Raw genomic sequence first — 60948 nt, forward strand, 5'->3', positions numbered from 1 at the left:
GCTGAGAAAAGTGGGGCTTAAAGTCCAAAACCTGTCTTAAATGAGCCTAACAAATCAGTTGGGGCTATTTTAGTTCCACATAGGTCAAGCTCATGCAATCAGATTAATGTGAGACCGGTTCAAGTAGTAAAGATCAATGCAAGTGCACACTGTTCTCAACACATGGCTTAAATCCATACACCATGACCAACAGCTGCGGTAAAGAGAGGGTGGTGATGTTCACACCGGCAGAGCAGCACTTACAAAACCTTCAAAATTATAAACACATTAAAGATACATCTTCCATGTATCTATGTATCATTTATTTTAAGTAGAGATGGCTGTCTACGGCAATTGGGAAACGGGTCTCTGTAGCAAAGGAAATCGAATTTAACGGCAACTTCTCTTTTCATTTTCATCAGTCCTCAGAGGGATGGTGCGTGCGCAATGGCCGGTGACTTGGGGTGCTGTTCAGCTGCATGTTTTGTCAACCACTGACTTTTTCAGAAGACAGAGGCACCGGCCTAGATAGTACATTTTTGCAATCTGGGTAAATTAGACGTTTAATATTACATAGCTTACCATATAATTTAACATGCATGTTAGACTAGCCTATATCTTATCATTTATCATTGTATAATTTATGTATTTATTTATGGTGCTTTTCTATAATTTGTGGTAAATAAAGTCAAATAATATGGCAGCACAGCAGAAAGTCAAGTAAATTCATTTTCCTTAAGGGTCAGTGTTACAGAAATTCTGGATCAGGCTTGTTTAAAGGCATCAGTTGCCATAGTAACTTGCTTTATGGAACCAAAATTAACTGAAAAAGATTCAGTCTAAGCTGGCTTTATCAGGCCCCTAGATTCTTACAGGTTTGGTCGTAGTTTTGTTGTTTCGGGAGCCATTTCAGTTGGTTATTATAACAGTGTACCCAGCAAAGTGAACTTCTTAGTTCTAGGTCTGCAACATAGACACCAACTTTTAACTTTTACAGTGTGCAAAATGCAACTGTAGGGTGCATCTAACCTGCATGAAACCAAAAGAAGATCATGAAATGATGACATTTAAGTTAACCAACTTCCATCCATGACGTAGTTCTGTCCGTGACTCATTTTAAGCATTTAAGCCTAAGGTCTTTTTCTAACCCTGAACAAGCATTATTGTTGCCTAAACTTCAGTAGTTTTGTAACGTTAAATACAACGGTCTTTTATGTCACTTTTGGAGCCACTGGCTTTGGCCTTTTGCTGTCATTTATGTATCCATTGTTCCAAGATCTCAGCAGTTTCCTCTGTAATGCTATTACTGATAGGAATGATATGGGATATGGTTGTAATAAACTGGAATTATACATTAAGCAAATCCTTGTATTGTCATTTATTTGGAGATCACACATTTATCTTAAGATGATGTTTTCTCATGAGCATGACTTGAGCATGACTTTTTCAGGGCTGTAATGTTCTTGCAATACCAACTTCATTATCTGATAATCTGATAATAAATGAATTTCATAACTGTATAGGTCTACTTGCTATTTATCTTGCACTCTTATCTCCAGATAACATTCCATTTGAGTTGTTAATGATATTGGATGGGATTTAATTTTATTTAGTGTATATTAAAAAACGAAATAGTCCGCTTTCATTGACTTTCTCTCTTTTTTTTTGTTTCTGAAAGAAATCAGATCCAGTGTCATGACAGTGTTTTCATTTGTTGGCAGTAATTATATTAGTGTATCAAATTTAACATGATTGTTATTATTTGATTAAAATGCTAACTAAGCATAGCAGCTATCAAATTAGCATGTCATTTGATTTGACAAACATACAGAACCCCGCTTGAATTAATATTCAAATCTTTTATTTTGTGCCATTTGCCCTTATCACTGCCATCCCCTCGGACTTACTCCAACAAACTCCCTACAGCAGAGGCCTGTGTTGTTTTACATTTTATTAATAGCAACATCAGAGTACTAAATGTACAGAGGACGAATCCAATGAGAATCGCATTTACAGTGCTTGCAAATACAGAGCTTAGTAGTACAAGAGTAACCAAATCAAAGTCACCTGGAAATCGAAACGTTTACCAATAACTACAAAAGGAAGAGATGTGGTTCATAAGACACAAAATAAAAGTTATACAACATTGAGCCGTCACAGAGACAGACTGGAGTCCCTTTTGTGGAGGTGTGTTGTGTGTGTATGTGTGTCTGTATATACTATTGGTCTTATACAAAAGTTAACAGAGGTACTCATTGATATATTAAACACAAATATAAAAAGTTCAAGAGTCACAAAGTACAAACTCTTCATTTTTATGGCGACAACACAACTGGAGTCAGGTTCCTTCATAGTAAGTATGGACTGTGATTGTAAGTCAGCTTCGATGAACAGACCACTATGTGCCAAATAAAAAAAAGAAAACACATCCTATACAACTTCCTCCCCTAGAAATTGAATATGTTTGTATGATATTTATGATTTTTTTTTTTTGGACACCTCTGTCCACACTGACCTTGATAAACTCAACAGAGAACAACCAATGGATTAACATTACCACTCATTCCAGGCCTACAGTTTGCTCTGAAGGCATTGTACAGTGTTGGAGGCCCTCTATGCAAATCAAACTCAGCAACGGCAGATTTGGGTCACGCAGCTCGTCTCCATCCAGCAGAGGGATTATGGGGGAATTGAGATGTTGCAAATAAAGTGTTGTTTTCCATTTTGTTGAGTTTTTGACTCTATTGATATGTACTGACAGACAGAACCTTAGCTCTTGTGAATAGGAAAGTAAAAACATGACCCAAGAGGAGAGTCAGAGCCCTCCGCTTTTGATATAGCAAGCGCACAGTACATGATGAGGGGATGCGGTGTGAGAAGCTACAGATTTCTGACAGCTAAAAGGTGGATTCAATACGATACATACCAGTCTTTAAAGATACATTTTGTCCTCTCCTCTGAGTTTACCTATTCGTCGTCAAATAGTTTCTCACCTTGCTGTTTGAGGAACCTGCTATTGACTTTTATTTCTCCGCGTCACCGTCAAAACCGTCTGTGAAATATGTTTCACACTAATCAGCCACCCAAAAGCCATGATTAAACGGTCAATATGTTGATTCTCCGTGCTCATGAATGCTTCTGACAATATGGAAAGAGAAAACCTCTGCCTTGGAGATGTTCAACCAACATCCAATTCAAACACAGGTGTCAATAGGTTCCACTCTGTATGTCTGACATGCAAACAGGAATCACAGTCCCTGCAAATGAGTGTGCAGAACATCCTTCATCTTGACAGGGAACCCTTGTTGATTGATAGCTTGTTTGTGCTGAAAGGAGCATAGGTTTTGTTGACTGCTGAAGAGACAGAAAAAGGCTGTGAAAAAGGCATGTCAAGTCTTTGGTGTCTGACTTTTCTTCCCCTGCCTTTGCCTGTGCTGCTTTCAGATAATGTTTCCTGAATCAAATCTGACCAGCAGAGTGGATTCATTTCCCTCCCTCTCAGCTATTAACAGCACTCATCAGTTATCCTGAAATATAAACTGAAAAGGCAAGAAAGCAGTAAGGCATTTCCTTACATATCAATTTGATTTCAGACAGAGGGGAAATTAGGAAGGGCAATGTCTCCAGATATCCTGTTTCAAATATAAATCATAGCTGCAAGTTATATTTTTCTTCATCAAGAAATCCTTCAGGAATGCAAAGTGAAGAGCTGGCTGTGGTTTCAACGAGGGAAGCTTCCAATGCAAAAATGATGTTCAAGTACGACTGAAGTATAACCCTAGAAACCCTTTTCCACACAGTATAACAGAAATAAAGGTCAAGGTGTCCCTTTGTTCAATATTCTGATTTTGTGAGATCACACATCATTATTAGCTTGGTATAAAGTTTGAACTTTTTTGTAAAGTCACATTAACATTTCAAAATTATCAGGAACATTGTTCGTAATTGGGCAATCAGATGTACCTTCTTTGATGAAACAGTTTTTCAAAGAAGTAGCATGTTTCAGGTTTAGTACAACTTGGATCTGATTTTCTTACCTTTTTTTGTCCATCATTGCTGTCAGTAATAACAACATTGTTAAAACATCCACCACAGTTTACAGACTTCAAGGGTAAGCTTTGACTAGCCGTACTTGCCAACAGGTTTGCCAACACGGTTGTGCTTGTGTTTTACCCTGTTGGACTTAATTTTAGCGATGTAGCCATGTTCTCAGATTACCGAAATTGACTTGGTGTCATCAGAATTGATCATCTGGTCGTCGCTTCAGCCAACAATCCAGCTGTGCTGTCATGAGATGCAGATAGAGGTGCTTTGAGCTAAATGCTAAATGTTTACAAGCACACGAATATTCTTCTATTATTCCAAATATGACAATATTCAGAACTGGATACAGGACACAAACAGCAGATTTTGTTTGGATAGTCTGAATTAGGCCTTATTCTGAATGTAGCCTTTTTAAGATTAAGTCTTGTCAGATATGTCAAAATGATTCAGGTTTTAGGAGCATTCACTCAGGGTTTTTACTGCAGGTTACTGCAGGGTACTCTGTGTTTGCAACAGTTTGCAAGGCACAGGTAACATAGATGTGCATGCCCTCCCCAAAAAAACCTAATTTGCACGGCTGAATGTAAACGAGAATATAAATTGTATATTCATTTACATTAGCCATGTAAACAGCTTAGTAGAAATATTGTTTTTTTCAGAATAAGGTCCAAACCCAGAAAACAGTATTTTGGGGATGTAGATGTAGTCAACAACGCTGATGTATAGCAGGTATAATGTTCACCTTGTTAATCATCCTGTTAGCATGCTAGTCAAGAGATCACCAAAGTCATTAGGATTCATCCTTCGTTCACCTTGGAGATCATCAAAAACATATCGGTCTGCACTTAGTGGAAGATTGACTGACCAACAGCTATCGTGGCTAGAAATAAGGCCCACATTGAAATAAACTAGATTTATCCTTTAAAAACTTTGATAAATGAAACAAGTGAATGTCTTCTCACACTGTTGTGCGCAACTCTGATCGTGGCATTCTTTATGCAGGAATTTACCGTGACAATACACTATTCTTCCTTTAACAATTTTTCTCTGGACATCTTTCCCTGATTATTTCAGATGTTCATAAATGCTAATATTACTTTTTTGCAGTCATTACAAAAAGTAAGTGGCAAATCATAAATGTTCTGGGGCAGTTGTAGCAATATGTATATACAAATACAAAATATGACAAATGAATGCAACCCAGTCAAGTTTAGTTGGTTTCTTGGCAGCTACTGTTGGATGTACACTGTTTTTTTGTATTTGTGATGAAACACTCAATATTAGGATGGATATAGAAATGAACAGAAGTCATTGGTTTCCCAGCAGAACCCAAGATATGATCACAACACCTCTTTGAACAACTCCGCACTTTCAGACATTCCAGCTGGACATCCCCACCCCCACCCACAGTCTCTGAACTATTGCAGCGTCTACTGAAGTATTATACTGGTTAGCTAAAGATATAATACAAGTACTGCTTCAAAGTGCAGGTTGGAAGCTTGGCACAAGGTTAGTTTTGTGTTTTAAAAGAAATACCGTAGTTACACATGTAAACAAAGACACTATCCCCGACCTAGCTGAAACCTTCCCAGAAACAGGAGAGGTCCTGAAAAATAGAACACACCTGTACACAAATAGAAGCAAATATATAGAAAATACATTTACACGTGTATAATATACAGTAAGTTGTCATAAGCCTCTGACTATTAAGATAACGCTCTTCATTCAAAAAAATATATGTGATATCAAAGAAGCAACTCCGTAGCCTGATACACACACGAGGCTGAACTGGTATGGGTCATTCATGACAGTGGTTTTCATGTGGTGAATGGGAAACCACAGTGTTTATCCTCCTGAATGGCTCACATATACAGATTCTGATCTCACAGGGACAACCTGTTTTCAAGCCTGAAAACAATCTAAGCGAGATACTGGAGATTCACTTTCGACACGCAATAAAACCCACCTTTTATGTCTGTACATATTGCTGTCTGCAGCCAGAAAACGTTTACAATTACAGAATTGTATTTGTGCTTTGTACAAACCCACAGCACGATAAAAGGTAGATTCGGAGGCGACTTAGCACAAAGGTCATCTGTCTTTCAGAGCTTGAAGTTGATAATAAAATTATTGGGTCTAGAAAGCTCTCAGGGGCACTTTTCTTCCTGACCATGGAGTTCCCTCACGTTTAAATTAGAGATAGTTTAGAGCAATTTGGCAGCGGCTGATTGGCTTGTCATAATCCCCTTCCTTCAACAATTACTGATAGAGTGTGGTGGGTCTTTGAAAGAACAAAATTAAACTTTTCATATTTTCGCTCCGCTTCATTTAGCACGAATTAAAACAATATATTTGTGCACAACCGTCAGTGTCCTGGCTGTGATAGCTGAAATTGTGATATGCAAGAAATACTGTCCTCAAGTGTTGAGTGGCTCTGGTGCTGCAAACTAACCCCTACCACACATTATTCCATCTTCAACAAATCTGCGTTCTTTCTGATTTTCTCACTATAATTCAGAATTTTTAGGTTCATCAAGTGAATCTGGGAGTTGCGTGGGGATAATCATTTACTATCTGTGGAGGAATTCATTTTCAATCTCTTTTTTTACTATGTATGCAAATTATCCCGAGAGATTTGAATATGAATCTCAAAGTGAATCATTGCACCATTTAAATCATATCCAAACATCAGAATTGATCCCACACAGCTGCTGGAACTGAGACCAACATAAAGTGTGCAAGAGAGCTCGACAGACCTGAGGCATTATGAGTGTCCTGTCCAGCTCCGTGCAGGCTGTTGTGGCCGTCCTTACTGCAGCAGTGATCCTGCATCACACCACACCTTTTGTTTGTTTTTCAATAAATCCACACCAGGTTTAAATCTTACATAATAAGCATGGAGCGGGTATTGGCTCGCAACAGGTGTATTCAGATGTTTTCTGTGTTATAATCTCAGCTTGGTGGTAATATTTCATTAACAGTGCTTCTGACCTGCGCTGTTAGGGCTGTGGCAGACTCTACTGTGTAAAAAAATAGACTGTTTTTAAAATGGGACCTATAGAAACCATGTTTTGAAATCACTAAAGCATATACCGTTTCTTTTTTTCCATCTTCCCATACTAATAGAATAGTGCTTTATATAAATATTTTTTTAACAACTCTTTTCAACACATTTCTTATAACTATTTCAAAACATATTCAAATACATTTGTAGCATATGTTATCTTTCACATTTCTTTAAAAACGAAACAAAAAAACAATGTAGTTGGAGTCGATACAGGGTTAATATAGCGCTCTTTGTTTAGTCCATCCGTTGTTGAAATTTCTTTCGATCCAGGTTGTGGCACATAGTGGCATTATTGGCACATTGTTCAGAAATACAGTTCATTTTCCATCTACAGCAGCTCCTTGGGTTCCTCTTTCAAATGTCAAATGTTTTACTTGAGACATCTGTGATGTCCACAGTCTTGTCCCCCACATCCCGTAAATATGCCGATATATAATCTAAATCTAAATGACTGTACGTTCCTGGAAATATGGAGTGGCAGCGTTGTGGCTGCTCTGCTTGTCATCTTTAGAAAAATAAATATCTTCACCAGTGTCCAAAGAGTGATCACACTATTTTACAAAAAGAAGTTGTTTTGTGTTTTTCTTGTTTCCAACTGGATCCTGTGGAGAACAAAATCACAGTTATTTCTCATTAGGAGCCCAGCACAGAATAAAACAATCACTGTAAAACAGACAGGATTTTCAAAAAGGCCCCCTTCCAAATTATATGTTAGCTCCGGCCTGAAAAACATGCAACCCAGTGCCTCTCTCAAATCAGAATAAAGGGCAAAGCTGTAATAAAAATCGGTACAGTAAGAAATACATTATGTTTGCACTATAATACGGGATCATGCTGTTTAGAGGCAAGCTGACTGAGACTAATGTGTGTCCAGACAACAGGGAGGCGCTGTCCTCTCACTGCGCTACCTGCAGGCAATCTATTCCTTTTAAAATCTGGGTCAATAGCAGACGTTACACCTCCCCCTGGGCTTCTAGCAACACTGTGGGGCCAGAGCATGTGTTTAACTTTCACGCTTTGAATTTCAAATGCAGGGCATTCTGGCATATATTAGCATGCGTAAAAATAAGTCACACGTCAAGTTGAAAGTGCTCCTTCACTCCTGTTCAAAATGTTTCAAACAATATACTGCTGCTGTATGAATGAGAGGGGCCACATATACATATGAATGCGAGTGACATATTTAGGCATGTAGCTTATTAACACTGATAAATATATAATTAGATTTTTCTTATCTAAAGACCTCACTGCACTGGAGTTCTCTTCCTCACATGCATGTGCAGAATATGGAAAGGAGCAGAATCATGTCACAAATAAGAAACATATGCCAAGTTCCCTTCTATTCCCAAAGTGGGGCAGCATCACCACAGGGATCGAGGTGAACAAGACTCAGGCCATGATTCATAAGAGGACCACGTGGCACAGTACCCACCAGAGTGTGAATTCAGGAAGTCTCTTCCACCCACAGGAAGTGAACAAGGCCTTCAGCTCGTCAACAGGAGATCTCGAACCATTTCTCTGACACAAAGGCCACAGGAATCAGTTGTCTTTCAGTGGGGGAGGGCCTGCAAGATACACATGTTATAATGTTAATTTATATTACATTACACCTACTGTATATTACATTTGATCAGTACTAAAATCACAATGTTTGATTACAATTACTTCCAAAGACATAGGACAGCCGTATTCAGAATTCACATATCCAGAGGCGCCTGGCTTCAGCTGCCACTCTGAGGCAGCGCCAATCTCAGGCAGGAAATGCACACAAAGAATACTAAATAAAATCGTACTGACACTTCAGGCAAAGGGAATTTTTTTTGCCAATGTCACAAATTATGTGGCACATTGACCCAGCCCAAAGTTAAATATTAATAAACCTAGGCCAGCCAATTTGTCTGTAGTCAAGCGACTGAATGGGCGTTATCAGTTTTTATCACTCCCATATACTGTATATATGAGTCGGTATGGCCCTTTTCTACCTGCTAGTGGCCTCAGAAGGCTGTTACCATATATTGTAATTGTAAACTGGATCAGCGATCAACGTAGCTGTAAACGGATTAACCACTGTGCTGTGTGATGATATATCACCGTAGGAAAGTGTCGAGTCAGTATGATTTTAATTTCTTTTATGATTTAAATTTTTTTTGTGTGCATTTCCTGCCTCAGAGTGGCGGCTGCAACCCGGACTGCCTGAGAGTGGCGGCTGCAACCGGACAGTGGCGAGTTTCTACCTCGAAGTAGTCTGGCCCGCACAGGATGTACAGTGTTCGATAAAGTGTTAGGCCTTCTGCTATCTGTTTTGCAAGGGCACTGTCCACTTAGCTCTGCCTAAGACAATTGTGATTGGCTTAAAGAAATACAAACAAGCCAGAGGAGCCGGTGTCACCAGACCCTACTGCAGCTTTGGATTGTGGTCTGGCAATGCAACACTAACCAGGAAGTGATGTCTGCTGTTAGCGCAACAGCGCAGTGATCCAGTCTATATTGGTCGTCAATAGCTTTTAACCTGAATTAATATTACTCCTGAGCAGGTTTGTTGATTGTTTTCTTCACAACACAAACATTGTTTTCCAAAGACCTAATACATTCTCTCAGGCCGACGGTAATAATCAAACCTTTAGTGTCAACACCGGATCACACGGACAAACACTAGGGACATAATCACATACTGAGACGCCTGCTTGTGCTTGTTGAAGGTAAAAATCCAAGATTAATCTGCAATGTTGTTGCAAAAGATGTAGCCAATAAATAAAACCAGACACTTTGGACTGTTTACAGCATCATGAATCTGTTATAGGGTTTGGATACACAGAGTAAGTGTGACCATCTTTGCTGGCCCTGCAGCTCAGAGAGCAAACAGTCAGAACTCGGCCGAGCGTACTGTCAAACTTCAAAATGAAGAAAGTTTGAAGAGTAATATGTATGATTGCTTTCATAAGAGAAGATATTTTAACCCAAACACACCAGTGAGTCACCACTGTTACATCTGTTCCTCCCTTTTGGTATAAAGCAACACATGGATGTGCTGTGTGCAGTTTACTGGTATCACATTACATGCCCTCAAATATATATATATGTATATATATATGTATATATATATATATATATATATATATATATATATATATATATATATATATATATATATATATACTGTATATATATATATATATATATATATATATATATATATATATATATATATATATATATATATGTATATATCTATATATATATATATATATATATATATATATATATATATATATATATATATAGAGAGAGAGAGAGAGAGAGAGAGAGAGAGAGAGAGATTATGTATATACTGTAGATATATATATATATATAGATGTACAGTATAGATCATTTAGCACTGTGAAGACTTCACATCATGTTGCACTGCATCTACAGTATAAATCAACTCATTCCACAACAAAAATCACTGTCAGTTTTGTATTTAGTGTGCAGATTGCGCACAGTGCTCAGCCAGGTGTCGGGCAGATGGACGATAGCATTAAAGGCAACACATGTTTATGTATATTGTGCAGTAAGTGAGGCTTGCGGTGATTTAGATTTATTAAGCTATTTAATTTATTTGTATTTATTCCCTATTTAAATGGTCAACAATTTACTGATGATTGAACATGATGTTGATTATTTATTTCACTATTAAAATGTATTGTTTATTTAGATTGTCAGCAACTGCCTGATACTAAACATTACTTTGCTATAAAGTACTATAAAAATATTTGTTTTAATCTTTATTTTCTAAATGTTCATTTTTGAAATTGGTTGTATAATGTTTAATAGTGTTAAATATAATATATAACCCAAAGAATTATAACCACTATCTTGCCCGCCATATTGGTAATCTAGTGATTTTTTCTCCTCTAAAATTGGCATAGGTCTCCATAATCCCTTATCCCTCAGGAAATTATTTAATTACGAAAAAGTAGAATGATTACGATTGTTATTTCAATATACTCTCTCTCTCATCTGTTTGTTATTTTCCTTAAATGCTTTATCATTTAATTTAATCAATCCCCTCATTAAACCATAAATATGTTAGACATTGATTTCTGAACCCAATTTAAATTCAGCATGTGGTCGGACTCTAATAACATTTATGATAATAACTGTAGTGAACAGAGACATTTCCAGTGGTGGCAGACTGAACTAATGGTTTCCGTGTGCATCATCCAACTCATGCTATAAACAGCCCTGGGCTGGCGTACCTGTTTCCGTTATAAGCAGTCTTGTAGACAGGCGTCTGCTGGATCATCTCATCAGTGTAGATGGGCACGGCGGTCCGGACACACTCATGGGAGCACTGCAGGCTGTCGTTGTAGGCAGTGAATATGTCCACCTTACTGGGCACCCGGGCTGGGGTGAAGTCTGTCAGGTTTTGGCAGCTTTCTTCCTGCTGGTGGATCTTGCGCTGATGGCTATTGTGGCGGCCATTTCCCGACTGCGCACAGCTACAAAAACACGCACCAAAGACAAGAAACCAACATAAAATCATACCTTGTACCCTTCTCATCGTCTGCAAAAATGTCAGACAGCGTGAGCAGCTGCAGTTGAAGCCTTTGTGAGTAAAAAGTAAAGGAATCTTTCCTACCAGTTTTTAAGGACGAGTGTTGTGATCAAGGCTGCGATAACCATGATGAGAGACACAGTGATTGTGATTATCTGGTGAACGGCCAAACCTGCGGAAAGAAAGAAACACAAGAGAAATGATTACTTCAGTGGATGAAATGTTCTGCTCCTGTAGCCCACAGCAATGAGACATGGTTCAGGTTTTTATCAAGTTCACTTTAAAAGAGGAGGATGGCAAGCCAGAACATTTTTGCTCATCAGTGACACTGCTATTCATAATTTAGTGTAATATGAATTATTCCATTACAGTACAGCCGACTGTAATGGATAAGTTCAAGTTTTCTCTAGGCACTTATAAAACTTATCATTATTCTCATGTCTTTATTCACAGTTTTATTTTTCACTAAAAAAAAAGAATCCTGCAACAGCACATTCACACTCTGAGAGCTTTTTATAACCTTTCCTCGCCTCTGTGTAGATTTTGCCTGGAGGGTTTTTATTTAACCATAATGTGGGAGCAAGCTGTTTGATGATGGATCTCAAATAAAATATTTGATCAATAGGTAATTTAAGAGCTTTGAAAAGGGAGGCATGTTAATGCAGGTAGAGGCAGTGGTGAAAGTAGTTTTTATCATGTTGACCAGTAGTGTGCATAGCGCGTGCCAGGTGCGTTGCTAGCTAATGAAAACATTTGGAGCTGTAGCCCAGAAGTTAGAGCCCTTTTCAGATGGGGGTTCAGGGGTTTCTCACCCGAGAAATTTTTTAAATTACGCAGATGAACATGCAATTGTGACGTAGTTTGAGAAGGAAAGGTAAGACCTAGGGTCATGTGTGACTCCCATCGGGGCAGGCCTACTGAGTAGGTTAATGTTTCTGTTAAGTAAGGAAAGGACAGCACAGACCCCAGCTGCCAGAGACATTAGAACAGCCTACAGCCTCAGAAACACTGTCATGTACCGAGCCTATGTCAAGTGGACCGGGTTGAATCCAGTGCAGGTCTCCTAAAACTGTGCAAACTAGAAGACATCACTGCTCCGACAGACGTTTTCTCTCCAACCAGTGTTTGGGTTTTGGGTGTGCGTAGAATTTTAATAACCACTTAAAAAAAACTTTTTTAGGAGTTTTGTAGTCATGCCATTGTGGGAAAATAAATGAAAGTCAGGAGATTATCCCAGTGTGCCACCAGTCACGTATCTGTCACATATCTCAGAGTATCTCCTTTTTATACAGTCTATAAGTATCTCCCAGCAGGTGTGTTGTCATGCTGGAAGTGCAATTCTTTTCAGAGACAGTATATCATTCTTTCCGGTACAGCGGACCCCCTCGTAATCTGTAAGTGGTACGCAGTACCGGCCAGTACCAGCTTACTTTAACCCTCGGTAGAGGAATGAGGATAAACACATACACACCCATCAAAGCTGGTTATAATTGAGCTGTTCATGTTTTTCTTCAGTTTCTTTAGGACGCTGTTAGTGTTCATTATACTCTGAATTCAAAACTGTTTTAATTACAAAATAAAGACACATTTGCACAAAACTAGACAGTATTATTCTTTTTTTTCAACATTAATCAAACTTAACGTGAGCAACTTGGAGTGCAAAATTGAATGTCTCACATGCTGTCAAACTATAGCTGGTTAGTAACTATATAAATTTATATATATATATATATATATATATATATATATATATATATATATATCATCTCATCTCATCTTCAACCGCTTATCCGGGTTTGGGTCTTTTTTTTTCTCTTAGTGTCAACTGGATTTTAAATTGAATAAAACTAGTTTGAAAGTTCTGACTACTACTACTTAAAGCTGCAGTCAATGAGTTTTTAACACAATTAAAACGATCTTTCTACCACAACACCTAATTCAATCTTTAAAAATTCTTCAGTTACTTTTGGAAATCACTTGTCTAAAAAGAAAACATGTCACTTTAAAACCTGGTTCTCAAACTTTTTTCAATGATGTACCCCCTTTGGAATATTTTTTTTCAGCCAGGTACACTCTGACAACGAAACAAACTGTTTTTGTAGGGAAAAATAAAACTTTTCTAAAGCCTTTAAAATGCAAAAGAACTTGCTATGCTTCAGCCACAAATCGTGACTGTGTTCGTTGCGACAGTTTATGGCAGTTAAAACAGGAATGCTGAATATGAAATGGGGGATTAGGAATCATTTTTAAATGAATAGTACAACGATCTTTTTAAAATCTCATATACCCCACGCACTACTCCAAAGTACCCCCAGGGGTATGTGTACCCTCATTTGAGAAACACTGTTTTAAAAGATTGTTCGACTGTTACTCCCATTGTTTCCTTCTTCTAGAACGGTAGTGAAGAACAGGAGTCGAGTTTTCATTCAACCTAAATTATGACTTCAAACTGAATTATGCCAAATTATGCAGAGAGGCAAAGACAAATGTCCTCCTAAGTTACAATAGGACTGGCTGCTGACAAACAATCTAGCATTCAATGTCTAGTTTTGTGTGTGCTCACTCCACATCAAACACACCGCGGTTACATTACATTACATCATCATTACCAGCAAACTTCACAGAGAACAATGAGGGCAAAACAGCATCATCAATCTGCTTCACCATAATATTCTCTGGTCTAGCTCAGCTAAAACAAACACAAACCACTAACCCAACAGCACATAAGAGTGTTGTTCACAACCGGGTTGGTAACCGGTAGGCTACAGACAAGATTATTTTCACCATCCCTGTTCAACTGACTTTAGATAAGAGACACTTGACTGTCCTACTGTTATTACAGACGTGTGAACTAACCACAGACACTTAACTGTCCTATTGTTATTAAAGACACCTGAACTAACCAAAAACACTCAATGGTCCTTCCGTTATTGAAGACACCTTGAACTGACCATAGACACTTGCCATGGACTCACAGGAGCGCATCGCTGCAGAATGAATGGAATGCAGTTCGGGATTGTTCTAGTCCACTTTAACCCTCAATTGTTTGGTGCTGAGTAGGTAACGACCAGGAGTTTGTGGGCCAGAAAACCAAACAACATCACTCTGTAGCGCTGAGGAGAACTTATAGGGGTGATTTTTCTCTGTGAGTTTGTCCCTTCAAGTAACCCTTTATCCACTGTAATCATGCGAAAATATTGAATAGTGCTACTTAAGGGAACTATATACACCCTGCTACATCCTAGGGGAGCTAATTGATTTCAGTATTACTGTGGTTATTTGATGCTCTGTACTAGACAGAAAGAGTATCTCCAGCCAGGACTTCTCTGCAGGTCTCGAGCCAAACCAACCAACTGTTAATATTCATAACACACAGGCTGTTTAAGATCCACTTGCACTTGTCTGGCCCATCATAGAAAATCATTATTGGACAAATTAAAAGCCAATTACAGTGCTATCAAAAAACGACAACAGAGACACCGCTGGAGAAAATGATATATAGTTCATAAACACTGAGTGTCCAGTAGAGAATAAGCTCTTGTTAATCACGAGTCAAACCAGAGCAATGGAAACCACATTATCGTGCTCAGCTGTTTGGACAGTGAAAACACTATTCTTTATACGTAAGTGTGCAACCTTTCGCATGTTAACCAGCATGCAGATATGACTGAAGACCAAAGCTTCTCTGATTGCTCCCTTTGTGATTAAAGTACAAAAGCAGTGTTCTTATTTAAACTCTTAAGACTCCAGTGTGTGCTCATCTCTCACACTTGCCAGAGGACAGTAATCCACAAACAAGACTGTGCGCTACATGTCTAAAGTGAGGATTAGTGTGAGCCTATTCAGCTGTACTGTATGTTAGTGTTTGTGTGTGTGTGTGTGTGTGTGTGTGTGTGTGTGAGTGAGTGATAAAGCATGAGAGTGACGAGGACACAATGACACACTGCAGCAGGTGACATGCTGCAGGAGGGGAAAAAAACAAAAAAATGCCCACATAGGCCTTATACACCTCACCTCTCCATCAGCCAGCTGCCTAGCTGCTGATCCAAGACAATTTGTCTTCAGGAAGGCTCAAAAGGAAGTGCTTGGTCATTTTGGAAAACACACTGCCTCTCCTCTCCTCTCCTCTCCTCTCCTCTCCTCTCCTCTCCTCTCCTCTCCCCTCCTCTCCTCTCCTCTCCTCTCCTCTCCTCTCCTCTTCTCTCCTCTCCTCTCTGTTGATGCCCAGACAGCCAACTCTTAGATAATAAACTTCCGTGGGCATGGCCTTGCAGAAGGAAGGCCAGGTCAACCTTGGATTAATGATATCTCTGGCTGGCTCAGGGAAAACCTTACCTTCCCAGCGCAATCACAGTCCCCTGACTCGGCAAAGGCACATTAACTTATCTGGCAAGTCATTTGCATTTCCCTCATATCCCCTCTTTATTCTCCGTCGTCTTCCTTTCAGCTTGTCTTTGGATGACGTCAAGGCTGTTAAGTTGAAAGTGTTGGGTTGTAAATTAACATCTGTCCAAGTTCAGGCATAATAGAGCTTGCCCCTGACCTTGATCAATAGCTGAGGTCTGTGCAGAGAATTGTTTAATTCCCATTGATGTCAGAGTAAAGGGGAGCACCTACCAGTCAGGAAATTTCAAATGAAAAGCTGGAATCATTAAATCACATCATGGCACTGCATTAGGTTGCGCTCTGTCCCTCACCCTAATGGACACTCTTCTGCACATGCAAGGGAAACATCTGAGTGTAATACAAACTGCCATAGTAGTGCATGAAAAAGTCAACTGGTGAGTGTGACGCCAGTGAACACAGAACACACATGTGATTTCAGAGTAATCGGACTGGCTCAGCTGGTAAACAGGAGCATGCTGTGTGTTACATGATTTTAGGGTATTTAAGTCATTAAAGTTCCTTCAGGTTGCCAACTGAAGACAAAAATATGCAAACTCTCCTTGTACATCTTATTAATGAAAAGTAGAAATGCTGCCTTGTACTGTTGTATGCCTCCACCAGTCAGTCAAGTTGAGGTTTACATCCATGTCTGTCCAGACTTAAACATATGTAGTGAAGACTTTGAAGGAATTAAAAAAAGGTATTAAGTGTATCTTTCTTCCACTAGGCAGCACCAAAATTTAAAAAATTCCCTTTTCTGTTCCTGCGTAATGCTGTTGAAAAATGGGCAGAAACATTATGATGTCACAGTGAAGTTGACGTTTGAGCTTTTGGATATAAAATGGTATCACCTGATCATTCTTATCCTGTTAGACATTTTTTGTAATGTTGTTATAATAATAATACAAGATTTGTGAGGTCACAGTGCTCTTGACCTTTGGCCTCCAAAATCTGTTCATCCTTGAGTCAGAGTGGACATTTGTGTCAAATTTGAAGACATTACTTCCAGGGGTTTCTTAGATAACACGGTGATAAGACTGGGTATGGATGCACAGCCCAACAATGTGACATCCAGCAACACAAACACCAATGTTTAGGCTATTATAAGCTCATTTTTAGGGTAGTGCGTTTAAGGGTGCCGGGAGAAAAGAGTAGCTAATGACATAGGTGACAGATACGAATGCAGAGCGCAGTTAGAGTAGAGGGGAGGACATTTGGCCTGGCTCAATGAAACTCATTGTGTCCTGGCAGTCGATTGAAATATCACCTTTGGCAGTCACCTTGCTTTAGAGGTACTGGGTTAAGTTTTGTTTGGTCAAATCACTGCCAAACAAAGAGAGGCCGAGAGGAAGAGAGAAAGGACAGTTAGCGTTTGACCTCTGTGGCAGCAGAGTTTGAGCTCCCGCCCATGCTCCCCGCGTGAAATAAATGAGATTTTTTACCTTCACAGCCATGACAGTTGATAAACATGAACACGTCAAAGAAAAGCATGGTGGTTAAATGAAATATACTTTTAATGAAAAATAAGTGTGTGCATGTGCGTGTGCGTGTGCGTGTGCGTGTGCGTGTGTGTGTCTGTGTGCGTGTGCGTGTGCTTGTACGTGCGTGTGCGCATGCGTGTGCGTGTACGTGTGTGTGTGTGTGTGTGTGTGTGTGTGGTGGTGGTGATGATGGATATGTGGTTGTGGACTATCTGATGGATGAACACAATCTAGGGTCACTCATTCATTTCCTATGGTGGTCACAATGTTTGTAATTCAATGTATGTCCCTAAAAGGTTGGTGGAGACCAAAACAACTCTCAAATGAGAGTTAATATTGGATTTTGAGTTAAATCACACCATTATGCTAACACTTTTGCAATAACAACTACGGTTGCAGCCTGCAGATTCCTACAGGTGTCCATGAAGTGTTTTATGCTGCCTGAAGTTTAATCTTGAAGCTACAGAGTCACCGAAAATGTTTATTATTCTTTGAACGAAACACATTTCTTGAGTTGTGTAGTGGCTGTTTATTATAAAATACATTATGCTGTATTATACTTTATACTGCTGTATCTATCTTTAAACCCTACGCGAAGGTGCCATTTGATATATGGTTTTGTTAGTTATATGGAAACATCAGTATCAAAATGAAAAACAAGCAAAAATAGTATTAGTGGCTGTTTAACGGAAATAGGATGGTCTCCAAGTGTTTTGCAATAAATCTTTATTTATTGATTTGATTTTAGTTTTTTGTAAACTTAATTTCCACAGATTACAAATATGTGAGTAAGGCATGGTTGTTCCCTTCTTTCAAACAATTTAACCCGGCCTTCTGCCAGTTTGTGGCTGTTTAACATCGTAATGATGGAACATGTGGGCAAGTTGCAGTCTCTGTGTGTGTGTGTGTGTGTGTGTGTGTGTGTGTGTGTGTGTGTGTGTGTGTGTGTGTGTGTGTGTGTGTGTGTGTGTGTGTGTGTGTGTGTGTGTGTGTGTGTGTGTGTGTGTGTGTGTGTGTGTGTGTGTGCGTGCGTGCATGCATGCGTGCGTGTGTGTTAAAGAGTACGGTATCTCTGATTCCCAGCCCTAATTTAAACACATACATAAAAAAAATAAAACAATCCACATAGTAGCATCAACAAGGGAATAGACATCGCAAAGCAAACCATTGCCATGTTTCATGTTAAATTAACTAATGTGTATATTGTTACAGCCAGACAAATCATGTGGTAACCAAACACAGGACAGGCACGACACGGTTGACACGACAGTTCAACCTCAGTGTCAAGCCCTTTACATAGATGTTTTTGACCTCTAATCTCCTGACTGTCTATCTATAATTTACATGTTAAATGATATGGCATCTGAACTGCAGTCAGTTTGTCTTTTGAGTAACAACGCCACAGTAATATGGACAAATGATGCGGAAAAGAGAATTTCTATTTAATCACTATGCATGTACAGTATGTTAGAGTTATTGTCAGTCTTTAGTTGTGTGTGTGTGTGTGTGTGTGTGTGTGTGTGTGTGTGTGTGTGTGTGTTTGTGTGTGTGTCTGTGTGTGTTTGTGTGTCATGGTGAACCCTATCAGGCATCCATTGCAAAGAGCCATTTAGGGCTAATGGAGCCTACACCCACACAGTGATGGCTTAAAAGCTCCTGAAAAATGTGGGAAAGGCCCTCATTTGCAAAACAGAGTTTGTCTTATAGAGGTTGAGCCACCTCACTCCCACACAGCACAGAGCACATTTGCAGGCATATTCAATACACGCTAATACACTGTATGACCCGCCCAAGATAGCCTCTCCTACAGCAGGCACCTGAGCGGGGCAGGTTGGTGGAAGACTTCCGTCAAAGGCAGCGCACTGATAGTTGGGAATTACCAATTAACGTTGGTGTCCAAGTGTCAATCTAGGCCGATTCGAGTCACCAATAAATCTAAAACACTTACTGAAGAAGAGATAGGGGAGAGAGGCACACAGAGAGGGGGTGAGTTGGGAGGGAGGGATCCGAAACAATTACTCTTACATGCCTTTTCACTCAGTGTCAAAGGCAGCGCTCCATAATTCAGCCTGGATGGAAAAAGCTAAAATGGCCTGAAAAAAAGGGTCACAGAAGTATACTGCTTCAGTAATGGCATCCCTCTACAGAGAGACACACTGAACACACAGAAGCTCCCTGTTCCCTGTTAACAACAGACAAATGGAAATGACTGTAATTTCAGGTGGCTGTAAAATGACATTGCTACGGCTGCAGTTTCAATCACCCGTCAAATATATATATATATTTATATATTTATTTAGTTTAAAAAAAACAGGTCATATTAACATTCTGCTCATTCCCTTCTGATTGACAGAAACAGTCTCAGTCAACATCTGCACGTCTCTTCCTTCAGGCAGATGTGTGATGAAGAAAGAGTTGAGCAGCGGAGGAGCAGAGGGTGAAGCAGCATCTGCTCAGTCCGCCCCTTCGTCTCCTCTTGGCTCAGTTTCTGTAAATCAGGGAAAGGGGGTTTGACTCTGCACGGCTGTCACCAGAAATAAGCATTTAAGTCCAGATTTAACGCTCGAGAAGAGGAGATTCATTTTTACCCACTTTATTGAGAGTCAATACAGAGAGTAATGGCACATATATTGGATTTCCATGGTAACCGTTGGGAAAAGTGGTTGAGGAGGCTGTATTGTACGCCTCTACAGGTCCACTGCAGGTCAAAACACTGCATCACAATGTTCACTGAGCTAGCTTCTTTAAAAATAGATTCCTTCCTGAGACACTTAACATACATTTTACATGTGCTCACTTTGCTCTACAGCGGCTGTACACTTACTTATTTACATGCATTTGACCCCCGGTACCGTTCAGGAACTTCAGAATGTGTGGATGTGAATTGTTGCCGGATGGACCTGTTCATTTGAACACTTCCCGATACATCACATCTTTAAACATCCTGAACGTGTCTGTTTCAGCCACAGGACAGAAGTGCTCAACAGTATCTACCTTGCTTACTTACACAAGCCTGTGACATCTAACCTAGCGACTCTCAGGCGTCTAACAAGGCCTGAGTTATCAGTTGTGTCTTTAATGACTAGACTTTTAATCATTTCATATCCATAATGGAGCTGACAGCTCCATCTGCGTAGTGTAGAGGCGGGTCGCAGTTACTAGCAGCACAATCACCGGGAACAATCAGTGAGCATCTGGAGGCACCACAGCTATAAGCCCCCACCCCCCTTCCCCTCCACCTCCTGTAGGATAATGATGGCCAGAGTGCTGTGAGAGCAGCATCAACAGGAGGCCTACAGACAAACAACAATCCAAAAAGGCTGAGATGTGCACACGATACAGTCTGACACTGAAGATGCACACTGTTATCACGTTGTCTGAACACAGGACATTACGCATTATATTGAAATTGATAACCACTGAAGTTGGACTGACTATGGTTACGTACGACTATGACCTGCTGAGTTATTTTAGCATGTGCTGCCTCACATTATCTTTTGTAAAATTAGGTATTTATCTTTTTTTATTTCCCTGTTGAAAAGCCGTGTAGCCACAGATAGAGAGGGAAGTAGAAGAGCCGTGTAAAAATAGAATTGAGCCACGTACAAATTTATATATCTGTGTGAAAAGAAACTGAACCTAGTTGAAACTATTTAATCCAGACAGAAAGCAGTTATTATTCTCTAAAGGCCTTTTAAAGGATCATGAGCAACACGTCTTTGTAATGGAAAAGGGTGTGAACTTTTCTGCAGTAACAGAAAGACTTGTCCCTTTTGTTGTCCTGCAGTATCAGGGCCAACAGTGTGTGGGAGTAAAGACACAGCCTGCAGACAGTCAATAAGTGCAACACAGACAAGCTGTGGCGAGCTGTCATGTACTTTCGGTGTCAGTATGTAGTTGGTTTCCAATCAAACCAAACTGTGTGGCAAAAGACAAACTAATGAAACAAACAGATATTTTCAAATTAGATAGAAAGCCCACACTGGAGTTTAAATAGAAAGGTTTTGACCTTCATCAGGCATTATAGGTATATAACTTATTTTTTTTCACAACTGCTGAATGTTGTCATGTTGCTGAAATTACGATTAAAATATTTAAAGGCAAGGTTTTGCAGACTTGTTATAAAGCTTATTCCCCAAAACACACTAACTGATACAAACACAACAGTCAGAATACTTCACAGTCAAGATTCTTCCAAATAATCATCATTTAACCAGACAAAAAGTAGATCTGATCTGCACTGGAAAAACGTTTATATGTCCAAATCAAAGGGTTTACAAAGCATCAATTTACAGCAATAATAATACAACTGCCTGACCACAGTAACCAACAAAGCTACAACATACCCTATTCGATATACTTACTGGCACCATACACATGGGGATATTATGAATCAAATGAGTGAGTGAACATGTTGAAAATCCTGTGTGCAGTGGTAAAAACAGGTGATTTAATGAGGAGACTCAGATTTTAACTGTTGGGCGAAACGGGTTTGTGTTACTGTGGATCATCTGACTTAATGTGAGGAGACATTTACATTCACCTTTCCTCTGAAGCTTAGCGTTTCATTTCTGTCTTCATGGTGAAACAGATGCAACAGGCCAGATGTCACAGATGCACCCTCACACACACACATGCACACATGCCTTACGTGGCTGACACAAAGTACACTAATAGCTTGAATTTGTGCTGGTTGCCTACAGTATTGATGAGTCATAGTGAATGAGTGCACGCAGACCGTTTATTGAAGGGTGAATGCTGTGATAGCACTGAAGAGCCTGAAGAGCAATGACATTCATTTTCTGAGCTGCAGTGGCTGAAGCATTCATGTGAAAATACAAGTACTATTTCTCCCCAATACATATATTCTAATTTAGTTGTAAAAGGAAACACAAATAGGCCATGATTATGTTGTTTGTACAGATAATCAAAACAACAGACCTCACTGTTCTGAACAGGATAATGATAGGTGTTTTTTTGTAACTGATGGCCCAACTGAGTAAGCAGTTTTAACTCTTTTTGATAACGTTTTTATTCTCATTGTTGTTATTTTTATCATTATATAGAAAAAAAGACTAGGCTGAAACCTAGTATGTGACTGGAATGGAAGCTTGTTCGGTCAACGTGCTCAGCTGTCTGTCTGTCAGTGATGATGTTATGTGGATTCCTGGTTTTAAATGTTCATCTGTAGTGGTCTCAGTAAAATATGTTTGTTGTTCACTAAATTAACATATCACATGACAAGATTGCTTTAATTTAATGAACTTGACGATGCAATATTCATGCTATTTTCAATAGTGTGCTGTTTTGGATTACCCATCCAAAGTGTAAAGTGTAATTAATGTCGAGGCATGATTATTTTTTCTTTGTGAAATTTTATTCTGTTCATTCCTCGGGGGGCCTTTCATGTCAGTGCATTAAAACATTATCACGGAAGTGCATCAGCTGATTGATCGACGATGGCGGAGGCTTTTTCAATTCAATTCAACTTCTACCAGCTGACTGTGCGCCAATTTCCTCTAAGGGGAACTGCATCACTCACTCCGACCAATGCTGTTATTTCAACACTCAGTGACAGTTTTGTGTTCTTAGGGCGGGTCGTACATTGTCCAGTCCAGTCCAAAAAAAATCGGTAGTCCATAAAAAAGAGTAAATGTTGGTTAAAGTTTCTGTTTCTGTTGTACATCAGCACATTTAGACTGAAACTGGCTGAACTGAAACTCTGATAACTGGGACTAATCAAATAGTGAGAAAGTATGGCCGTATTTAAGGCGCATGACTTTTGCATGTTTTGAACTCTGCGAACATTTCAACACTCATATTGGAATGTATAAGCATGGCCTTGAACATAAATAGATCTTACATCATTCACCTGAGATGTTTGTCACGGTTAAGTTGGCACAGTAAACCTGGAGAACGACAGGGCACAACAATGGAAAGAAGGCCACCGAACAGCTGGGTGCCAAAAGCGCACAGTTTATACCTCAACATCCTGTAGATTAATGACTAAAAGTCTTCGCATGCATGAAAGCAAACATACATAATGCATACACAGTCTTTGAACCGGTTATGCATTTTTCAGTGCAATACATCTCAATTATCATGGCATTGTGTGCATGAGCATTGTGCACCAGCCTAACTCCTACTCTCAGGAGCCTCAAATGGTAGTTGACACGCCACAGTTTGAATCTATTAAAGCAAGAAGCAGAAAAACTCTTTCAGACAAAGCAGCTCTTTGTCTTCAGCACTGACAGATATGATGTCTTACTGAGGCAGAGGCAGCTGTTTAATGATATCAATCAACTGTGTATTTGGTAACCAATACTGACCCCTTAATCCACTAAAATATGCTTCTTAAAATTATGTTTATATTTCAGGCAAATATATGAAGAGCTCTTTTCCAAAACGAGATAAAAGCCAAATTTAAAAAAAAATGAGTTTGTAATGCCACTTTGCTGTAGACAGGACCTATTCGCTGCTTCATCAATGTTTCATCCCAAATCGCTTTATTTTCTTGTTTAAAATGGTCTCAAGATGAAGTTCCTTTCCTATCCGCGACAAGCGCCAAATCTATTTTTAGCCTAAATGCGATACGTCCCCTCAAACAATCAGAATTCAATGAGCCTTCTATGCGATTCAACATGGCGGCGCTCTGAAGCACGAGAGTTTTTTGTTTGTCCGTCTGTTCAACATGTTCAGACTGAGCCAATAAACAATTTTGACAAGATAAATTGAATATTAACCAAATGTGTGGGTCTTGGTAAAAAAAATAATTTTCCTGAAAACTATTAAAATGGATTTATAGCGTTTTGGAAAAGAGCTCCTCATATTTTACATGCTTCTATGGAGGGATGACTTGAGCACTTTTTTCTGAATGATAGCCGACCCTGGTTAACCAATCATTAACTATTTATAGACAAGCTGTCACCTGAGTCCCAGTTTACCCATCAGGGAGAGAGTAGTTGGGACATATTTTTCAGCGCAGTTTTGTATCGGTCACACAGTCACAATGCTTCTGCATAGTCGTAGAAGCAAGCAGCCCCTTTCCTGGAACATTCACGCAACTGAAGTGTATGTGCGAGCCTGTTGCCACTGCTTGCAACTGCAAGGTTGATGTAATGGCTTGTGTCTCGTAGCTTTCGCTACTGCAACGGCAGGTTGCATTTTAAGTTATTTTCTTTTTCTTCTGCTGAGTTCATGGCTCTCACAATGGACTGTGTGATGTTACAGTGGAGAGGTACGGAGCAGCACACAGTATGCTCCAATAAAAAGCAAGTGTGGGGAGTTTTTTTAAATAATGTATTTTTACATTACAGCTATTTGACTGATTCACTGAACTTAAAACTCTCGTAACAGGTAAATGGTTAATTATAAACACCCCTTCTATTTTTCTATTCTGAGGTTACATTATAACATTTCACCTGATATTTGATATCAAAAGGAAAGTGTCAATGTACCCTAGAAGTATTCATTGATTAACCATATCGTAGCCTTGTTATCACACTGGTGAGTACAATGTTTTCTTATAGAAGAACTGATAGAAGTGATAGGCTCAAGTAGTAATTAATCACAATCATCCTCTAATCAGGGGTGGGTGGTTACAAGTGCACACACAGGTAAAAAAAAAAGTAGTTTTCATGTTCCTTTTTTAAACTACTGAACTTCTACTTCTACTTTCAGCAAGAAACATGCTTTTTACTTGGCCACATTTGCCATTTATACCCTTGTTACAACTAATCTGCTGTAAATGCAGGGATTGAGTGTAGGGGGAGAGCCCAGGAGTTGCCAGCTGCCTGGAGGAAAAAGAATCAGCACCTGTGTTTTGACCTCTACAATGAAGGAGAAAACCTCAAAACAATAGGCAGTTTCCCACCAGTGCCTTTAACCAATGTCAGACAGAAAATGAAAAGTTCAGACTGATATTGAATGTAATGTACACATTCACATCTTCAAAGACAAAGCAGGAAAGATAAGAAACAGAGAAAAAGTGAAACACCTCTGCTTCAGCAATACTTTCATTTCATCAGCAGTCCAACGCTGTCTTTCGGAGTGGTAATTATGTCTAGCCTTGGGGCCAATATGAGGCAGACACAGGTTAATGTGTTGTGAAGGTAAAAGGAAAGTTTTCTGCGGCATTTAAGCACCTGGGCTTTGCTTTGAAAAGTGATTCTATTCATCTGCTCTGATGAGACACAGCCTGCTTATTGATGAAATAATGCACCTTTTTTTTCCTTCTCAACACTGGCAACTGATTTCCTCCAGGATACGTATAATCATCATGTTGAATCACTGTTGGTCTCTCATCCACCTCCCAATTAAAAGAAAATGAAGAGATCACAACATCGCTGACAAGACAATTACATACTGCCACTTCATTTTACATTCACTACATATACCTCAGTCACCTCAATACAACATGTATTTAACATGAAAGCAACTCTAACCTTTCTGACTTTTCTGATAAAAGTCTGACCAATTATTTTATTCGGTTTGAATAAAAATATTTGCAGAGCTTTCTGCATGTCATCTGTCGCTCTGTTTCACTTGCGCTGCTCATGCTGAGTTCCAGTGCCATGGGAAGTCCGAAATTTTGGACCTGGAATACCTGTCAAAGTGAAACCTACTACTAGCGAATTTGGGGTAGGTCGATCACCCTCAAATCAATAGTAGGAGGTTCCACTTTAACAGGTGTTCCAGTGCAAAACTTTGGACTTCCCATGGCACTGGAGTACAGGGTTTCTCTCGTGGCACATGTCGGGGGAGGAGGGAGCGTCAGAGTTCAGGCAGGGGGAAGAGGGTGGGACTTTCACTGTGAGACTATTAAGACCTACTTTTATACTAATTTTTGTTTCTGCAAAAGAGCTTCGTTTTCACAATTAAAGTTTTCTCTGACACCATCTTGTTGCCCCTTTTCTCCTGCGATTTTCTCAAAATAAGTTAAAATTTACAATACGAGATTCAGGTTTGCTTCTGGTCCCAGTTCAGGACCTGATGTTGTTTATATTATTATCTGGATATTAGGGATGGAGCCAAACATCACCTATTTGGATATTTGGGTTGGGTACTCACTTCATAATTTTTTACTTTTAGACATTTGTGTTAAATGTTGTCAAAATTAGTAGGAATTCTTGAGTTATGGCTAAAAATTAATTTTGTCAAAGTCAAAGTGACTTTGACCTCCAAAATCTAATCAGTTCATCCTTGAGTCTAAGTGGATATTTGTACCAAATTTGAAGACTTTCCCTCCAGAGGTTCCTGAGATATTGTGTTCAAAATAATGAGACCCAAAAACATAATGCATCTAGCCGCGGCTGTCACAGGTTGGATGGTGCTAATCAGATGGTGCTAAATGTAATCAATGTATGCCAGAATATGCCCTGTTGAAAACTGCAGGAGCTCTGGAGCCCAAAATTGGTATTCGGGACAACCTCTACCTCAATACTGAAATTATGTTAAAACAGTTACTTTGGAAATTATTACAGTTGTAATGTAGGACCAGCAAACACACAGCTTGACAGGCGCTGTGGACACAATTTAGCTTCCAACCATACATTATTGTTATAATTCACAGCAAAGTCTCTCTTCTATCAGGAGGACTTCTCTTGTACATTTTCGCATTTTTCAAGTGGGTAGGAGCTGGCCAAGGACTTTTGATCACCCTTACTGTTAGCTGCCTAATTTTATTACATTTATATTAATGCACCAAATGGGAAAGCTTCAATTAGAATAGTGCTTGCTTTGTAAGCTGTTAAACGTGACTTATGTTTTATGACAACCTGTATGGTCCATTTAAAAGGCCATGTTCCTCATGGATTTAATGAAATGGTAAATCTAATATCCCTGGCTAGGGGGGATGTGTGTTCAAGGGCTGTCCATAAAATTGCATATGCTCATGTACCCTGTTTCAGGCTTGAGTTCCACAGAATGGCCAAGCACAGTCTGTGCTAGTTTTCCAAGCTGTATTATTATATTAATGAAAAGTAGAACATTACTTTGGATCAATGGTCATGTGCTAAATAGGTAAAAAGATTTTACAATATCATTAGAGAAAAAAGGTAAGAGGAATAAATTGCATTCCTATACTATATCTCACTCATTCTGGCTCTGAAGGAACATCTTCACAGTACTATCTTTTTTGTGTCACAGACATGAGATGAGTCAAGGATTTTGAAAGCTTAGATGATTAGCTGTCTCTTACCTGGTGTGTCCCCATATGGCTTTGGTGGTTTGACAGTCTCCCCGACGCCACTAGCGGCCTTGGTGGTGCTTAGCCTCTTGGGCTCTGGTGTGGTCACCACAGTGAACGTCCTTTGGGAGAGCCTGGTTGTAGTGCTAGTGGTTGTGGCCACTGTGGTAGTTGAGACCTTGGTGGGAAGCGTTACGTTGGGCTCCGGTTTGCCATCGTCATCTATGCTATCTGTCCCTGTGGGTCCCCAGTCAATAAATCCGGCCACTGTAGTAGTCCGGCCTTCCTGAGACTTGTCAAAGCTGTCCCATTTGAGCTGCCTCCTGGCTCTGAGTAACAACCTCACTGTTTCTCCTCTACTCCCACTGGATAAAGCTGCTGGGGCCTCTGCTATTACAGCCAAAGGATCACCTGTCTCCATTTGAGAGTATCTCAACCGGCACTCCTTACAAGCTGCTTGTCCTTTATGTGCTGGCTTCCGATGCTTTTGACCCTTGATCTTGGGCCCAATCCCGGCCCTGTTATCTTGGGGTGGAGGGATAGGATTGAGAAGGCGGCGGGCCAACGGGCTCACTGTTCTCCAGTGAGGCTTGTTGGGCATTTCCCAGGGCGGCTGCCAGCGAGGTCTAGAGCGAGGCACCGATTTAGGCGTAAGTTTCACCCCCATACCCTGACTGAGGGGGCTGCACACAGAGAAGTCAAGGGTGAGGTGGGTCATAGCCAGCAGGATCCACACCCAGTGTCCCACACAGCTGCCTGGCCTCAGAGCAGATGGACTGCAGAGAAGGGGGGAAGTAGATGAGAGAAAACATTTTAGATTCAAAGTCAGTTCAATATATGTTCACGCCATACAAATAAGGTTCTCCCCATTTCCCACATTCACCTTCATGGTCTGCTATAAAGATTCACATCTGTATTCATCCTCCATTTGTACTCCTGGCAAAGTTCTACTCCACAACTTCTTCAACTCCTACTCAATTAAGCTTCTATAATAATTAGCTTTGCAGAGCCTCTTGAATTACAGTCTTAAGGTCAGACACAAAGTAAATGTTGTGAAACATGTGAAAGATTATGGATTTGCACTCTTTGCTCTCAGCTGTCAAAAGCAGTGAGGAATTATCCTTGATTTTACAGATTCATATCAATCCATGGATGATTAGGCCGACACACAAGGTCAGGCCTGGTTTAGCTGATCATCATATTCTGCATTATCTCCCTCACACACAAAGTCATCTCATTCTCAAAGGGCAATTTGATTATGCAGTGCAATGATCACAGAGGTAACACGCAATGCCAGCAGAAGACGCAGCTTGAAAAGTCTAACGTACAAATATTCATCTATACAGTTTCTGCAGTAATGTATTCACAAGCAAGGTATGTCCAAAATTGTCCTTTGTTATTGTAAAAACCTCCCTTCTGCTCATAAACACAATGGCAAGGTGATAGATAGGCTGGCTGTTCAGGCCAGGACCCTGCAGGAGACTGATTTTACAGACAACCTTCAGTGGCCCCTGGGACAAAGCTACACATTGATTCCTCGGGGAGAAACCTCATTATAGGCTATCTTTCATCTCTGCTGTCCTTGGCCAAATTAAGCCTACACGGAAGACTCATTCTGGAAGCATCACAGAGGTGATGATGAATGAAAATGTGTGAATGGGTTCATCTATTGTCAGAGACGACGCACAGATGTCTGACATCCGTGTAACCACCAAGCTATGTTTTACAATGTATGACTATACTGTGATGCATTTGACAAACTGGTCTTAGGTTGAGAAGTCACAGGTTATAAGCAAATTCTTTTCACGTGTAAAACCTACATTATTGTTTTCAGATGTAAATTTTCAGCAAATGCAGAAAAGATTGCACTAAACCCAGTAAAGCTTAGACCAAGTGATTTGATGGATTATAACTGCCCTGCTATAGATTTCAAATATCGATGTCAGTTCTAATCAGAAATTAATTCTGTCTTACCCCTTCATGCCCTGTTATCCTGTCAGTAAACGAGGTGTGTTCTTGTTCTCTTTGCTTGCATTGAATGAGGAAAAAATATATATTTTGGATTTGATATATAAGTATGAAAGTAAGGTGGTTTCAAAAGGTGTTTTTACACTGGATAGTAAGACGGTAATTTGGCTGCCTTTTTCTGGATCTGGTCTGCGATTCAGAGAAACCGAGGTATAGTACCGGCCTGATTTAGGACCCTAATTTGAAGGTTCGGATCCTACACATATTAGTGGATTTCCATGTCAATAGAGTAGTCACTCAGCACAGGCATGACTTGTGCAGAGGTGTCGATGATGTGAACTGTTGTGCAACACACAGCCAGGAGTTTTAAAAGCAGGAAACAGCTGATCACAGAAACGAGAGACATCTAAATATCGACCGTAGTGATGAGCAACTAGAAAGCCTTGAAATCTGTGAGATGCTGACCATCACGGCAGAGAAAGTCTTGAATTATCAGATCACAGGGCTAGCTTCTTTGGATGCATATGTTGCACATCACTGCACACCCAACTTTGTGCTTCACTTTACATGTTTACGCCTTTTCCTTATTTTGGGAAAAGAGGAATATTACACCTGAATTTCACATAGACAGGAGGTTGCATTATAAAAAACCCTGAAGTTGGCAAAATGCAACTGCCTTACAATAAAGTTGTTTAAAGCTTGTCATTGAATGCTAAGTTGCTACTACAAGACTTTCAAAGTTGTCAGTTCGCCGTGCTCTTCACACGACACAACTTTGGGAAACTGGAGAAGTGAATGGTTTTCTGCTGAAGAAACAGATCTGTGTGCATAGTAAACGGTGAATCATTTGCCGTCATCCAATCCTCTGTCCTATTAACAACCCCATTTGACTGTATGTTGTATGAGCAAATACACTAACTTTTTTTACTGAGGAGGAGAAGCGCCAGTGCATGTCCCTGTGTGTTGACAAGAATCATGCGGTGATTGGCTCTGATACAATCCTAATCCACTAAAATCACCTACCTGCTCCAAAGCTGAATTCATTGTTTTCATTTCAACTCTAGGCTGTTGCTTTTAAAACATTGAATGGTATTGATGTTGAGTTTGAGTCTTTCTTTAACGATTTACTTTAATGTTCGTAGGCTGCTTTCAGTGATTGTAAACATTTCCATGTGTGCAGTAAAGTCACTGTAGCAAATATCATGGGGCATTTAAGCAGCAAAACTAAAAACTGTAGTTATAAACTTGAAGAGAAAACAGAACCCAACTTTTACTGTGAAGGGAATAGAACTATTATTTTCCTCATTAATAATATCTTATTTCATCCATTCGCTATTAATCCAAATAACCACTGGGTTGCAGATATAACTGCAGTCTGCCATCACTAATTAATGTCAAATAGCAGGAAAATACTGCACCATTGACTTTAGACCAGGTTCTTGTTGGTCAATGGCACAATCACTTTCTGTTTCCTCAAGATAGCAATGCGTCAATATTTGGACCTGACACACACGCTCATGGACGTACAGATGGGCTCAAGTACACTGATAACTGCATTGTCTGAAACTAGATATTTGTGGCGGATGGAAGATAGAGCCCCTATGCGCCAGGCAGGATTTTTGGATGTCCACCAGAAACAAGTGCTCCAAGTTGTTAGGGGCTGATTTGCAGTGATAAAGCAAAGAATAGGACAAAAGGAATGTTAGGGCTATTGTTGTTTCCACATATCTTTACTATTTTTATTCTGTTTCCTCTTGGTGCAATAACAACTTTGTTCCGCTTTTCAAATGCAACACATATAGTAATGTTCCTATTATTACAGACAACCCCTTCCTCTGGTTTCCCCTTAATCTGTGACTTGCACTTTCATGGGTTCTTGGACTCCCCTACAGATCAAAATATTAAGTCTCGAGCACTGTTTGCCTCTGGGACTTTTGCCTGGAAGTGGAAAATCAGAGCTCAAGTCTTGATTGAATGATTATTAGTTGTGGGATTCATTTCAATAAATCTAAACATATAACATCTAAGTCCTTATTCATTCAAACCAGTTTTTTCCTCTTTTTCTGCACACAATATTTTTATGTCGGTGTCACAGCACTGTTCTTGGTGGTAGTGAGTAGTTACAAAATAGAAGTTAAATAAAAGTCAACCTTTATTAAGTTAAAACATTGTGTTCTCATCCATCAGTGACATGCAGCCAACACTTACACTGACTATGAACCATGTTTTTATTAGTCATCCCACCTTTCATTGGACTTGTGAGGGACCAGCATACCACTAACTGATAAATAATTTAGAATGGCATTTTAATTGAGCCATAAATGGTGACGGATGTGGTCATTAAAGAGCAGTGACAAGGTCAGTGTATTATTGACAGTTAAAAATACGAGTAATAATTTTTCGAGTGAGAGTTTTGACCTCAAACTCAGATCTTGGCACTTCACCAATCAACACACTCGAGGTGACCCAAGTTTAACTCTCCAGGCCGCATTAATGCAATATCTAATACTTATCATAAATAATATGATGTGGAGCAAGATGAAAATAAGAGCTGTAGTTTGTTAAGTACCTTGGTTTTAATGTGCTGGGCTCATCAACACAACAATGACGAGTTCAGAGCAGTCTGGTTAGGCTTGGAAGATTGAAGGGTTTTTTTCATATGCAAGACTAAGATGTTATAAAAAATAATCTGTAGAATCTAAGCTCTGTTGTGCATTTAGATATGTTTCTAGAAAAGCGCAATGTCCACCCACTGAGCCCTGTTAATCAGCCCGAATGACAAGTAAATTTGAAATCATTAATCTCTTCCCATAGATCTAACATCCAGCATCTCCGCTCTCGATATTCCTTCTTAAGACTTTGCTCTGTGTTCCATTACAGTAGTTAATTGTGAATATGATTTGGATTGTGATATTAAAGATGAGACCAAAAACTTTAAGATAAGAAACTTTTATCATATTGCTATGTAAAGCAACTCAGCTCATCAAATCATTGTTGTAAAGGGATAATACGATTGCAAGAAGGATAGTCAGGGGCGGTAGTTACATAGCCATTAAGCTATATCGCAGCCCTGGTCGCTTTCGGCTCCCGCTCTCTCGTCCCAAAATGATCCCAGTGATCTGACGATCTCCACTGCTAAGTACTTGCAGTCAAACGCAAGGTAATTGCATGTAATGCCAATTCTTAAGAGATCAAAAATGTACATACAATAATGTTAAATGGAACACCATGTTGTGATATTGACACACTAAGGACAAACACACAGAGTTTTAAAATGAAGCTGTTGTTTAAATGCAGAAGACATTGCTATTAAACAGATTTTTTAAATGTTTAACAATGGCGTGTTTTTGACAGATCCAAACGATGGGATAGCCAGGGGTTATCAGAAAACATAAACAATCACCCAACTCTTAGCCTTGTAGATCAGCCATGGCAACAAAGATTATCTGAGCAGAGAGATTAATAAATGATTATATACAGATAACCAAAGGTGAATCCTGTGGTGTAAGCCAGCAGTTGAGATGGTTGTCTGGACTGTGGAGGGATCAACATAAGTGCTGCTGCTTTATTCATGAGTGAACACAGTTCACTGACACTGACATGAAGCTAAATCCTGATGTTCTAGAAAATGGATACTGTAAGTATTTTCTTAAGAAATGGTTTGCATTAATACTAAATACATAAGGCGTAACGCTGCAATGATTTTAACTCATTCTAAACAGAACATTTCAGAGAGAGGAAATTTGATACTCAATGATGAAAATAAAAAAGGTTAATATCCATGTTTTATAAAACATATCACAATCAATCAAGGCCAACCTTCTTAAGTAGCCTACCATTAAAGATGAATAATGTGTTCATGTATGATGAGTTATGATTTCCCTCTCAACTAAATAACCTCAAATTTTGTTAAGGCTGCTGAACTGACACCCTAATTGTTTAAGACTTGCTTTGTGTTCAATTATTTGATACTTAACGAGCATAAAGTTTAAGGTGACTAATCCACATGATACATAATTAATACAACTCTTAATAAAGCAGATGGTGTCTTTGTCATTCAAATGTTTCAGGTAATAATTCCATTTCAACATTGTGTTGTTAAGTGATGTATATATACCTAAATGTATACACAAATTTTCAAAAATGTTTATTAAAATCCAGTAGTATTTACTTACTTGCCGACATTAAGGTGATTTTACTATCAGAACTAGCACAGGCTGTGATATCCTGAGGCTCACCTTTGGCATCTGGGTAAAACCTAACTATTTTCTTTTAAATCATTATCGACAATAATGCATTTTTCTATTAGTCATGCTCTGTTCATGCTGAATGAATTAGTTTCAAGAAACACATGATTACATGTCTCGTTAATATTTTGAGGAGAAGCAGTTTTACAGATCTTCCAATTAAATCAAATAATCAATAGTAAAAATTGACAAATTGTGTGAATGTTAGTCGACTAAGAATTTCTCAATTCAATTGAATTTTGCTTTACAAAGGTTATCTCGAACAGCAACAGTACAACGTAAAACCGCACAGAAATTGGCGATATCATTGTCTACAGTACAATGTTAATTTAGCATATATAACACTAATATAGCAGCAAACAACTTTTTTCTATGTTAAGATATTTCTGATCTTTGTTGTGATAGAGGGTCCAGCATTCCTGTTAACACATGTGGCCATGAAATATGTTGGTATTTCACATTTTGGGGTAAGATACGTGTGGAGGCAGGTAACTCGTGTAGAGCACATTTAATTCAGGACAGCCAGCACTATAGCCTTAAGTAACAATCTTTGATTAGCAATTTTAAAGTTATTGCCATTGATTCTTTAAGTGTCAGTCTGGAAAAAAAACAATTTTGGCAAGAAAATACATCAAATAGGCCATCGATACAGTTTTTTTTTCATTGATCAACCATGTATAGAGAATGCCAGGAGAGATGCTAACAGCCCCAAAGGACTAAGACTGATTAACTCGGGGCGCCACTGAACGCAGACAAAACGGCAATTTTTAACAACTAATACTGCTCAAAATAGCACCAAACATCTGCAGTAGCATGATTAGGATCCCTACACATAAAACGATGCACCAACAATGTAATTAGCGAACCTGGAGTTTATTTACAGTAGGTCCGTGTTGACAGGTAGTCCATACAACTCGATTTCCAAATGCACTGGAGTTCAGTTCAAGGAGGATTTTTTTTTTTTATTTCAGTACACAGCAGCATTCAGTCACATGGTAAGACACATTTCCACTTGTATTGAACAACCTACATAATAAAGTATCTTGCTAAGTGCTCAACATTGATTTGATGGAGTACAATTTTAAATGCATAGGCTGCCGACCGCTGCATGCGGGCTCTCAATCTCTCCCTTCTGTGCGCGCTCAATTTTGCATTTACGCTTGCTCAACTTGGTACAGAGTTACAAATGTGCCACAATTCCAACCAATCAGACATTTAGAAAAGCTCAATTCAGATTGCTGTTTCGTCTCCAATCAGCCAGCTAGGGGAAGTATTACTGCGTACGTCCTGGAAGCATTCAGAAACATCAACAGACCACAGTGGAGCGCAGTGTAGTTGTTCGACTAAAGCTGTGTTATTTTTTTTTTATTATGTACTATTATGACCGAGGGTTGTAGTCGCCTATACTTGGGTAGAATAAGAAATATAAGATATGGAAACTACGTTCACTGAAAGAGAAGGTGTACTTTATTTCTTCTCTCCTCTCAAGTCAGACACATCGCCAACACTTCCAGTCTGTCCCCTTCAAAATAAAAGCACTCAAGAGGAAACCGGGATATATTATTAATATGGTGTATTATAGCGCTGTTGGGTCACATTGTTTGGATTAACATTATATCTCCATGTATCTTGAGACATCAGCTGTGTGATGTTCCTGTGTGTTGGGGCGGAAGTAGCTCAGTCCATAGGTGACTTGGCTGGGAACCGTAGGGTCGCTGGTTCAAGTCCCCGTGTGGACCATGTATGGAGTGTGGACTGGTGGCTGGAGAGGTGCCAGTTCATCTCCTGGGCACTTCCGAGGTGCTGTTGAGCAAGGCACCGAACCCCCAACTGCTCGGGGCGCTGGTCACTGGCAGCCCCCTCGCTCTAACATCTCTCCTTACTTGCATGTATAGGCCCTGTTTGTGCATGTGTGTATTTCGGGTCTGTGTGTGTAACACGTATAATAATAAGAGTGAAAAAATCCAATTTCCCCGTGTGGGATTAATAAAGTAATTCTTCTTCTTCTTCTTCTTCTTCTTCTTCTTCCTTTCTAGCAGTCCTGGCCTACCTAACTTGACGATGTCGTTTGAACAGCATCACCAAAATGTCCCATCACGGCCACAGGTAACTAGTATGTATTGCTTTGGTTATATATCATATTTATGAACCTTTTATTAAAAAATAAATACGTTAGCTACTGTTTTTGACATGAATAAGCAAGCACTGGCAACAAACAAGATAGTTTACAAGCTAACTAATGTACAAAAAAACTAATAAAAGGTTCAGCCAATCTAAATTTAGCATTTCTAGATATCTGATTGGTTGGAATTGTGGCACATTTGTAACGCTGTGCCAAGTTGAGTAAACGTATAGTTGAGCGCTCACAGAAGGGAGAGATTGAGAGCATGCATGCAGCGGTCTGCAGCGCAGCAAGCAAGAGTTTTGAGAGAGCATGAGAGGGCTTCAAAATCTCACTTTGCTCCTTCACTAATGTGGCACATATATAACGCCATATAATTTCAGCACATGCATTAAAATGAGTATAAAATAATGATTTCTAAGACCTGAAGTTTCATAATTTAAGAGTGACACTAATATTCTTTGACATCCCACATAAGGAAAATATAATTTGGAAAGACACAGCACAGATGGCAGATAAAGTGCAGTATTCACAGGATAAACATAGAGTCAGACTGCTGTCTGGTGTCCTATTTTATAAGCATATGCTCCATCATGCCGTCATTAATAACTTCATTTCTATATGTTGAAGTTAAACCTCAATAATATCTCAGGCAATGGAGATTGTAATCCTGATGTTTCGGTCATCAACAAGCATTGCAACTGTACATTCAGTCACTGCGGGGCACATAGATTGATTTTTAAGGAAGAAAACATTTTTTAAACTGGTACGTCGGTGGAGGAGAGCATATTTCTATACACATGTTTACTGGTAAAGTTAAAGCTACTTTAAATGCATTATTCAGACAGTATTCATTGACCTAACAAGCTTCTCGAGTCCTGGATCTCAGTATGCCATGTCCATTCTAGAGCCAGACATACAGGGAATTAAATTACTTTGTGAAGTTATGGAGCGAAGCGTTAATTAGCGTGTCTGTAGGCCTGCAGGACTCAGGTTTGAAGGTCAGCAGAAGACTAGGTAGAATGATGATTTTAGGCAGGATTTGACAGACAGCAGATGAAAGAGGCAGCTCACAGACACACCGGGCAAAACAAACTCTCTGCATCGCATGTAGACACACACACACACACACACACACACTATCCTGGAGTCTCAAGATCAAAATGCACACAGACGGCAACACAGTTTCTTTGTGTATGTTTGCTCTTATTGTTTCTGGTAAATATTGATCCAGGGACTATGATTTCTGCCATGTGTTCAATCATACCTGTGGAGATTATAGCCAGAGCTCTATGTGTGTGTGTGTGTGTGTGTGTGTGTGTGTGTGTGTGTGTGTGTGTGTGTGTGTGTGTGTGTGTGTGTGTGTGTGTGTGTGTGTGTGTGTGTGTGCGTGCGTGTGTGTGTCTGTGTTTAAGCGTGTGTGTGCTGCCCTTCATCAGCCTTAAACCAAAGTAGAATTTCAACAGAAAGCAATGATGTAACAGTGTATGTGAGATGTGATATTTCTGAGCAATATATTTGGATTAATATGAAAAAGCGCTGGAGGAGGTTCACCAAGCTTCAGTCCTCTCTCTCTCTCTCTCTCTCTCTATCTATCTCTTTCTCTCTCTCTCTATCCTCACTGCCAGTTTAAGCTGTACTATATTGAGTAAATCTACTTCCAACTTATTCTGCAGCTTCCTACAGAAACCTCTGTCACGGGGGTTCGGATTAGGCCTGACAGGCACTGCAAATGAAACACATCATCTTCATGCTTGAGGAGCACAGTCTGCAGCACATAATTAGGGTTTCCCATTTTATTAAAATATCATTGCATATGACTCAAGCTTTGGTTTCTACAGCTAAATTGCATTTTAGAGTTTGCCATGAATAAAAAACATTCTGCAAAAATGTTTACAACATGCCCCATGGCCAAAAAGGCATGGGGCATGTTGTTTCACACGAAAAACTGAAAGTAAGGTTTTCAAAGTAGGACTGTCTTTAATGCACACATTGTCCGACTGTCACTTTACTCTTCAAACCGCACGCTGCACTGCTGTTCAAACAGGAATAACATTAGACTGAGTAATCCATTGCACACAGTACTTAATACAATTTACCTGCCGTTGAAACTGAGAACCTCTCATCACCAACATAATGCCATCAAAAGAGCAAAATGAATAAAGAGCAGCCTTTGAAGTCTGAGACAAAGATTCACAGCAAATGTTCAAGCAAAGGGTGTGAGCAGTTCATTCACACATACTGCTTTTGAAGGAGATACAGGCTGCTTCTCACAAGAGGACGTTGTCTCTGTCCCACGCCAGATTGTTGACATGTGAAGTGCTCCTGGGTAAGGGTTCCCAGCCTATTGTTTCTCACTCTTTCATGATCTGTGGATTGGGTTCAGCAGCACTAAGGCCCTCTAGATGAAGTGATTACATTTATCTCCCTCTGCTTCATGCGTAGCATCAGCCAAAGGGTCTCATGGAGATGTTGAATTTTCCTCAGTGCCTCTGGGTCTGTGCTAAGTGAAGACATATGAATGATTTGTCAGATACAACTCTGATGCTATGCATCACCAACAATGAAGATGCCAAGGAGAGCAGTGAGTATAAAATCAGGTTAAGAGTTGCAAGCTAACTAATGTCCCATGATGACCCTAACCTTTGAAATCATCTAACTCACAGTTCACTTAAAGTTCACACTGTTTGTTTTTTTTATGTATCACTTTGCACTAATGCAACATATCATCTCTGTATTACTTCCACTGCATGACTCATGTTTATGTATGGAGTCAGCAGTGATATGATGCGAACCTTTATACTACTGTAAGTATTTGAGTCATACACGTAGACAGCATGCAGACAAACTGAATATAAACACCTATGTACTTACAGTAGGTTTGTAAACAACAACTCTTTTTCAATATGGTTTGAATGTCATTACGTGACACAAGTGTGGACTGGCCGACAAGCGGGTGTATAGATCGTAACCTTCGTCTTTGACGTGAATGGACGTCCACTGACTTTGAGTCCATGTTGTGGCCAGTTCAGGTTCTCACAGAGATTCTTAGGTTTATCATGATCCTCATCTGCAAGTGCTTGTCCCTTACTGGGCCGCGGGGGGATGGAGCCAATCCCAGCTGACATTGGGCATGAGGCGGGGTCCACCCTGGACAGGACGCCAGTCTATCGCAGTGCACATAGAGATAAACAGAGACAGACAACCATTCACACTCACATTCACACCTACAACCTCGAACCAGCAACCCTCTTGCTGTGAGGCGACAGTGCCCCCTGAGAGAACCCACACACGTAAAACATGTAAACTCCACACAGAAGGGCCCCAGCTCGGATTCTTAATATATTTTTTATTAATGAGTTCATTATTGATTTGCAGTAAATACAGTTAAAACCAGCACTATCTACAGTTATGGACAAAATTACAATCACTATTATTTTGAAACATATTGAGATCAAGATTACTCATTGATTTTAGCGACAAAACATTTTTATTGCACTTTCACATTTAAATAAACAGAGCTTTGCTATACCTTCCATGTTGTGCTCCTTCCTGCTAATGTAAAGTGCAAGTCTTTTCATCAAAATGAGACTGGTTATTATTCATAATACATCTCCTAGAAGCAAAATATAAATACAATTTTACCCAAATGGGGCTGCACAACTGATCAAATATAAATCTCGCTCATGCTTTCGGCTTCCAACAATTAAATGAAGGTGATCGAATTTTAAAATACTCCACTCATATATCTAATCCACATCCAATCAAACACTTCCTGCACTAACAACCAGCCATCAAGGGCGGATCCAGATGTTTTAGCTTCACTTTTGTGGAGTTGTCATGCTATTGTGCATGCACTCTGCATTATGCAACAGACGGAAAATGAAATGTCTGGAGCAAGCGGCGGATTTGCAAAGAACTGCAGTTCATCAAGTGGCTATCTGAGACTGCCTCCAAAACAGAGCAAATTCCCATAGAGGCCCATTTGAGTATTGAATTAATTGCGAAGACCTATATACAGTAAATCTAGCGTATCTAGTGCATCACCACTGTATCTCCAGGAAGAGGAGGCTCATCACATACTGAAACTTGCAACGTGTCAAGCTTCTTGAAAAAGGCGAGCACTTGATGATTGTGCATTTTCCCAAGAAAGGATCAAAGATGTTGAGTGCTGTGGAGGTTAGTATGCTAGCGATTCTGCAAAGCATGAGCTAGTGGGGCGCAGATAAGCAAAGAAACAAAGGGCAGGATACAGTCTCTGTGAATGAGGCCAACTTTAAAGGCTCTTCTGAAGCCTTTTTAAAATGCTTCACAATGTTTTAGTAATCACAAGAAGTCAAGCAAAACAGCACAAAATACATTAAAGCAGCACTACATCAGGGCTATTAAAAAAAAGCTAAATGTAGACCTGAATTCCTTCCTTATACTGTATATAAAGGATTGTCATGAGAGTACAAGGAGCTAATGAAGGATTATCTGACTCTTTGAACTCGTCCTTTGCGTCATGTTAGACCCAGTCAAACAAAACTATTATCGCTGCAGCTAATCACATATTGCACCTACTTATTGTGTTCAGCGCTGTATCTCTGGCCCACTTCTGGTGCCATCATCACACTGTGATCACTGTGCAAAGTAGGTCTTAATTAGAACTTCTTGGGAGTTTGTAGAAGTGAGGCCTCAGCAGATGGGCCTCTCACCTAAGGGAGGTGAAAAAGGCATGCCGTTTTCAATCCCCTCGCCCTGCGTCCCTGCACTGCCATCAGTAGGAATTTTATCAGCATGGTCTCGACAGCCCTGCCACTGAGCACACATCATTTTCTAGCCAACACAGCCACTGAAAGGAGCCTCGCTGAAGGTGACTCCACCTCTGATGAAAAGTCAGGTGTGATGGCACACTATCTTGCAGGGAGGATTTAGACTGAATCTATGGTTTGCTTTAAGCTCTCAGTGGGGTTTTTCTTGCCTGGGGAAAAGGTGCTGCTATTCAACCTCGTGTTAACAAAAAATAACCAGTGTTTTTATTCAGGGTAGCATTGCAATTGATAGAGCATTTACACACTGAACTATGGTATCCGTGTCTCTCCCACACACTTCTAAAAATGGTACTTGGAAGAAAAGAAAAAAGTGATCCATTGGGGGAAGGTTCAGCAGCTACAGTTCATGAAGTTTCAAACTGCAGTGGGTGGTTTTCTCTGGTGGGTCCAAACAGACACAGCAAGAGGTTAAAGTGAGATTTATTCTGTACACGAGGAACAAACTTGTTTTCACTGACTTGACTTCTTTTTGACGTTACATTTATTTGGTGTTGACAATAATGTATTCTAGTAGATGATGAACAACAGATATTAAAGGATAATTTATCTTTAAGACTAGTAACTCATTGACAAACTGAAGGCTGTCCTAATGATGATGTATGAATACAATCTTTATTTTTCAATGGATATGTTAACAGACACATAGATTAAATACTTTTCCATTACTTGGTTTGATCCCAACAGGGCTATTTTTAAGTCACATAACATATCTCAGAAAAGAAAATTATTTTGTCAGTACGTTATGATGATTACTTTGATTCCCCCGCCAAAACTTGCTTTACCTCACTCAGAGGTGAATTTATGCAAAACAAAAAGTCTAATATTCCTGTCAACCTACAGCATGCTGATAAAAGCACTGACGTGTTTCAGTGAGGTCAGTGTCGTTCTCTACACTGAGAGATAACTCCTGATGTCTGTTTTGCTTCCACTAATTGTCAAAACACATGTAAAGAAATTGTTTTGCCCAGAGGAGGAACAAATACAGTAATAAGCCGACATGTTTGAAAATCTATCCACTGCAGCAGATTACTGCCACCAGTATATGAATGCAAGGAACAATTACATCAATCATAGATTATTCCGTTGACTATTTTCTCAATTAACTGTTTACTCTATACATTGAAAAGTAGTGAAAAATGTCCACCAAGTCCAAGGTGATTAGGTCTTTAAATGTCTTGTTTTAACCAAAGTTTCAGTTAAATATGATATGAAATACTGAAAAGCAGGAAATCTCCAGATGTGAGAGGTTGAAAACCGCACTTTGATTATAAGAACAGTTGGGGATTATTTTTCTGTTAATCTACTAATTGTTGCAGCTCTATTCAGTGACAGAGACCAGAGCTGTATGTGTGTAACAGTACCGTGCTACTGCAGTTGTAATGTAGTATTTAGTTGCAGTTGTCACTAGATATACTTTATAAAAATGGTAGAACATACATGTTGGTAAATTGCCAGTGGTCATGTTTAATACTTTCTTTATATTTTCTAATATTTTGTTTATCATGAACACTTTGAGATGAAGCCTCTGGGCTCAACCAACGACTGCTGCTGGATTACATTACCTAGCAGCATCGCAGTGGCTATGTTTATAGATTCAGGTTCAGATGTGGGGAACTGTAAGTTTCCTTTTTAAATTTAATATACCAGTTGCAATGAGAGTCATGCTCCCTCATTTCAATCAAGCAAAACATGAAAATCAGAAAACAGTAACATGTTATGCTGCTTATGCCCTATGGGGAGGGGGATCTGAAGAATATGATGTTCATCTTTTCTTTAAAAGTGTCTGCACAATCAGATATGTTTCCAGTTGAAAGCATCATTGTGGCATTCAGTGGCTGTGTGGCTCATTGTATTGCAAGTTATTCATAGATTACATGACACTGTCATGGCTTTCTTCAGAAGCCTCCAGGGGATGTGTAGGCTGTTTATGTCTTCCTTTAAAATCATACACTTTGAGGAATACTATTTAGCAGCTTCAGTAGCTGTGTTGCTACACTGAACAATGTTAAAGGATTATAGATTGAGAACACATTGAAGACAGCAGGATGCAGGTTGAATGTGTTTCCATTCCTTCCACCTTCCTTGATTCTGCCAGCCGCGAGCACAGGTCGCTAACACTGGGGAGAAGACTCTTAAAATAGAGATGGGGGGGGGGGGGGGTATGGACGATGCATTTGCATTACCCTGTGAGAGCGACAGAGATGGAGAAAGAAAAGAGAGAAGAGGGAAGAAGCTGTGTGGCAGTCTTCTCCCTCTGGGGTGTAAAGACTCTCTGATAACATCCAGGCCATGGAACAAGGACACTTCTGCTTTCAGATGACTCACAGGAGGGCAGACTGGACCCCACTGGCAAAGCAAGCTGCATTTGACTGCTTCATCAAACTACAACAAAGGACCCTCCAGTGAGAGAGAGAGAGAGAGAGAGAGAGAGAGAGAGAGAGAGAGAGAGAGGTATATACATTATATATACTATATATGCTGTATCAGAGACCTGAATGATATTACTCAAATCAAATATATCCAAAATCACATGTAACCTTTCTGATCTTTATAGAGTTAAACAACAATGTATTTAATAGATTACCAAAAAAGAATATATTTCATTCATATATCATTAATATTAAATTAATATCATCCAACCCTTTTTTTAACTTTTGATTCCAGTTTTCCAGCTGTTTTAGTTGAAATTTACCGACAAAACATTGTTGACGTTTAGCTAGTAATGGGAGATATGGTAATGGTGGGGTCATTTCCCTTGTAAGCAAAATGATCAAAATGCATCATGCCCCTTGTTAACCTACCACCCACTTTCCATCCCCTAACTGCACAGAGTGCAGGGCAGAGGTGTTGTTCAGTTGAATATGTCATTGTGCCTGACTCATTGATCCTTCTGATATCTGACTGAGGTTTGTGACAGTTAGAATCTATTGCCCCTAAAAATATCAGCAGCCTAATGGTGTATTGATGAATCCACAGAGCTGTCCAAGGTGCTGAAGTAGCAAGCATTTTCTTCTGTCAGTTTAGTCTTGGATCTATAATATATTATTTTTCTTTTATTCTTTAAAAAATCAGGGTGATCAGTTTTCGTACAGAAAACAGAAAAAAATGGAGATATGATGCCGTGGTGGATGGGTCCTGAAACACAGGTCTTTTGCTGGGGGAGCGGGGTTCATTTCCTGGATGGTGGCCGTTCATGTCATGAATGTACTTAACCAAATCATGGCCTTTTTTCTAATCCTAACCAGGTGGTTTTCATGCCTAGCCCTTAGCGTAACCTTTTGTTGGCTAAAATGGATCACACAACTTTTTTTTGTTTTGTTTTTTTGGTGCTGTTGTGAACCACTTCCGGTCCGGCGGCGATTGACTTCTAGTCATTGAGCGTCTTTTTTCTTTTCCGAATTTCTGTGCATTACTTTTCATATGATGTCCTACAAACCTCGTTATGAGAATATGTTGAAAAATTACAAGGCCAAAAGAGTCACTTACTGCATATAATGAAGTGGATATTAAATGCAATGTGCTGTGTTCCACTGTTATGCATTGCAACGGACAAAACTCTTCACACAGCTAAAACTTTCAAAACTAATTTAGTCAGCATTTATTTAAATAAGCTTGGAACAATACCTTAGACAAAAGCATTTCATAAAATAGTAACACAAAGTTACAGTATATCAGTCCTATATTAACACTTGTGTAAGTCACTATGACATTGCATTTAACACTACATGTGGCTTATTTTGGAGCATCAGCAGATTTTTACAACCTGACATGATATCAGTGCTGAGCCCGGTAAACTGCAGGGAACTCCAGGGAACACATCCATCTTCTGCTCCACAGATCACTGCTTGGTCAGCTGGGACTGATGAGTGTATAAATGACATCACGCACTGTCACACTGTAATAACAGACCCAAGCTTTCAACAATAGAGGAGAGTCCTTGCCTTATTAGCATCACTGTAAAACCATGAGTGCATGAAGCCCAAGGGAGCTGAAAATGCCACTTAATCTCCCCAAAGATCAAGCTGACCTCTAAAATAACATGAAGCACAACGCTAATGTACAGTAAATAATTCCATCACTCTAACTTATTGGAAATGCCTCCAATATTCTGGTAATTGCAGCACTGCGTTATAGAAAAGATGAATGCACATCTTATAGGAATGACTCTGACTACTCTGGGATTAGTGAGGGAACAGCCTTTTTTGTTTGGCTTCTTCTTGTCTTTTTTTTTTGCTGCAGTGTGTTGAGAAAAAGAGGGCATGATGACATCCCTCCTCTGCCCTTCCCAGTTCCATTAATTCCAGCATGTAGCTTTAAGAGAGTCTGACCCAGAATAATCAGTGGTTTCAAGAGGAGGTTAGCAAAGACGTACTGCACTCAAGTAGGGAAGCTTCCAAACAACTGCACACAACTACTGCTCTCTTTGTTAAAGCAAAGATACTACACACTATCACAATATCACATGTGATACATTCATATACTGACCAACTATTATCCCTTGATGAAGAGCAGATTCTGAGCAGGAATCACAAGAACTGAGTTGTAGTGTCACAGTTCTGGTGCATCCAACTCAGCATAAGAAAAGGTATGGCTAAAAACAAGGCAGGTCAGGAGGCAGAAGGGCGCTGAGCTGGACTGCCTTCCCCAATCCTTAGCCTTATCCCAAATGTTAACCCCAGCCTTCAAATGTCATCCTTCATGGGTAAGCTGTAAACAGCTTAGACCGATTTTGTAGCCATGTTTCCTATAGGCAACCATTAAGCTTGCCTTCCTGAACCACGATTTGAGCAGTCAGTCAAAAACAAACTGCCTCAGAGCATGCACAGCGGCTGACCTGACTAAAGTCCAGTTCTGTAAAACAAGATAAATTCTAATCTAATTGATCTGAACGGTTATGTATGGGCTGTGGATAAATTAATGTTATGGTTAGATTACAAACTGAAGTAAACTGCATTCAATTCACCAGTCAAGTCATTCGTGAGGATATTCACGATATCCACGAATATCCCGATAATTCCCCACGATTATCTTATTATCGCAATCTGAGGGAAAGTTGTCTACCATTACATCCCTGATCTATACATACACTTACAGCATATTTGTCCTGTGTCAGAGGGCAACATTTTTTGTAGCCTACGTACAGTATGACAGTGCATATTGTGAACATGTTGACTGATCACCAGTTTTTTATTGTTTGGAAATACACTGGAGGCCTTTTAATGCACAGGACAACAAATCCTTCCTCCCTTTTCACAAACTGAATCTATATTATCACAAACTGTATCTCTATTATATTTATTCATACTGCTGCTTTACTCTCTGTGTGTATGTGTGGGGTAAAGCTGGGGACTTTTGGGACATTGATATTATAGAGCAAAAGTGAGGCTCTTATGCTGCACGGTGCTTGCACAGAGCAACACTCTCCAGGGGATTGATGCAGTATGTAGGAGCTTCAATACACACACACACACACACACACCCTGACCATTTTGCTCCACTTGTCTCATAAGTTCTCCTCCTTTAACAATATCCTCTACACACTGGAGACAACAAACAAATGAGACGAGCTCTGCTTTATTTAAAGAATCAAATTTGGAAGTCTTGATGGATTATTTATAGCATTAAAACAATATTGATGACTTCTCATCATCTTATCTTTTTACCAGGGAAACAGACTTCTGCCAACACCTCCAACAAACTTGATTGTTGCATCTAAAAATATATCTCTAATATTTCACCAAGCAAAGTTTTTGGCCACACTAGCATCATAGGTCAAACCCACACACTGACACTACAAAAATAATGCGTGGCGAAGGTTTTTTTTCTGCAGTAAGGTGAACAGTAGGGTTGTAATGTTACACAGGATTTTGTTCATACCCCGGTTTAGTGGTTCAGATAGATAGCTAAAAACCTTATCGATCCCCTGAGGGAAGTTCAATACAGCAGGGGAAAAAACAACAACACAAAAACAAACAAATGCAGGATGGAAGTTGAAGTGTCAAAGAGAGACACAATCCTCCTGCTGGGGACTGAGGGAATATCTTGTTTAACTATTTTCAGGATAAAAATCAGGAACATTTCAAACAGACTTTCTCAAACAGCAACAGGTCACAGTGTGACAGGCTGTAAAACTGAAAAGCCTCTTTGATGCAGTGGAACTGAAAATACTAAATAAACACAATAAAAAAAACTCAAAACTGGCTATATGCCAATGTAAATACCAATTTCAGTAATTGTTTCATCTTGTTCTGCGTTTGCATCTAAAGGCTTTTTGAAACGGATAAGGAGTTATAAGAGTTGTTTTTTCTTCATCCCAGTAACAGCCATATGTGTTTGATGCAGCTGTATGTACCTTAGCATGTTGAATGTGTTTCCATTCAAATCCCCAATAACGGACCACGCAACGTTCTTGTCTGACACACAACTCTCTTTCTGTTTTTGTTGTAGCTGACCAGTAACCTCACACTGAGCTTGCCATACGCCAATAGCGACATGTGCTAACCTCAGCACATGTTGCTATTGGCGGACGGCTGAATGTATCCATGAGGAACTCAGGCTGGAGAACTTTGGTCTGCATTACGTGGACAAATACAAGAACCGTGAGGGCCCTAGTGAATAGCACTTTGGGCTTCGCCATTTGAATTACATCTTTGTATAACATAAAACAGCATCACCCCTTTGTTCCCAAGGCCCTATTCTTTACACAAACTAAAATTGTAAGAGATTGGTATCTTCAAAGTTCATATTGCAACTAAGACAGATAAACTGTTTAAATTCAGTTTGAAAACAGAAAATATATTGAGCCACTGGAGATATCAATGTCTAAAGTCAAATGTGAGGTTTCAAGGAATATAACATGTTATAAGGTGATTTCAACATATTGACCCTTGGAAAAATACAATGAATATTTGGCCAGAAGAAAAAAAAAAATAGCAAAGCTGAGCACAAAGAACCTTGGGAACATAGATATGCTCCCCATAAATGCAATGGAGAGATGATAGGCTCTTATATTGTTATTCATAAACTCTTGGTTTATGAGGACATTGCTGCTGATTGGTATTCATAGTGGACCGCAGTATTTACTGATGCTACGGTGCCATAGAAAGTGATCCTGATCTCACCTCATTACCTTCCATCCTGTAATGCATCGATCACTGAAACTGACAGGAAGATCAGAGCTACAGTACAATGTGATTTCAGAGTCTCTTAAGAGGAAATGCCCAAATAGACTGGATTCATCTCCACTTGCACAAGGAAATAAAATCCACTCCAGGGAGTGTAATCATGCGTGGAGTTGGAAAGAAACACCCAACTGTCATTTAGGAAAATATAGGGCCATTATAAAGCTGAACTTCTTAGAGCAATGTGTTATTCATATGAAAAATATGGCAAGGCTGCCTTTCCACTCCAATAAGCTCAATAAACTGTTAATGGTAAAGCAAATTGAAAATGTCAGAAGGTATACAAAATGCTGAGAGGAGTTATCTGCAGCCTTGATGAACGGTGTTGCATATTGGATATTTATGAATTATGAGGCTACATCACTTGTTCCATTATTCCATTTAAAACTCATTTTAACTGGCACATGGCCCACAGTCCTGCACACAATACAATCTGTTATTACACCGAATGCAAACTTTAGCGCATTGTGGAGTAGTGCTTCACATATTGTCAGACTGGAAGGTCAACTCTTCACTAAAAGAAAGCACTAAGGCTAATTTATCTTCATTGTCTGCGTGCCTTGATGTGTGCTAATAAGTAACATGTTTGAGAGAAAGATCAGTACGGCATACAAAGCATCAGGGATTCTCTGGAGACATCAGCACCTTTCTTATCCACCATAATTCTCATTCGCACACATGGTATCATTTCGTGGCAGCAGCTCAAAATGGACCATTAGCAAAATATTCTATTGTTATTTTAATCCACTTTCGCTCATTTTTTCCTTTGCCCGGCACTTTTCTCCACTCTCTCTTCACCCTTTGTGCAGAGCAGCCAGAACAGCCCTTTTATTTTGGGGGGGGGGGGGGTGTGTGTGTGCCACCCAGTCCAAGGGAATATCTTTAAATATTTTGTGTAATATTATTATTAAATATTATTTAAGCATTTTACCGGCTTCTGGTAGTAACATGTAACTTGTTACTACTAAGCCTGGCATTGCCATACTAATTCTCAAATGCTCATTAATCTAGATTTCCTATAAGGGTAATATTGACGATGCAGACCAAAATGCCTCTGAATGCAATTGGACAGACCAGCAACCAATCAGATCAATGAAACATGAACTTAAACAAATCAGAGCGAAGAAACGTGACCTACAACAAATCAGATTGACGAAACGTGACCTACGACCAATCGGTGCGTCGAAAATATGACCTACAACAAATTAGAACAGTGAAACGTGACTTTCAAAAAAAATCCTTGTGACAAAACATGACCCACAACTAATCAGAGTGATGAAATAGGATCGACAAGCAATCAGAGTGATGAAACAATGTAGTGCTGAGTGACACATGCAAGGCTGGGTGTTGCTTGGTCTATTTTGAAGCATGAAGAAAATGTAAAGTAAAGCTCAGCACATTGCTGCAGTTGCCAGGATAAATTCCAGGCACCAGGCGGGGAAAAGGGAAAACACATGTGTTTACGCCAAGACATTAATCCCATAAACGATTTGTTTTTTTATAACTTAGTGACAACCAGATGTTAGTTTGGCAGCACTTCACATGGACATGGATCAAGTGCATTGTATGGTTATCATAATCCAATTACACTCATGATTACTTAAAGTTGCTATAATTGATATTTTTATAACAATAATAATGAATAAAATAATAATTAAAACAATGTGAAGAAGGTATTTGATGGACTGACTCAAAGTACAGTATCGTGATGTTCATAGTAATGAAGAAAAATCTCGATCAAAGTGGCAATAATACATATCTCACTGACCACAGAGACAATACTCGTTAATATGATCAACTGATTTTTTTGTAATAATAAAGAAATTATATGAATATCACCAGTTGTATTGTTTAATGATTACAGAAGATGATACATTTACAGTGCCTTATGATGAGGGTCTGAAACAGATGCGTCTTTTTGTTATTTATTTCGTCATTGTTGACAAGAGGTGGGAGAATATAGTAATAAACCTCAATACATTATATTCCTGTGACAACACAGTTAAAAAGATTAGCCACTTGACTTTACTTGTGTTTACTGAGCTTATGCATCATCTCTTATAGCACTCCTATTCCAGAGCTCATAAGACATTTAAATGTCATATTCATGGTCTGCAAGAATAAATACCAAATACATCAAGAGTGTCACGCCGAGAAAAAATAAAGCTAATGACATACAATACAATTATGAAATCATTATCCTGTGATCATAAAGTCTTTTGGTAATTTATGACCAGCTTTTAAGAGCTACATATTTTCTGATCATTACACACTCACATGCATGCAGCAGATACTCAAGCACGCAAGGATTGTTGGTTGTATTTGCGCTGAAGTATTTGTGTTCAATGCAGTACAGCTGAAGGGGTTCATCCTCCGTCCACTAAAGGTCAGAGCTGTGATACCTCCAAGTCTCTACGTATTTGTGCTCTGTTGAATATCCAATTACTTCGTTCCAGCTGAAGACGGCTGTGTGCTCAAACTCTCACACTAAGCAACAAAGCAAATACAACCCAGCATGTATACACACACGTTCGTATATAGACACACGCACACATACACACAAACAACACACACACGTTCATATATAAACACACACACACACATACACACACACACAGACACACACTAATATGGCTCCATGGTGGCAAATTCTATTGCCAAGATACACAGGAACCAGATCGCTTATTCCCACTCTGCTGTGTTTCTAATTTGTTGATTATGGTGTAAATCCTCCCAGATCTTGCTCCAACTCAGTGACATGCTGCTGAACGTGATAAGCATTGAGCATATCCAGGTGTTCCCAAGCACTGCTCTCATTTCCACCAATCAACAACTACACACAGGAGAGATGCACGTCCCTCAGGCACATATACGTAATATCTTCTTCACAATGACGACTTAAACCCTTTCACTCCGGGAAATCACAATTCAACGTTCAGAATTAAAAAGCCTCAGTTATGCAAGTATAGCCTTTATTAGGACATAAGCTATTATCATCGACTATATGTAAGAAGTAAATGTAACCACAGTGACGTCCTCTATTGGTTGGCGGACTACTGTTTTAATGGCTTGAGTTTCGCATTTTGGCCGTCACCATCTTGGTTTCAAAATTGCTATATTTGGACAAGTGGGTGGAGCTAAGAGAGCCAATATGGTCGCTGGCATGTGACAGTATACGTGTAAAGAAAAATAAAAAAGAGGAGTGTCTTTAATTTAGACAGTACTGAAAACGATACAGTCACAATTTCTAAATACCCGTAATACCTGTCTGTTGTCTTGTCATGTCTTTTGGCACAACTTTGTTAGGTGACTTAAATGTTCTTTTTTTCTTCGACTTTACTGTCTATTTTACTCGAAATAGGCCATCGTTTACAAAATGAACACCATGCAATACTGAAGAAGACTTAAAGCTAGTGATTAAGACCTTAAACTCTTTCAGAAACTGAGGGGTTGTTTACTGAGGTAACAAATCAGGAGAGAAGTAATTTTCTCATTGACTTCTATAAAATCTGACTTCTTTTTAAGCTGGTGATGTCCTACCCTGCTGGACATGAGAAAGAATGCAGTTTAGGGGCTTTTCAGACCTGAAGGTTGCCGTTTGGCTATTATCCAGGATGCTTTGAATATGTAAACAAACCAAAGTGACTGAGAATCTGAGAATCATCTTTGTAGCTTGACAATCTTTTGACCTTTTAACCAGAGTTTAATTTTATTTTGGAGAAAAGGCCAGTGTGCTGAAGGACAGTACCTGGACCTCTGTAATATATTTCACAAATAAAAATGCACTGTTTGTTTATCTCTCTGCATTGGTTGTGTTTTCTAGAATACCAGCTGCATGTGGTTGTGTAGCTTCTAAGAATTCAGGCTCTGAGGTGCAGAGTTAAGCTCTCCTCAGTAGATATCCTGTATTAGGGAGATAAATACCACAGCTGGCTCTCCAAAGAGTCCAAGAGATTTATGGATTGCTTCTGTGCAGCAGGCCTCTGGGAGGTAAATATTCTATGAAATCTTCGTATGGTTTTGGTTCTGTGCAACAGACACACACACACACTGATTCCATCCATCAATGCCTGTAAGGCTAAGCGACAGCTGCCGCTATGTGTAGTTGTGTGATTCCCTTTTTTGACCAAAATTACAGTGTATATACAATTTTTTTAAATGCAGGGAAATCCGATAAAAAGGTGATAGCCTCCTTTCCCATTACCAGTAGACATGTAAATCTTTTTTTTTTCTGGTGTGTCATGTTCAACGCCATGTACACGTCACAGAAGAGGGTTAGTAAATGATAAAAAAGCAGCATGGAGGACAGTGACAATGTTAAAATGTTGTTGTTTTTTTGTTGTTTCTATTACTTCTCTCTTTCGAATTTGCTGCTGCCTAGTTTGGAATGATGTCTGAGCGCTACTTGCGCAGAAATGGACAGAATTTGTAGCTGAGATAACTTAATGAAAGAAATAAGCGTGTCCACCTTGTTGTTCAGTTTCCAGCACTGCTGACTGAAGCTGGAGCCGATAAATACCTTCGACAGCTGCAGAGTCATTTGTCCATGAATGATGAATGAATCATTTGGAATGAATGATGATTGAAACCTTTCCCACTAAAAACAAAAGGCAGGTATTAGTGGGTTTTTCATCCAGTGGGAAAGGGGCTTTATGGTGTTGGTGGAGGAGTCGTTCCGAAACCAGGAGCACTTCATCATAGTCATGCAGGCTGAAACAAGCAGGACGAGATCGCCAAAGAAGGGGCGATCGCTTCCAATCGGTCCCTGGAGCAGTGCATTTACAATACGAATGTAGTCAACCCAGCAAACACAAAACCTGAATAACAACTGTGGTTCACACTTCAACGGTGGCTGCCATCCGTCATAAAATGGAAAGAAGAAGACTCGTACTGTGCATGACGGGATGCTTTTACATAATTACAGCAGACAGCATTTTAATGAAGCCTACCATATGACTTAAAGACCAAGCAGCTATAGCAAAAATGAGTCTAGGTTGACCATGAGCAGCAATGAAATGAAAAAAAAAAATTTGGAAAAGAAGAGGGAACTCTAACCTGAGGTGAATTCTTCAGGTGAGATTTATGATCAATAAGAGAGCAGTTTGGTCTTGCATGGTATTTATTAAAAACTTTGGACCGCTGTTGAACATTATTTTTGGCCCTGAAAACGGAACAAAGCAAACAAACTATAGGTGTGAAAACACCCTTAGAGACAGTGTTGCATTGAGGTTGCAGAGTTTGGAACATAACTCATAGAGGAAAACAAACAATGAAATAAAAAAGAGTGGGCTTAGTGGAGTGTGTTTATGTGTGTGGTTTGAGGGGGTCTTAGATTGCAAGAGCCGAAGGTGTTGCATCATCATCCCATTAATTACTCCCACTGCAAAATGTCCTCCACTACAGCATACATGACCCACATGCTATAAGCAGATAAGCAGGGCTGTAAAGAGCATGGGAATCAGACAAACAGGACAAAGCTCAAATCTGCTCTGTCAAAGTTCTTATAAAAGCCTTTGTCTCAATTCACATCGGTTACACCTGAGTTGCTGGGAACAAACTCAGGACGATGGGGGGAAGGACTTTCTTTTGTTTGTTTAGTGTGAAGTATTTTAGTTGAAAGTGTCCTGCTGAGAGACCCTCCCACCCTCACGCCTGCAGAAGGCCAGTTAGTGGGAAGGGCCATGACGGATAAATCTGATCCTTTGTAGAGGCAGTATTGATCCGGCAAAAGCTCACTACATGAATCAAGTATGCGCCCTGTGCTGCTAGTTCCTTCACTCCGTGGGATGGATGAATAGAAACACACACTTTCTCATGGAGCCCAAAGTAGACAAGCTGCTCATTAAGCCCAATCACGATGACAGCTGCTGGCTCTTTGGTAGGAACTGAGAGGCTGTGTACATTCGGTAAAAACATCCAATGTCAGTGATCCGATCACAAGTAGACAGCTTTCAGTCTGTCTGTTCACAACTGGCAGTACCCTGCTCACATGTGTCTTCAGTGACCATGTGTGATCTGATTCCCCTCCCTTGCTCAGTATGTAAATCAACACATACATCATTTCCGTTTAGGATAAAGATAACCTACATATATAAATGAAAAATTGTGTGTGTCAATGTTATGTTGTCTGTGAATTTCAGTTGTTACTCTTATCTCACATAAATCATTATTATAGAAACGTGAAATGACTCATGAAAGAGCGATTTCCTACCTCCGACTTTTCACTCTCACAAACTTCCCTAACTCTGTGGGATACACTTTCTCATGAAGCCAAAACTGGACAAGCTGCTCATTACGCCTAATCAGGCTGACGGCTGCTGACTCTAAGGGCGCACTCACACTGTCCATCCGTACCGTGCCCCGTGCTTTAGGGTACATGTCCCCCCCCCTCCCTCTCCCTCTGCGGGGCAGGCCCGTTTGTACTCACACTGCCTGGGCCTCGCTCGATTGTGTCTTGCCTGTCTATATGTCATCACGCCGTAACGCGTCACACGCATCGATTGCGTCGCTTTGTTTGCAAATCTTTCCATAGACCTCAGAGTTTTTGTGCTGAATAAGGAAAAGTCACCAACAGTCTGGAAATAACATCCAGAACACACGAGTCACTCTCACTGGTTTCTGTGACATGAGAAATACTTTCAAAGTAATAATGTTTAAAAATACAGCGAAACAACCAAATTACTCAGAGGTACTGGCACAGGTCTTGTGGACACACGTACTTCAGAGTCACATACCCGTTCTCACTACTAATGTGGACACATGTGGCCTGAACCACTTCCCAATGTGGTTTTTCGACATCGGATTTCAATGCATCCTAAGAGTTTTCACCTGTAGTTAGAGCTGTCCACTTGTTTTCGGATCACTCAGACCACATGTTGCTGCTAAATGGAAACAGGGCTTCAGACGTCATGGCATGTAAATGTTTAGGAAGAAAGCAGCATCATTAGCCCCAAATAGCTCATTGATAATGATGATCCAAATGATCATGGTTAGACCAATTCTTCAAAGAGACATTTTACTCATTTTAATCCAGGTCTGTGTCATGGCAATGTGGGCATTGTGTTCAGGTAAAGGGTGTTTGGCGTATTCCCGCGGCAGATTTCAGAAGGGTGTAATGCAGCATGTGTCATGGCAATGCCCACATTGCTTCCAGATTCAAATGGACAACACATCCCTTTAAGCCAATTAAACCTGCATGAAAACCTGCCTCAAGAGCTGTCAAGCCCTTCTCTGTACAACTATAGTTCCATGATGATCTAAATCCTGTTTCACAGGTTTTTCAACAGTGCGTGTGTTTCGCTCGCTTTGGCAATTGAAAACAGCATAAAAAATGTAAAATTTTTCTAGGATTAGGCGTGTGAACCTGCTGATGCTGAGGCCAGTAGCTCCAATGAACTTTGCTTGATTTTTGTTTTAATTTGTTGTCTTATTGCCGTTTTTGGAGCATGTATGGCCAGTGCCGAAAGGTCCTTTTGCGCGATCAGATGATTGGTACAAAAATTGGGGAGCGCATGGATACCTGTATTGCCAGCAGCCTCTGCAGAGCAGTGGCAGACAGTTCAGTTAAGCTCAGCAGAGACAATTTACCCTTGTTAACTTCTCCCTTGTGGTTTGTGTGTGTATGAGTGATTAAGTTGAGAATCTGCTCACACTTCTACAACTGTACAGCAAGTTTATATCCTGCTAACATGCAAACCTCCAAGTTTATGTTTGAAAAAGTATTGCAGCATCATGAGATGCCCCATCTTAAATATTGAGTGGATACCAGTTTAGGTCATATCACAAACTCTTGTTCTCTGAATGAAAACCAATTGTAATACTAATTATTAAAGGAGAGCTGTTTCACAAGATTTGCTTATACGATTTTTAATGAATTTGAATGACTTTAAATTTTAAATTTGAACCCTATACATTTTATAGTTTAAAATATGAATAATTACATAATTAAAAAAAAAAAATACAGTTTGAGGCAGAAGTCATTTACAAACCTAGTTTACTTTTTGTGTTCAATTAAATGAAATCAGCTTGCTTATAAATGTCCTGTCGTAAACCTTTATTGAGGAAAAACTTGATTTGATTCGTTTTTATTGCCTCTCCAAAGTTCTTTACGCGCCCCTAAATGTTTCAAATTAAAAGAGTTAGCGTCAAGAACTGTCAAGTCCGAGAAAAATAATATACTCAAAATCCTTACTAATTAATATGATACAAAAACAACAGAGCACTGATTAAGCATTTCAGTGTTATCAGCTATGAGCTGAAGTTTCAGCGTTTCACTCTGTAGTGCTGTTACATTGAGGGAAATTAAATTTACAACGACCATTACGATCCAATCCTGGCTGTGTCTCTTCTCTACTAATTACTATGCCGGTCAGTGATGAGACATTTATGGTTAGCCCCGTTCTTCTCTCCTTTTCTCTTGCCTTTCTCTGGTTGTATTTCCATGTCTGATTTGTCTCTTACAAGTTTTAAAAGGGACAACCTGTTCTGGCCCTTCTGGATTTAACAGAGTGCCGAGCACAGGGTGTTTACGACACACACACAAACTTACACACACACACACACACACATCTCCAGAGGATAGGATCTTAGAGAAGCAACACAGCCTATTTCACTGCAAATTAGGTTAATCACGCTCCAGAGAGGCCCAGTTAATAACCCTCATAGAGGCTATTAAGATGGCACCTAAATCACAGGAATATGTGAATATCTGATGGACCCTTCTACCGTAATGCCAGGCTCAGCCCTGGACTTCCTGCTAGAGCTAGTAAGAACGGTGACTGGTCACACACCCTGAGAGGCTTTGGACAGATGATGTAGAGTCAGTGTATAGTATAATATCATTACCCCTGTTTTAATTCAGACGGATAAATTAACCAGAATTAGACTATAACTCAGATAAAAAGTGGTTTAATTTGGTTCTTTTGTAAGCAGGGATAAGACACAGAATACTAACTACATGACCATCACCCGGAATATCAATACACGTAATACACATCATTTCTCAAGATGCATTAAAGCCACCTTCTCGCTTCCATATAAGAGTTATTTAGAACTAGCACTCCAGTCACTCGACATATCATAGTTATCCTTAATAATAATAAAAATGTATCCAGCCCAGAAAAAGCTGGACATGTGTAGAAACAGTCACCTGTGCTGAACAATACAATGTGGAAAATGACAAATGAAGCCCTCCTGAAAGGTGTAATATTTTGTAACTGCAGAGTGCTGAGGGCTGATAGCATCTCCAGTGCCTCAGCGGTATGAGAGCTCACCATGGGGAACCTAAAACTGTATGGCGTTCATGAAAGATTGAGCAGTGAGATGCTGAGCTTGGGAGAGATCCATCCCTGCTGGTTAACCCTCACATGAGACAGTCTGGTTCCAGCTTGTTATAATTCTATCCCTTTATCTTCTTTGAGATACATGTATGAAACTGAAAGAACACATTACTTTAACTGAGAAGTGTTGCATTCAAGTAGCAATACAGCGTGTGCTTTCATTCAAGCTTACAGGACATGTTGGTTTTTTGCAACTTACCAGGGCTGTAAATGAATATTCTATAATCTAATATAAATTTGAATTTTTAAAAAATACAGGCTTTCCTCACCATAGGAAGGCGGAAACCTGAGACAGTCTCCTGAGCCTCCGTCCTCTCTCTTAGGTGAAATACTCTACTAGAGGCAGAGAGAAAGACAGAGGGTCCCTGGTGGATGGGTTGGTGGAACTGCCCTCAAGCTGGCCATCTCCTCAGTCACACCAGCCGATGCTACAGTGGTGAATTCATATACTGACATCAAAGATCAAGGCATTCAACAGCGTTGGCTGATCTGGGTCCGGCAGCAGTCCATGACCAGCTTGCTAATTCCACCTATACACTGAAGATCAAACTAGAGAACAAATTATTAATAATTGATATATTCCAAAAATATTGTAATTTTTTATCGTTCAAAATTTGATGTGATCAGAGGTTAGGTTTTCCAAGTCTGTGATTTCAAGAATATTGAAACTTTGCAAGGACACGGATTAATTTAAGTCCCTCAAAAAAGGCTGTCTGTCCACATAAAACAAGTGGACTGGGGAAAGACTGAAACCAAAGTGTGTAAAAAAAAAAGTTACATTTGGAGGAGGAAGTGCCATGGTTTGGGGGATGTTTTCTGCAGCAGAGTTGCTCTTGAACAGCTACATGGCACGGTGAATGCAAATGTTTATGTGAACCTCCTTCAGCAACATGCAATTGTCTCCCAACCAGCTGCAATTTTCATGCAAGACAATGCCCCCTGTAACAATGCAAACGGGTTACGCAGTTCCTTGAAGCTAATATTGAAACAATGAAATGGCCAGCCCAGATCTAAACCCCATAGAGAAGCTCTGGAAAATAATTCTGAACAGTAAAAAAATAACAGTATTTCAGAATAAATCAAGCATTAATACTTTGTTCTCTAATTTTGATCTCCAGTATATATATATATAATATATACAGTATATAGGGGATGTGCAGAATTTGTTGAGGCATCTGAATTCATTATTTTGGTGCTAATTTCAGACTTACAGACTGAAGAAGAAAAAATATTCTTTGTTTGGTGCATATCCTCACAAAAATTCACAACACGATCATGTTAATGTCTTTTTCATTGAAAATGAGAACAATGATACAAAAATAATCAATCCCTCCAATACCGTGAATCATATCACAGTCAAAATCACAATTGGATATTTTACTCATTCCAATATCAGTATCTATATCACCCTATGGTAAACGGTGTGAGTGGTCACCGAAAAAATAAACAAAATCCTCCCACATATTTGTATGTTTTAATCACAAGTTAGTTAGTGTGAATGACTTTTGTGAAATGATAACAGGATAACATCCCACTGATGACACATGATGATAGGGAATTATCACCTAGTTCCCGTCCACCATGTGTCTTATGAATTACATACAGAACTACAGTGGTCCTCCTTGGTTTGAATCTACTGACAAATCCGTCCGTCCTCCTCTCTGGTATAAAGTCAGAGCAGTTGCATTTACGCCCACATAGCAATCTCCTGTAGGTGTTCTGTTCTTTCTCCTCTCCAACAGGTGCAGGAGCTTTTTCACTGCACATCTCTTCTGGTGGTTATTTTAATGTCAAACACAATCCATACTTTATCCCACGCAATGAAATTTTAGGAGACGCATGTTGCCATCACTGTATGATAATGAATGACAATGCAAGCTTTTAGCCTGTTATGATATTAACAATCTGGAGCACGGTGAATTACAAACAATAACAGGCATTTCCGTTCATCCCACGTCCCATTTTGTCATTCCGCATCATGTCAGCAGCTACAGGGACATTTCTGAGGATGGAAATTGGTTTCTCTGTGCCTCTCGCCAATCCATCTGAGATATGGGACATAAATGCATTTCATTTCAGCATCTTATAAAAGTGCTCTGTCTACAGCGTGTATTGCCATTACCCTCCGAGGTCAGTCCTTAGTTGTACAGTTTGTGTCATGCATAATAAATGTGCAGGAATTAGAGTCACCGGTGGGAATGAGATCCAGCAGGTGGCATTAAGAGAATCCACCACTGCAGGTCCAGTCTCATTTCACAGCCGCTCATTTACCTACCTCCAAACCTGTTCTACAGCCAATGAAGGGGCTGAATTTTAGCTTTTGTTTGCAGGCTCCTTCACTGAGGCGACTCATAGATTGCTCCCTATCCTGTATCAGTTAAAGGGAGTATTCATTTATTATTTTCTTCTATAAATGTTTCATTAAGAATAGGAGAAAGGAAGTGTGAGTGTATGCGTTTGGATGGGTACCTCTCCATCCTCTCCCACTCCATACATACACACACTACTTTCATATGCATTAGTCTTCCAGAGCCCAAATGTATCTCTTCACCCTCTTCACTAATTGCCTTATTCGCTGCGCGCTTTTTATGAGAGCGCGTGCACGCGTTTCCTCTCCCTGTGAGGAGGAGCTGACAGACCTAACCTTGAGGCTGTGGATGCGCGTGCGTCTGTACACGTGTGTTTTGAGCGCGTGTGCGTGTCTGTGAGTGAGTGCGCGCGCGCGCGCGCGTGTGTGTGTGTGTGTTTCTTGTACTGTTGGCGACCCCCAGCGTTCAGGATGAGAAAGGTTCGGTCATATTATTCCTCCAAACATCACAAAACAAGACATATTAAACAGCCTCAGTGGGAAATCTGTGTATAATATTTGAATAAGTTTGGCGCAAGGGTACCTGCGTGTGCATGTTTTACAGACGTATTAATATGCTGCATAATCCACACATCAATTCTAGCAGACTCTCAGAACTTGCAATCAATGGCGTAGATTAAAAAAAACTAAGACAACATGTTGTCGAACATACAATATCTATATTTTTCGGTTCCACCAAGCGTTCGCAAGGTGGGTCAACTCCTACATCATGGAATAAAACATGTTGGTGTCTTACCTGCGCGCAACACTCCGTTTTATCCACATTTTTCTCGACTGCCGACTCCGTCTCAGTCCTCCAGGTATCCTCCCATTTACATGGGTTTCCTCCAAAGTCGATAAAACACTCAAGTGACGGACCTTACTCCGGCTGTCAGGCACGCAACCATTCTTTAAGCCATATCCTCCAATGCTGCGCACATCAGATTCCCTCCAATAACGAACACACAGCAACAGTCAGGTCTCTTTAAGTTGCTGTCAATTCTTCTACTGGCGATGATCTTCAGACGGAGAGGGGTTCACAGGTGAGAGGGAAACTTTACCTGCACGGGAAATCTTTCACATCCCCCGGCTGTGGAGACAAAGATGAGGTGCGGAGCGCAAACACAAGGCGTGGAGTTGCATCCTCGTCGCTTTAAATGACAGCGCTCCTTCTCCTACATTGTTGAAAGACTGGAGCGGATGCAAGACGAGGATGCTCGGCTCTGAAGCACGCAGGAGACCAGTCACCGC

The 60948-nt window shown here is 39.8% G+C and overlaps 1 protein-coding gene across 1 annotated transcript; it reads right to left on the minus strand.

The window, feature by feature from the left end:
* Positions 1–8582: 8582 nt before the first annotated feature.
* ajap1 (adherens junctions associated protein 1) lies at positions 8583–60559 on the minus strand (the record flags this gene model as incomplete). The annotated part of the gene is made up of 5 exons (XM_083919433.1): positions 60455–60559; positions 27693–28456; positions 11712–11799; positions 11329–11571; positions 8583–8655 (listed from the first exon to the last, which is right to left on the minus strand). The coding sequence occupies exons 1-5, from the start codon at positions 60481–60483 to the stop codon at positions 8583–8585; spliced, it is 1197 nt and encodes a 398-aa protein (XP_083775559.1). The 5' UTR covers positions 60484–60559.
* Between the last annotated feature and the right edge of the window lie 389 nt (positions 60560–60948).

Source organism: Echiichthys vipera (assembly GCF_963691815.1).
Source record: "Echiichthys vipera genome assembly, chromosome: 9".
In the NCBI taxonomy this organism is placed as follows: domain Eukaryota; kingdom Metazoa; phylum Chordata; class Actinopteri; order Perciformes; family Trachinidae; genus Echiichthys; species Echiichthys vipera.